Source organism: Mytilus trossulus, unplaced genomic scaffold, assembly GCF_036588685.1.
Source record: "Mytilus trossulus isolate FHL-02 unplaced genomic scaffold, PNRI_Mtr1.1.1.hap1 h1tg000391l__unscaffolded, whole genome shotgun sequence".
NCBI classification, from domain to species: domain Eukaryota; kingdom Metazoa; phylum Mollusca; class Bivalvia; order Mytilida; family Mytilidae; genus Mytilus; species Mytilus trossulus.
This window is the reverse complement of record NW_026963344.1, coordinates 22,075-94,163: the sequence shown is the minus strand read 5'-3', so window position 1 is coordinate 94,163 and position 72,089 is coordinate 22,075. Positions and strand designations below refer to the sequence as shown.

Sequence of the window (72,089 nt, the reverse complement as noted above, 5' to 3'; positions counted from 1 at the left end):
ATTTTTATAGTTCGTTCTTATGTTGTACTGTTATACCACTGTCCCAGGTTAGGGGGAGGGTTGGGATCCCGCTAACATGTTTAACTCCGCCACATTATTTATGTATGTGCCTGTCCCTAGTCAGAAGCCTGTAATTCAGTGGTTGTCGTTTGTTTATTGTTACATATTTGTTTTTCTTTCATATTTTTATATAAATAAGGCCGTTAGTTTTCTCGCTTGAATTGTTTTACATTGCCTTTTGTAGCTGAATATATGCGTTATGGGCTTTGCTCATTGTTGAAGGCCGTACGGTGACCTATAATTGTTAATGTTTGTGTCATTTAGGTCTTTTGTGGATTGTTGTCTCATTGGCAATCATACCACATCTTCTTTTTTTATATTTCAATATGTTATCAAAACGGTTTTTAACAGGTTCTAGGTATTTTTTATCAAAAAATATGCAAATAGGGTAAGCTGGCAACATTTAAAGTCTTGTTTTTAAATTCTTTAAAAAATTGAAACAGGGGAGGGGGAATAAAATGTTTAGTAAAGAAAAACTTAGAGTATACACAGTGATTTCTTTAAGACTAAAATTCTTATAAATGAGTATCATTGTGAGAAAAACTGATTTAAGAGAGTTTTCTATTTGAATAAATGTCTGCATAGGTTGCACTTTGTAAATACGGCTGTTTCTGAAAACCCGCCTCTTTTGGGGAGAAATTGAATATTCATAGAAAATTAGTTTTGTTAACATACTGGTTCCCAGATATGCTCTCTGTGTTCCATATCGCAGAGACAGTACTTGAGAAAGTGACCAGTAAATAAACACGTACATATTGTTTACATTGAAATCAGTGGTAACCTTTCATTCGAGGTAGGGGTAGTTAAGAAAATTAGTATATGTTTAAGCTGTGAAAAGTTCAGGGCATATACACGTTGAAAATATGCCGCACAGCCCAATATTTTAACCTTTGAAAAAAATTGTCGTGCAAATTAAATTTTTATTCTAGGATAAAAAAAAATCAAAGCTTCACAGTAAAAGTGGTACAATTTAGGAGTTCCTATGGGAAATTGCATTGTCAATATGTAAAGAAATGCTACCTGTACCAAGTCAGGAAAATGACAGTTCTAATCCATTCTTTTTTTATTGCGCTTTCTTATTTGATTTTGCCATGTGATTATGGATTTTCCGAATTGATTTTCCTCTAAGTTCAGTATTTTTGTGATTTAACTTTTTACCTATTCTCAAATCAATCTCGAACATCTGTTTTGATAAGTTAATACTCTGCGTATTTCTATTTACATGTGTAGTCCTTTTTGCCTTGGCTAAATGTTCAGCGAGAGTTGTTATCTAACAATTCACGTTTACTAAGCCGCATATTTACGCCAGGTGGTGAGCCTCAAATTTTTGCTAGTCTTGAATGTGTTTATTTTTTAATTTGTTCAACAATATGTCTCAGACTTAGATGTGGAGCCCATTTTTTTTCAACAAGATTATATTTGACGTTTTTGTTTAATGGCCAGTTCAAGCTCATTCCAGTGCTGTATTTTCTCTCTTTGAGGGGAAGTCTAATAGATATCCTTGGGCTGTTTTTTTGCTTTTTGATTTGGTTGTTGACTTTTTGACGAATATGCCGTTTCCATTTTCAATTTGATGGAAATAACGATAGAGTTTAGCAAAGGAAGGTAGATCAATATAATATTATAAGTTATACCTGTTCCATCTGTCAGATTTTGTTCCTTTTCTATTTCTACGTCATCGATCTCAATCGTATCATTCTTAGCTTCCTCTTCATGAATATCACTATGATCACTGCTGTCTTGTTCAGAATCATTCTTAACACTTTGGTCGTCTTCAGTGTTTCCTTGGTAATGCATGTACTGACTATCTTCCTCCTCATCTGATGTCGTATAAGCCCTCTGTGTGTTTGTTTGCCCGCTGCTCTCAGATCTAACATTTGCTGTTCAAAAAGATCTACAATATTATCAAACACGAAAACAGCTTCGATATCGACAACATAAGCAATAAACAATTTGTAATAGTAATTTCTATAAAAGCATTGAAATTTTGAGCAATAGCCTGTTGTATTGTATATTCTATAATTTTATATCTACATTTTTATCAAAGGTCTAATTCCTTGAGAAACGTTAAGAACTGAATTAATCGATACAAAAAGATATTTACCGTTTATAAGATCTGTAATCATTGCTCTCAATTCCATGTTCCCTTTCGTTATTTCTGCTTTCAATTCCTCCACCTTAAAGCTGTTAAACAATACTTTCAATTCCATGTTTTCTTTTCGTATTTCCGCTTTCAATTTATCTGTCTGAAAGTAATAAACTATATGTATTCTATTATTTCATCTAATTTTGAATTGAATAATATGGATCTGATACAAGCAGTAATGTGCATTTTATAATTGAAATAAAACTGGGAATAAACTTCCATGCCTATATTAAAAGATTCAGAGTTTTTAAGAAAAACCTGCAGAAGGACTGACAGACCCAAGTGTAAAGCAATACAAATTACAATTTAGTACAGAAAGTCACCGAAGTGTGCACATTTCCTGGATTGAATTTCTGTTCATTTAAAGGTCGGATATTTATATTCAACACGCGAAAATCGATAATTTTGTTACATTCTCAGTGTATCTTTTTTTTTCTCAATTCAGTCTATCCGCCTGTAAATGGTCCAGTTGTTTCATTTTGTGTCATTTTATCTTATATTCTATATTGTGATTGAGTTATAGTTTTGCCCTTGTGTCCGCAATATATAATGAGCACAAATTGAAACATTACATTTAATAACTTATTGCGTCCGACGCGCTTTTCTGGATTTACCTTCACCATGAACGCTCAAAGCCAAAGATTAGAAATCCAAGGATAGATAAATCGTTGAAGAGCTATATGTCAAAAATACCTAAAATAAATATCCAAATTTAACTAAAGCCAACTTGTTAGTTCATATTATTTGAGACTACCTAACAATGCGTAATATGTTTATTGAGTTATTTCCTTGTTTTACTTACCATTTTATTCATCTGTAATTTTATCCAATTATCCATTTCTGAAATCAAACAAGAAATATAAATGTAATAAATAATGTCATAGATACGGTAAGTTGATAATGAAATATTTTTTACATGTCATTATTTAAATACAACTGTAAAATTTGAAGCCGTGCTGATTATTGATATAAAAAAACAGATGAATATAGTTCCATTAAACTAATAGCAGACAAACAGAAAGATATGATATGAGCAGATAATTTAATTTTGCATTTTATAAAATACATGTGTTGTTAAACTGTCCAATGAATAAATGATTTTTGTAGATTTAACTATATTTTTTTGAAAGTATACGTTTCATTGTGTTTTGTGTTTCCCAAAGGAAAAACAGTAATCAATGAAACATTAATTATTCAAAAGTATTCAATAAAAATCCTGCCATGTTTGTATACAACTGGGTTTTGATTGGTTAATAGCCAGTGTATGTTTCACTAATTTACTGTTATCAAACAATTATCGTTAATTGTGTAACGCCACCGGGATTTATGCAAAAAAGATATATCTTTTTACCCTCTCTACCGAGGTATTTGTCAAAAAATCTCTTTTTTATATAGATCAAGACCGTTGTTTTTCTCGTTTGAATGGTTTTACACTAGTAATTTTAGGACCCTTTATAGCCTGTTGTTCGGTTTAAGCCAAGGCTCCGTGTTGAAGGCCGTACATTGACATATAATGGTTTCCGTTTAAAATTGTTATTTGGATGGAGAGTTGTATCTTTGGCACTCATACCTCATCTTCCTATATAAATCTATCTATCCGACTGGACGCTTGTAATGTCATGATAATCAATGCGTTTTTGAACGTTAATATTTGGTGTAATTAAACAGATATAGCATGTTATTGGGGGGATTTACAAAAAATACCCCTCCTTAACATGATATATATATCTGTTCAATACATTCTAACAAACATAATAGGGTACAACATGTATAAATACCACTGAACACATGTTTGAATCATTTTGAGTGTGTTTCCCAAAATAGTTAAAATGATAATTCAAATAATTCATCATTTAGGTATTAAAAAAAAACAATCATAATCATACCAGAAGTGGAAAATGAAAGACCATGTTTTTACCACCATTTTTAAGTTCAAAGTACTCGACAAAAAGACACATATCATACAGTTTATACAACTCATCATTTAAAACTCATAGTTTAAGTGTTTTATTCTACAAACTGAGGTATAAAATGGACAAAAATATCAGGCCAGTACAAAAATATTATAGATGCCGTTGTATAATATTCTAACAGAATTAAAACAGATATTCTATAATGAAAATATGTTTATAAATTGATAACCAACAATTCTTTACTTTTATGTGCAGCAAAGCAATCTGATGTTATTATAAAATGGTCGGAAATAGCAGTCCAGTACAAAGTTATTAAAGAAACAAAAAGAAATAGTGTCACTTTTTATCATTATCGACATAAATAATGCTAACCATTAGACTTATACACGTCTTGATTTTCGTAAAACTATTCACCATTGCCCACAAAAAGAACATACTAGTAATTTAAATATTGTGCAGTTTTGTCAATTTTTTACATTTTTTTTGTAGAATATATGAATGAATGTCGATGAAAAATCTCATACAATATCATAGTACAGTTACTTTAAGTTTACATGGGAAAAAATGAGTATGTAAAATTTTACCACTTTTTTTAATTTAAAATCGTTATGGAACTGCTGTCAATTTTTTTTTGCAGTACCTTGGTGTTCAAAATAAAAACAACATAAATTCAGATTTTTCATTTCTTACCTGTTCAATAAAATAATAAAATGATCCGAGAAGTAATTTTGAACTAACCTGATTGTGTATAAGACTTCGTGTCGATTGCTTAATCCTCTTCGTGCAATAGTTTTAAACGTTAAACCTTCTTTCTTCCGTTTGTGACGTTTTACCTTCTCCCTTCCTGATGTTTTGATGGTATAAGGAAGATGTCGAGGAAGGAGGATGGTGTTTGGTAACTAGGAGAAGGACAAATGAGGAAGGAAGAAAGCATGACATAACATATGCTAAGAAGAATGAGGAAGGTGTGTGGTCGCAAGGTGAGGAAGGAAGACTTACCGTTATAAGATAAAGGTCAGCGATAACAATAGGAAGGAAGAATGGGGATGCTTAGTGGTCGCAAGGGGAAGGAAATTAATAAGTTCCGTAATAAGAGGAAGGTCAGCGATTACAATAGAAAGGAAGAGTGAGGAAAGCGTGTGGTCGCAAAGGGAAGGAGAAAGACGTACCGTAATAATGAGAAGTTAAACGGTTACAATGGGACGGGATAATGAGGAAGGTATGTGATCGGAAGGGCAAGGAAAAAGACGTACCCTCACAAGAGGAAGGTCATCGGTTACAATAGGAAGGAAGCATGAGAAAGGTATGTGGTCGCAAGGGCAAGGAAATCGACATACTGTAATAAGAGGGAGGTCAGCGATTACAATAGGACGGGAGAATGAGGAAGGTGTGTGGTCGCAAAGGGAAGGAAAAAGACGTACCGTAATATGGAAAAGGTCAGTGGTTACAATAGGAAGGAAGAATGAGGAAGGTGTGTGGTCGAAGGAGGCCGAATGAAGGCAATTATTGTCATGTATAGAATTGAGGGCTACGGTTTTCTTAATATCTAATGCTTATGAATATGTGTTGTAAAAATGCATTTAGTTAATTACTTGTCCTACATAGGAAAATAAAGGAGATGCCTTTTTTCACTCTTTGTCGTGGTATTTGCCCCCAAAAATACTCTTTTTTCATAGAGATTATATCGTTGGTTTTCCCGTTTGAATAGTTTTACACTAATTTTTAAGGGCCCTTAATAGCTTGTTGTTCGGTGTGAGGCAACACTTCTTGTTATAGGCTGTGCATTGACCTATAATGGTTTAAATTATAAATTGTTATTTGGATTGAAAGTTGTCTCATTGGAACTCATGCCACATCTTCCTATATATATATCTATTTATACGACTGGACGCTTGTAACGTCATGATCATCAATGCGTTTTTGAACGTTAATATTCGGTGTAATTAAACAGATATAACATGTTATAAAGGGGAATTTACAAAAAAAACTCCTTAACATGACATATATGTTCAATACATTCTAACATACATAATAAGATACAACATGTATAAATAACACTGAACACGTTTTTAGGCATTTTGTGTGTTTCCCAAAATATTTAAATAATAATTCGAATAATTCATCCTTTATGTATTAGTAAACCCCAATGATAATCATACAAGTAGTGTAAAATGAAAGACCTTTTTTTTACCACCATTTACTTAGTTCAAAGTACTCGAAAAACAAATACCATACAGCTTATACAACTCATCATTTGAAACTGATAGTTAACGTGTTTTTATTCTACAAACTGAGGTATAAAATGGACAAAAATATCCGGCCAGTACAAACATATTATAAATGCCGTTGTATAATATTCTAACAGATTTAAAAAAGATATTCAATAATGAAAATCTGTTTTGAAAATGATAACGTAACATTCTTCATTTTTATGTGTAGCAAAGCAATCTTATGTAAAAAATGGTCGGAAATATCAGTCCAGTACATAGATATTAAAGAAAAAAAAAGAAATTTTGTCACTTTTTATCATTATTGATATAAATAATGCTAACCATTAGACTTATACACGTCTTGATTTTTGTAAAACTATTCACCATTGGCCACAAAAAGACCATTATTTCAATATTGTGCAGTTTTGTCAATTTTTTCATTTTTTTTGTAGAATATATGAATGAATGTCGATGAAAAATCTCATACAATATCATAGTACAGTTGCTTTTAGTTTAGATAGGAAATACATAGGAAAAAATGAGTATGTAAAATTTTAGTATTTTCTTATTTAAAATCGTTATGGAACCGCTGTCAATTTATTTTTACCTGAACCTTGGTATTTCCAAAAATAACATGTATTTAGATTTTTTTCTTTCTTACCTGTTCAATAAAATGATAAAATGATACGAGAAGTAATTTTGAACTAACCTGATCGTGTGTAAGACTTCGTGCCGACTGTTTAATCCTCTTGGTGCACTAGTTTTAAACGCTAGACCTTCCTTCGTCCGTTTGTGACGTTTTACATTCTCCCTTCCTGATTTTCTGATGGTATAAGGAAGATGTTGAGGAAGGAGGATGGTGTTTAGTAACTAGTAGAAGGACGAATGAGGAAGGAAGAAAACATGACATTAAATTTTAAAAGAAGAATGAGGAAGATTTGTGGTCGCAAGGGCAAGGAAAAGACGTACTGTAATAAAAGGAATGTCAGCGATTACAATAGGATGGAAGAATGAGGAAGGTGTGTGGTTGCAAAGGGAAGGAGAAAGACGTACTGTAATAAGAGCAATGTCAGCAATTGCAATAGGAAGGAATAATGAGGAAGGTGTGTGTGGTCGCAAAGGAAAGGAGAAAGACGTACTGTAATAAGAGGAATGTCAGCGATTACAATAAGAAGGAAGAATGGGGAAGGTGTGTGGTTGCAAAGCGAAGGAGAAAGACGTACTGTAATAAGAGGAATGTCAGCAATTGCAATAGGAAGGAGGAATAAGGAAGGTGTGTGGTGGCGAAGGGAAGGAGAAAAACGTACCGTAATAAGAGGAATTTCAGCAGTTACAATAGGAAGGAAAAATGAAAAATATGTGGGGTCGCAAAGGGCAAGGAAAAAGACGTACCGTAATAAGAGGAAGGTCAACGGTTATAATAGGACGGAAGAATAAGGAAGGTGAATTGTCACATAGGGAAGGAAAAAGACGTACGGTAATAAGAAGAAGTTCAGGGATTACCATAGGAAGGACGAATGAGGAAGGTGTGTGGTCGCAAGGGCAAGGAAAAAGACGTACTGTAATAAGAGGAAGGTCACCGATTACAATATGAAGGTAGAATGAGGAAGTAGTGTTGTCGCAAAGGGAAGAAGAAAGATGTACGGTAATAAGAGGAAGGTCAGCGAGAAAATGCGAAGGAAGAATGAGGAAGGTGTGTGGTCGCATAGGGAAGGAGAAAGCCGTACCGTAATTAGAGGAAGGTTATCAGTTACAATAAGAAGGAAGAATGAGGAAGGTGTGACCTTCCTCTAATTACAGTACGTCTTTCTCCTTCCCTTTGGGACCACACACCTTAATCATTCTCCCTTCTAGCTGAGCTGAGCTTCCTCTTATTATCGTACGTCTTTCTTCTTCTTAGAAAAAGATAAAATGGAAATTGGGAATATGTCACAGAGACAACAACCCGACCAAAGAGTAAATAGCATCCACGGGTCACTAAAGGGTCTTCAATGCAGTGAGAAAAACCCGCACTTCAAAACATATTAATGAACTAAAATAAATTTAAAAAAACAACACTAACAAAGGCTTCTGTCTAGGGAATGATTAGTGTATCTATTATTTGATCCCATATCTGTACCTTTAACGTTAGTAAAATTTATCATACGTTTGAATGACGATATGTGACTAATTTCAGAAATATATACATGAAATTGATTATAGATAATGAATTCGTACAACTAAAATAAACTACAATACTAAATGCTATTATAGAATGCAAAGAAGGCCTTCTGATTATTTATTATATATTTATTATAAACAAGTAAGTTGATCTCCGATTTGTTATGCTATCATACTTATCGCATAGATTAAAATCTATTGAGGATGAGACTCATTTTACAGTAAGCTGTTCTTTATATAGCGAATAGAGAAAACTGTTATTGGATATAGAAAACAGTGTTGTACTAATTGTAAAGAACTAAACAATGATAAAACATATGTCTGGCTGTTCACAAATAAGCATTTACCAACTTTCATGAGTCTAGGAAGTGATATTTCTCAGTGTGTACAAAATATATAAATGATATTTAATAATTATGAGCTATGTTGTAATAGTTATATGAGACACACGAGGCTCTGATCCTGTCCAATAACATGATAGAAATTTTTGTTTTTGTTTTTATTCTTTCCAATGATGTTGTGCATCCTGTTGTGTAATTATGCCCTTCGTGGCGTCAAACGTACCACATTTTTTTTTAATTCACCGTTAACATTATATATATTTTCAATAAGGTCAATTTTGTATTTCAAACTAGCTCTTTTTAATAATTATCTTCTAAAAGCCTACCCCCGAAAAATGCTAAATTGTTTTATCTTAAGCTATTATATCAGTCTAACAGACAAACATAAGATAAAGTATGATTGTACGTTTTGTTTGGCCTCTTTTTGCTGGTGCAATTTCATGGGAAATAAATCTAAATTTACAACCGTTCGTTGCAACGGTTACTTGCAACGGTTGGTTCAAAGCATAATCGAGTACACGCAATATTTTTTGATATTATTAGGGAATATTATACCAAGTTGTAGCTTAAAATCATCTAAATACGTTTTATAATGATTCATGAAACCTACATCGACATAAAGGGCATATATGAATTAATTTCAAAACTTCCATGACGGCTCTCAGTTCGTACTACGGTTGGTACCGTAGAAAATCTGGAAACTTCTAGTACGGTAAGTCTTTTTCCTTCCCTTGCGACCACACACCTTCCTCATTCTTCCTTCTATTTGTTGTGTTATGCTTTCATCCTTCCTCATTATGTGTATAAAAATGTAATAAGCAGACATACCAGGTTCAGGAGGGGTATTTTTTTCGAAAATGCCACTCAAGAACATGCTATATCTGTTTAATTACATCGAACGTTAACGTCTAAAAACGCATTGATGTTAGGGACGTTAAAAGTGTCCAGTCGGATAGATAGAAATAGGAAGATGTGCAAATGAGACAACTCTCCATCAAAATAAAAATTTATAAAAGTAAACCATTATTGGTCAATGTGCGGCTTTCAACACGGAGCCTCGGCTCACACCGAACTATAAAGGGCCCTAAAATTACTAGTGTAAAACCATTCAAACGGGAAAACTAACGATATAATTTCTAAAAAAAATAGTATTTTTGGCAAATACCACGACAGAGAATCTAAAACGGCATCTCCTTTATTTGCCTTTTTAGGTCAAGTAATTAACCAAATGCATTCAAACAACACATATGCCTAATCATAAGATATTTAAAACCGTAGCGTTTCCTTCCATTTTGGTTAGGGTTAGGGTTTGGGTTAGGGTTAGGGTTAGGGTTAGGGTTAGGGTTAGGGTTAGGGTTAGGGTTAGGGTTAGGGTTAGGGTTAGGGTTAGGGTTAGGGTTAGGGTTAGGGTTTGGGTTAGGGTTAGGGTTAGGGTTAGGGTTAGGGTTAGGGTTAGGGTTAGGGTTGGGGTTAGGGTTAGGGTAGTGTACTTTGACGAGGGTTAGTGAGGTGCCCTTTCTCTCTTCTGCGCATGTCTGCCCTTTTTTGTGACTGCGCATGCGTCAGATATTTCAAAACATATTTCTAAGTCCAGAGTATGAAAAGTGCCTTTGACTTCAATCTTCAAACAGATGTAGAATGGATTTGAATAGAGATATTTTTATAAAGTTAACTGTTCCTAAAAGATAGAGAAGCAATCTAGAGAATGAAAACGTATTGGTATCACTGAAATGTACGGCCGCACCCTCCGACCTCACTGATATTGGAAAGATTTTTTTTTTTTTTTTAACTATTTTGATTTCCTCTTTGCAAGTGAGCCACCCTATTTAAATTTCACAAACCTAATTCTGAGAGTGAGAAACGATGAAAAATTCTTTGAGACCATGTGAAATAGCCAGCGTATTTCGTCTTTCGTCGATTTTGTTCAAACACGTTTCATGTTGTTACTCAAAAACCCCACGAGTTATACATGTCTTATATGCTTCAAAATTTTGCGCATTTTGTCAGCTTTCAAATGAAATATAGTTCCAGCCTCTAGGTAGTTAAATGACAAAGATTTCGTTATTCTTGTGAAAAATTTGGAAATCTTTCTAAAAAAAATGCACATTTTGGAAGCATATTTTTTTGTTTCAAAAAGTAAGTCTCTGATCTGAGGCTATCTTAAAAGAACTAGAAAAAACCAGTCTAAATTACTTAGATGTTTTTCCGATTGCACGAGAAATGGTAAAGATACGAGACTGCGAAAATGACAAAATTGCTACTTTCCAAATAGACAGCAAAAACAGGAATTTCATATGACAGACCACGCATAAGATTCATCGCATAGCAGCTTGTCAGGGCTTTCCAAAACGTCAAAGATCTTTCAAATCGGTTCAAAAATGTCATAGTGTCACTGTTACAATGAGAGGGGTTGGGTTTTGGGTTTGACTTTGGGGTTTGGGTTAAGTTTGACGTTAGGGATTGGGTTTGAGGTTGAGTTACGGTAAGGTTAAGGTTTGGGTTAGGGCTTGGGGTTTTCGTTGGGGGTTGATTTTGGGTCAGGCTTAGAGTTAGGGTCTAGGTTTGGGTGAAGGTATGGGTATGAGTTTGAGTTTGAATTAGATTTATTGAAGTTGACTTTTGCGAGGGTTTGCCAATTGAGATGCCCATCAATTCTGTACATAAGTGCCCTTTTCTGTGACTGCGCATGTGTGAAAATTTCTAAAAAATATTTTTGAAGTTCAAAGTATGAAAAGTGTCTTTGACTTCAATCTTCAAAGAGCTGTATAATTGATTCGATATAACCAATCGTTAAAAATGATGCTATATGTGACAATAACTTGAGTAGTTTCTGTATTTTATGCTGATTAAGAACATTCATGGTCATCGTATAATTAATTAATAGATGGAGCACATGGTTGTGTTGTACCATGGCTTAGAAAGATAAAACTAATGGTTGGCTTCCTCCACATTAAAACATAGAGCCACTCATGTACTGTGGTATGTACAGGTAGGAATTAGACTTTTGGTTCAAACTGGAAAGATCAGAGGCGATAGTTTTCTTCAATTGTTCAAGGAGATCATTTTTTATTAATGGAGCTCAAAAGATCTTTGTTCCAAGCTGTATCTTGATGCATAGTGTTGAATCTCTTTTTTGTCATAATGTCGGCCAAAAATACAACAAACTGTCAAGTTATACGTGTTATCTAAAGATTAAATAATGGCAGTCCCCTGTAACATACACTTATCATATCGTGCTGTCCCTATAGTAACTAGACATTTAGGTGAGAGAAACATACAATTAGTTTTCCTACTGGTTGTGTAATATGGACATTCGTGTTTTTTAAGATTTTTACTAATTTACTGCTGATTTAGTTTGGTATGTTTGTTGTAGAAATTTTCCCCCTTTTAACAGCATGTACCTCTCTGCATTCCTCGGGTTTGGTATTTGTTTAATCTGCTTTATTTTTTCATGTACTTAAATTACTCTTACTTGTGGATTTTGACATACTATGAATGACAAAATTATTTCATTCAATGAAATACTTTAAATTTCTGTTGAGTCTGGGTTTTTTTAAACATTTGACGTGATACTGTACGTATGTATCCCGTCATACTTTGAACCACACCTTATTTATTTATTATTATTACATTTACTGTTGAGTCTGTTGTTTGTTATATCAACTTTACGTGACTATGCATGTATGTATACATTCATACTTTGAACGACAAAATTATTTGTATGTCTACCTGTGCGAATTTCAAACGCGCAATTTTACACCAGCAATGAAAACCATCTATTCTTTACGGGTAGACTTTATATAGATAAATTAGGTGGTATAAGAAAAGCATAATGAGTATAATAAATTTGATGTATGCCTTTTTGTGCTTCTTTGTTACATTTGTTGTTTTTATAGTAATGGAAGTATGTTTGTTTTGTTCATACTTTTAACGACAAAATTATTTTTATGTCTACCTGTACGAATTTCAAACGCGCATTTTTACACCAGCAATGAAAACCTTCTTTCCTTTACGGGTAGACTTTTTATATACATTAATTAATTGGTACAAGAAAAGCAAAATGAGTATGTTAAATTTGATGTATGTCTTTTTGTGATTCTTCGTTACATTTGTTGTTTTTATAGTGATATTAAGATGATAACACAATATTGACTGCTGTACCCCTATTTTTGACATTTCTACTCTTTGAGTATGTTTGTTTTATTCATACATCGTTGACAATGTAATGGAATTTGATGCGACTGTCATACAAGTGAGAGGTTTAGCTAGCTTTAAAACCGGTTCAATCCACCATTTTCTACATTAGAAAATGCCTATACCAAGTCAGGAATATGACAGTTGTTATCCATTCGTTTGATGTGTTTGGACTTTTGATTTTGGATTTTCCTTTTTGAATTTTCCTCGGAGTTCGGTATTTTTGTGTTTTTACTTTTTATTTCGTTTGAGACATGGATAAATACGAATTTACGTTATATTAATCAATTACTTATGCCATTTATGAAACATCTTCCATTGCTGACATTGAATTGTGTTGTACTGATCGGGTTGTTGTCTCTTTGATGCTATCTCCGTTTCGATTTTCATTGTTGCTAGAGGTCTACATATTTCTGCTATTAAAAAAAAGTATTTGTTTTCAAGATCCTTATCATATATGTTTTGCTACTTTTGTTTTCATCTGATCCTCCTATTTTGCATTGTTTTCTACCGTCTTTAAACTAAGTTTCAGCATGGTACTACGTGAACTGGAATGGGGATTTATTGTTGTATGCTAGATGTGAGTAGAAAAAACAAAAACATATGTTTGAAGATTGACGTCAAAGGCACTGTTTATTCTATGTACTTAGAAATATTTTTGGAATGCGCATTCACAAAAAAGGGCAGACATGTGCAGAAGTGAAAAAGGGCACCTCATTAACTCTAACCAAAATCTACTACCCTAAACCTTACCCTTACCCTTCTTGAGGAAATTGTTACAAAAAAATACTATATGAACAAGTCAGTAAATGTATAATATTAGCATATATGAATTGTCGCGTGCGCACTTGGACTTTGGCCTTCGGGATTAGGGTTACAACAAAAGTTTTGGCTAACCCTAACCTATATATTCATACGCCAGCCATATAACAACCTGTAAATTGACACTACGACCCATTATTCTCTGAAATTCCTAATACCCTAACCTAACCCTAACCATAACCATAACCATAACTTTAACCCTAATATACAAATTGTGTCAAATCATGTTTTATGTCTTGGAGTAGGTGCTACAGTATAAAGCAGACTAAGAATAAAGTCAATCTACATTATTTTTAATTAGATCAAACAAATTATATTCTTATAATCATTCCATATTGATAAAAGTGTCTTCTCTTGAAGCATGCTAATAAAGAAAAAGAGATCAATCATTAATAACTATACGAATGTAAGATGCCTTCTTGAAACTATATACATGAAATGTGAAATGAAAATTAGTTGGAAAATATGTAGACCCTTATTTTCACAAAGTTCAATGGATGCACACAAAAAATGGGAAAACATAACACTGTCAAACAGACAGGCATCGTGATTTTCTGAATTCATGATAGTAAAAAAACATGTATTTAACAAACATATTATTGACTGTCACAATGTTAAAAATCTGTATGGTCAGTTGGATATCCTGGGACATAATGGTCGTTCTTCTACCGTTTATTGCTCACAAGTCAATGTCTGTAAACCATCTTACAGGGAGGGCTTCATTGGCCTCCTGAAAACAACCAATAAATTAGTGAAAAAAAAAAATGAAATGTGTGTTATATTGAATAATTTAAAAATAAATCGTAAAATCTAGAAATGTTTTTGTCATCAACTAGTGTATGCCAATTTTAAACTTAAATGTAATAAACTCAAATGCGTAAATGGAATAAAATTTAAACTACCACAGTCGAACACTGAACATTTGGACCGAGTATAAAGAAGACTACATTCAAAATATAGTACGGTATTACAGTATACTGACTTTCTCATGTTTTTCACCTTGTCCCTTAGTTGGGACAATGTGAATTCCTCCTCCTTGAAGACTCCTCGTTGAACCCCTTTGGACATCATTGTTCTCAAGGCAGTTTCGTTTGCTGTCCAATTTAAAAAGGCAGCGAAGGACCCCACGAATTTAGTCTGTTCTTTATTGAAACAAACTGAAATAAAATGCAGAAGAAAAGGTTTTATTTTCACCGTAATAATTTTTTTGACATCATTTTGAACTGCTTTTCTCAATGTACGTGTGTTACCATTTACGTGTGTTACCATTTACAAAATGTGAAACCATTAAAAAATTTCCGATACAAAAAGATCGGAAATTAAAGATGAAATTATATGTATAATTTTTTTTATTCAAATCATTGAGGATATTGTTAGACCCTATGGAAAAAAATTCTTCTGTTCTCGAAAAAAAATAGAAAAATGGAAAGATAACATACAGTTATGAAATGTTTAACTTTGGAATTTATTTGTTTACAAGGAATAGTGTTTTCAGTCCGTACCTTTAATGTTTGCATGAGATGATGCTGAACAAAAACGTACAATCCTTAAAACCTGATTATTGCACAGTATAGAAAAAACATATCTAGAAAATTTGGAACCGCAGAATTACTGAAGAAAGTTCAAGCCCGTTAAACTACACCTGTATCCCTGGGGTAATTCTTTTTAGCTTTTAAGACCATTGGAAAAATAACTCACCAGACAGCTGTCGTTCACCTTGACCTAAAATATACAAAAACTTGCATGTCAGATACAAGGAATGAAACAAAACATTTCAAAAACAAGGGAATTATATAAATTGATACATGGTACATTTAGAAAGTATATGTGTATCAGTTAACGTAGTCTCTACTTTAACTTAATCAAAGAGCTGATAGCTCTGAAGTGGAAGAAGGTGAATAAAAAGTAACTTGAATTACCATAAAAGCAGCCCCACTTACCCAGGCTGCTTTGTTCCATTATTGTTTAAATGTATTTTTTTCTTCAAACAAGAAAAGGTCATAAGTACATGGATTTCCCATCCGTACAATCTCTTTCTATGTTCAGTTGACTATGAAAATTAGGTAAAATCTTTAATTTGGCAGTAAAATTAAGAAGATCATATCAAGAGGAACACATGTGTACTAAGTTTCAAGTTGATTGGATTTCAACTTCATCAAAAACTACCTCGACCATAAACTTTATTACCAAAAGCAGGACGGACGGACAGACTAGAAAACATATTGCCCATAAATGGAGCATAAAAATAGTAAGACTTGTTACATACCCGCCAACTTTTGAAAGTTCCCATATGGGTTTTTACTGCACAACAACAATTTTAAAGGTTACAATTTTTAGCGACGTGTTTAGCAAGATCTGGATTGTCTAGAAAAAGTGTCATATTTGTATGATGAACCTTCATGCCTTTTCCTTAAGTCTGTTTGCATGATTCTAGTTATATATTAAATCGGTAGAAAAAATATACATGAAGCTAGCAGACCAGGGTTTATTTTCCAGATTAAGAATATTAGATGCTTGTTGAAATTTCCAATTTTGAATAATGCACAAAGATGGACCTTTAACAGGTTGGGAACAACACTCCAAATGAGGGTAACCTAACTGGAAGATCATCACAACCCACTGTAAAAAATGAGCACAAAAAAGTCATTTATACTCATATTATTTGATGAAACTTTTCCCCAAGAACTATGCATCTATTAAGTTCTGAATGGTCAAAACATCATGTTTTTTATCGACATCAATTTTGTCGTAAATGTAACCAAATGATGTAGAAATTGTGTTTTTTCTTCAAATTTCCATCAAATTGTAATGTTTATAGTTCCCTTTTTGCCTCTCTATTTGAATAAAATAAAATAATAAGAAGAATCTGTTTCTTGTTTTGTTTTGTTTTTGACAAATGATTGTTCACTGCTTGCAAATGAATCATTATATTTATATATCTTATCTGTATATATTTTTGTTCATGTCTCCATCTCCTTATCATTTGTAAATGTTTAGACAAATAAGAAAGAAATAAGCTCCACATGTATATTTGCAACATCGTAAATTAATTAAAAAAATAACATACACTAACACTAGTACTGCATGGATTTTAAGCATTATGAAAGTTGTATTAGTAGAAAGCTTAAAAAGACTTAAAAACCGTGTAAAATGTCTTGCTATTTCTTAGCTTACACAATAAAATATAATATAAACTAACATTTAAAAATCTAAATTTCAACATTTTCCTAGAATTAATCTACCTACTAGACCTTTTATTAGTCTAGTTGCACATATTGTATATTGATTTCTAATTGAGAAACAAATTTATCATATAAACTTCAATGTAATCCTTGAAAGGAGGTCTAGATTGCTAAAATAATTTATAAATTTTAATTTTTTTATTTGTCCAAAATCATTTAAATTCATTTAATTAACATCATTTTATGATTATTTGATTAAAATATTAATCATTTATAGTCTTTTTACAATTTACATTTTAAAAAGCAAAATAACTGAAAACAGGCTAAAACAAAGGGAAGTAACAAAAAAGTATTTCAATATTCCCAATACACATCGTTTTGATAACACAACGGCAGTTGGCCGGAGGTAAACATCGTTGATTACCAGTATGTTTGACACCCAAGCTGTCAAGTGAAGCCATATAATTATACATCTTCTTTGATGTTCAGGTAAAATTTAACACAGGTGTCAATTACACCCGTACAGTAGTAAGAAATGATTAAATTTGGCGTCTGAAAATTTTCATTCATGAAATATTTCATACACGGGAGTTTTTTCTCCTAAACGGGAGGACGGGAGGAGACCCCTGAAAACGAGAGTTTTGTTCTCCCGCCGGTTCACATGTATGTTACGAAGGGCATCTAATTCACATGACAAAGGAAAACCATGAATGAAGACAACACTTTATATATCCTTTTTATTTATATAAAAACAAAATCTTCTTGTCTGCAGGATTGCAAATTCATAACTTCAAGGGCGAACTTGTAAACAGGGCGAGTTGTCCCGATACCAAATTCACGCATGCGTAATACAAATATCTACAGTTAAAACATCCTGTTACAAGTAAACAAATAACGTTCATGTGGATGAGATGAAATCTAATATATTACATAAATTACATAAATAAAAGGGTCATATTTACGATAGTGATTGTTTTACAATCATAATTTACAAATTAAATGATTCAGATGCCTAATCATGTGTAAAAATCGGTGTCAGGAATCTAAGTTGTTTTGAAATTGTAATATACGAAATGAATGCGGCATACAGAGACTCAATGCCAAGGGTCGGCCCCTTAAGTCTTCAGAAGACTTGACGTCTTCTTCCACTAAAAAATCTCAGTTATTAAGTTACACCAAAATAATGGGTGAATATTATCCCAAAAATTCTAATTTTTTATTAGATACAGCCATTCAAATTGGCATTCACATTCAACACTGCCATTCTCATTCAAATTTACAAGCGATGGAATTTATTTTGCAGTTGCATATGTGATTATATCAACATATAGATAAACTTACTGCTTTTTCTTTTCAGTACTTTGGAGGCTGCAGTAAGAACATCTGACACTATAATATAACAAATAGAATTGTATGGTAGGAAAAAAGAAGAAATCAAACTAATATAAAATTGTAACAAATTCCACGCAATACGTGGTAAGTGGCTGATATGAAAATCGACTGTTAAATATAAGACAACATACTTTTGTTATGTTGATAGAATGGAACTGTCATTGTTTGCTGTTTTGTTAACAACACACTTTAATTTGACCTTTTAATACAAACTGAAAAAATAAAATTCGTAATGCTTGTAGTTTAACTTTACCTGAAATATACAACACTGCAGATGTCAGATGGATTACACGAAAAAATCAGAGCACAAGGAAAGTTGTTCAGTATTTTACTTATAAGAGTATAACCGTGGAATATTTATCTGTAAATCATATTTTGACAGTTAGTAACAACCAGTTTGTTCCGTCAGTTTCTTTGTTTCGGAGGAACTGTTAAACTAGTTATTTCGTTCCGATGGAACTTTCCAATTAGTTGTTTTATTCCGAGTGCTGTCAAAAAGTTCCGGAAAAAAGTAGCTAGTTAAAAAGTCTCGGAACAATCTAGCTAGTTGAAAAGTTATGTTAGAACAGAAGAACTGGTTTATCTTTCCGAATATACCATATTTCGTCATTTTTGCAGAAAAAAGGAGAAGAATAAGTATCAGTAGATATAAGAGCAAATCATTAATTTACAAGAATATCCAACGCATGAAAATGTATTTTAACTGTGATGTACTGAGGGGGAAAAACAAACCTCGCCACCAAAATTTCAGTTGTATTTCATAGCTTAGCTAAAACTGAATAAGTTGCATTGTTATGCAAATTTAGTATTTATAGTACCCTCAAGAGAGGGAAGAATACCCCTCCTCATGAGGGTCTTTGCATCAATCCTCCAAATGGAACATTGTGACTGGTTGATAAGTTCCGTTAGAACTTTTAGGTTAGTTTGCGTGCTCTGGTTTTGACATATTTTCCAAAAGAGCAACTTGGGGCTAGTTGATGATTTCCTTTTGACTTTTGTAATCAGTATCTTGGTCTCCCTTTGAAAGGTTCAAATATAATATGCTGCGCTTTTACTTGGCATCAATTCTCCAAAAGGAACTTTCTGACTGGTTGATAAGTTCCGTAGACACTTTTTGGCTAGTTTTTTAGTTCCTATTTTGACTAGTTTGGCAAAAAGGAACTTTCTAACTTGTTGATATGTTCCGTTAGAACTTTTCAACTAGTCACTTTGTTCCGATGGAGCTTTTCAACCAGAGGAAGACATTTTCGGCTAGTTAGTCCTTTCCGACAGGAACTTTCCAACGTCGGAACAAAGGAATATTTACACTTGTATTTAGCACACATCAATCTCAAGATGCATTAACATCAATATTCCATATTTGAATTTATCTATTGATCTTTTTATACATCATTAACAATAATTTTGATAGAAGAGTATGTCAATGTTGGCTACTTTTTTTATAACTATGTAATTAAGTACATACAGCTTTAAACAATATCAGGGAAAACTTACCAGATGGCTGTATTTCATCTTGACCTGTAATGTACAATAATTTAGATGTCAGATATAAAAAAAAATCAAACCAGAAATTCCGAACACAATGAAATTATTTTGATTGATACATATTACATCCCGAAAGTTTATGTTTATCACTTTATGTAGCCTTTTCATTCAAAAGGTCATATTTTATCAGTAGTTTGTTAAGACTCCTCCGCGTATAGCTGCTTAATATTCTACAATCAATCTTCTATTAACTGTTAGCATACACCAATGTCAAATTACATTAAAATAAAAAAACTTACTTCTATATGAATCTTGAATTGATCGACTGATGTTTATAAACATTACTACAAATGATTCTGATAGATTAGATATGTCAATTTTCTAATTCTTTCAAACTACACTTTAATTTGAGCTTTCATAACCAATTGGAAAAACAAACTCACCAGTTGTTTGCTGTCGTTTACCTTGGCCTAAAATATACAAGAACTTGCATGTCAGATATTAAAAATGAAACAATGGATTCTGTACACTAGGAAATTATATAGATTGGTGCCTGGTACATTCAGAAAGTATATGTGTAACAAATAATATAGTCTCAACTTAAACATTATTATTTTTCTCAGTTATTTAGTACATGTATATATTGGCTGAATATTGTCCAATAAATTCCAATTTTTCTGTTAGCAAACAGCCATGCAAATCGGTATTCACACTCAATACTACTTTTTTCAATCAAATTTTCTAGCAATGGGATATGTACATTGCAGTTGCATATGTGTTAATAACGCAATATGGATAAACTTACTACTTTTTCGTTTCAGCACTTTAGAGCCTGTAGTAAGGAGATCTGACCCTATAATTTAAAAAATGGAATGCTTTATCAGAGAAAAAGTAGCAATCAACATTGTACTAAATTATAAACAATTTGATACGATATGTAATAGTTGGTTCATATGAACATTGCATTGTCTATTTTAGACAGCATTAAATGTAATCATATTATATGTTCGCTGCATTTGAACATTGTAAAGTCAAAAAAATAGAAAGCACGTAAAAAGTACAAAAGTTCAGGCATCAGTTTTTCGTTGTATTCATGTGCAATTATCCACTCTGTTAATAATCAATCATAAGGGATAGACATAAATATTATCTGATTTAAATTGGGTTTTTTTTCACATGCATATATGGTTATGCATGGAAATCAGACAACAGATAAACTTTATTCAAATTATCTTCTAATACATCTGTACTAATGTTTTTTTTGATAGAATAGAACTGTCAATTATTTTGTTTTGTTAACATCAAACTTTAATTTGATCCTTTAAAACAATCTAAAAAACAGACTTACCAGATGTCTGATGTTCAACGTGACCTGAAATATTGAACATTGCAGATGTCAGATGTAATGTATCAAACGAAAACAAAAACGAACACAAGAATTTGTTTTAGTAACGTTCATGAAAATATTTGTATCAGGTAACGTTTTCTGTACTGAAAATAATTACCGTTTCAGTAATTAAGTAACACTCTTAAAACGGTAAAATATGCTCTCAAAACTCTTATTTCTAACGTTACCACACAAAAATGGAATTTTGAATTACAATTCAAAACTTCCTTATTCATTCCTCTTTTCCACCGAAAGATTTTCTGCACTGTGCAGTTCGGTATCTATTACAATATATGGAACAACTTACTACTTTTTCTTTTCTGTAGTCCGGAACCGGAAGCTACCGACTCAAACCCTGAAATATGAATATAAGAAAGCTAAGCAGAGAAAAAGTAGCAATAACAATATGTGTAACGTTGTTTCCAATTAGATACCATATGTTACAGGTTGCTCATATTAAAATTTCATAGTGTATTTTAGACCGCAATAAATGTTATTAAAATAATGTGTTTGCCTCAGTATTTACACTCTAAAGTCATAGATTGAAAAAAGTGCATCAAATTGTATTTTACAACTTACCTGGAATAGACCTTGCTGGTGAAAATTGGCCTAAAATGTATAAAAATGTGGATGTAACATGTAATGAAGGAATGCAACATACAGGACACAGGTAAAATAAACTTTTATTCAGAAAAAAAACTAACAAAGTTTAAGTGTAACAGTGTATGTTAGGTAAAAATGAAAGAATAACATACATTATTTATAAGTGTATAAAAAAGAAGTTAATCTAACATAATTTGTAGTTTGCATTTGATGGATTTTTTTCTGCTATTTAGGACTTTTGATAGCAAGTTTGCGTCAGTAGACAAGGTTTCCCAAATGCATCAAAAAAGGAAAGTACAAGTTTGCATTTATTTACATGTTTTATACTTACCAAACATGTAATGCATCAGCCGACTCTCATTTTCTGCAACATCTGAAAGTATTTCACTTAATACAATAGGTAAAAAAGACAAAAAAGCACAAAATTGTCCAAAGCCACCAATGAACCCTCAGCATAAAGAAATTAAATTAAAAAAGTCGGATAGTAAACATGCAAATTGCAATCAAGACATAGACAACCACTTCTGTCAGTTTTGAGATGATATAGATATCGAGAAACATAGGAAATTAAACTAACCCTAACCACTAATATATGAAAAGTATAATGCTTAGAAGAAATAAATGTAGCAATCGAAACTATGTAAAGCTGTTACCAATTGTATATTTTATGTTATAGGTGGCTCATCTTAAAATTTCATATTGTATTTTAGACAGCATTAAATGATATTCAATATAAGTGGTTGCCTCATTTTTATAATCTGAAGTAGAAAAATGAAAAAGCGTTGAATAGTGAATGGACATTTAAATACAAATCTGAATATAACTTACCAGGAACGGAACTTCCTGATGAAATGAAAAGAAAAAAAAACATATATGTATATTATGTAAAATTTTGTAAAAAAGAAATGTATCTTACATATTTACAAAAATGCCTGTACCAAGTCAGGAATATGCCAGTTGTTATCCACTCGTCTGATGTGTTGAGGATTCGACCCTTCGTTACTAAAAAGCTATGATGTGCAAATGTAACTCTTTATCATCAATGAGATGTGAGGCAATATATAATGAAATTTGACAACCAACTTAATTTTCTCTCTTTATTGATATACATCTATACAGAATCAGTTGATCTATTTCTTTTGGAAATATTTAAGGTAATAATTTTTCTTTAACTTAAATGACTAATATTATAATTATCCATTTCGAATATGTCCAAAACCACCCTTATCAGACATACTCCTTTAATCGCAAGTAATAGTTTTTATATTATTCTTCATCTAAATATTGAAATATTAAAATGAAGATACATTAACTACATCGGATTTTGGTTACCATATCTTACCTGGCAGTTTCGGCTCTTTCTTTTCTAAAGAAAACAAAATTGTATCATTGCGCAACCATTATGTTGAAAACTCCGAAAAATTTGTACAATGAATTCATATTACTTCTTGTACACTTTTATCTGATGTAAATTGGTACATGAAACAATGTATCAACAGTTCACGACAGATTCCTCTATTTTTTTTGCATTTTAGCATTGATACAAAAAAAATCTGATTTATAACAAATAAGTTGAATTCTTTTTCAGATTTCGCAATTATGAAACACATTGCCGTGCTTGTCATTTTACTTTTCAACTTGGTAAAAATTAAAAATCAAAACATCGCCGATGCCGATGATGATAAAATGGAAGCATAACTACTTGACTTCTTGAGTTCTTACCATCCATATTCTCTGCTGTCTTCTCTTCTCTATCTACCAATGAATAATTCTGCATTTACTATATTGATTGTTTACAACATGAAACTGTTACAAGTATAAACGACAAAATTAATTACATATATAAAGGCCTACAGTACGGAATGACACATGGAAAAGATGCCATTTGAAGGTACCAGAAAAGTCATTCTCCTCCAATGTCAACTCTTAGAAAAAGAAAGTTTCGTTGAGCTCACTGTATTTTTTTTTTTTTGCATTTTTGCATTCAGAATACTGTCTGTAACCGACATTACTCGTTACAGTTCAATACGTAAGAATAAATAATGGCAGTAATATGAAAGACTAAGTACGGAATTAAAAATGAAAAAAGATTGCAATTTCAAAGTACAAGAAAGGGTAACCGCTTCTAATGTCACAAATGAATGATTTTTATATGCATGATCATTATCTATTTTTTAAAATTCTATTCATTGTTTGCAATGTAGTTGGTCACGTCAGATTTTTAAATATTTTGAATGCAAATAAGTGTGCGTAACTATGTTGCAGGTAAACACCTTGCAAAACTGTACAAATTAAATGCAACAGAAGAATACAGCTGTTCTAGAGTCATAATTCCATCAAGTGAAAAAAAATCCGAGTAACAATCTAAAACAGAGAGAAACACATCAGATACAAAAGGACAACAAACAGTAATATCAAATGAGCATGTTTGAATACGTAAAGCGTTTCATAACGTACAAACTACAGGACGTACAGAATAATGTCAATTAACTTTTGGATATATTAAAGTCAATTATTATGCCTTTTCCTTAACACCAGTGGCATACTTATTTTCCCCTTGTTTTTAAATTAAGCACAAAATAACAGTTGTTAAACATACTCCTTTATTTGCAGATATTCTTTCTCTGTAAAATTAGTTGTTTTATGAAAGAAAGAATTTTGTTTTAATTTTCTACCTGAAATCTCCTCTTTATGTTCCGATGAAGAAGATAAAGGGGTGAATAAATATAGTACATTATGTTCCAAAACGTCTGGAAGTTTGTTCATAGAAACTATGCACTTGTAGCACAATGAATCTGCTGCTAATAAATTGGTATTAGAAACAGTTATTAACAGTTCTTGACATATTCCCTTTCTTCTATGTGTTTATACATTGATAATTCATCTATAACAGAGAGTTGAATTATTCCTCTAGTATGATCGATCCTGTACTTGTTAAAAATATTTTTTCTTAATCATCATTAATTTACGTAGATTTTTTTTCAATTGAGAGAAACATATATAAGCCTTGATTTGAAAACAGATACGATCACAGATTATTAAAAAACACTTATTACCTCTTTCTTCTGCTTCCTTCTGTTTGGTTAGTTTTCCTAGAATAAGCAAGTTTAAATATGCAATACATCCCGTCGAGTATTTTAAACTTTAATTATCTATTTGTAAGGGTTTGACATATCATTTAATCAGCTTAGTTTCGCTTGTTTTGGTTTCGTTTGAAATATACTAATAGTTTGCTCATTGTTAATAATTGTATAAATAAGATCGGTTTTAGTTCAGTGTTCCTAAGTATTGTAAAATCGTATTTTTTACTTTACTCATTTAACATATATTTTACTCAGTGGCGATCAATTCATAAATATATGACCTTTCGCATTTAGATTTCTTTATATTTTTGTCATTAAATATGCAAGCTAAGTATGCAAGCTCTTGATAGATACATTACATTTTTGTTGTTTTGGATAAAAGGCAAGAAAAAGAATTATTAAAACTCACATCAAGGTCACATAATATTTCTCTTGTTTTAGAATTATTAAATGTTAATTAACTTACTTTCAACAAACATTTTCAGGTCTGTAACTGTTGCTGAAAGAAATGTGGAAGGTATTACTAGTACTCTTAGGTTTTTATTCATTCCATGTAACAAGATGAATCACAACTGCAATTTTATACCAAACCATGCAACATTCAAAATTTTACACAACTCATTCAGATAAATGACATAAGTAACTTCTTTTTTTGGAAAATGCCGCCAAAATTATTAGCACCATATAACTGTCGTTCTTTATATTAATACCGAAATATCAGCTCTTTTCGTTTCGGTCTGTATGATGCCACAGACGTTTTGATAACAAATCTGAATAAGACTACAGAAAGGATTTCTGCGATTAGAAATGTTAAAAGATGGATGGATGAACAGATCAATCATAAGTCACGTTTAAGCTGTTATATGAAGTTCTAGTAATATAGATATTTGCATCAAGTTTTATTTTTTAAGACTGATCTTACTACGTAAGTAATGCTATCTCGTTGTAGGGCCTTTATATGTTTCATTTGGCATATTTTGGTTATAAAAAGAACCTTGTATATTCATTGCACAACTGTGGCAATCTTGACAGACACATACAACATTGGAAATTTTGTGCAACCTTCCCATGGTGCAGTTTTTATATTGTAAAGGTAATCACTAACTAAAAGTACTGAAACTTGTAATATTATGTATATGCCAATTTGTGTACATTACTTAACCTGAATTTAATCAATAAAATATGTTAACACTAAAAATCAAAATCTTCCTTATAGAAACCAATTTCAGATCGTTTTGTCCAGATAGACGGGATTTTCTTCAGACCAAACATATGTTACAATAATACAAACAGTTTTACCTATATGTTGTTCTCTTATTTCATTCTTCAGATCTTGGCCCTGAAAGAAATCAAATAAAATTAGATATATATAGATACACTGCAACAAGTGTATTACGATATTTCTCCCCTCGAGACAGTTAATTTTTATTATTTAAAGCACGAGGCTTGCCGAGATCTTTAAAAAAAAACAAATTTAACCGTCGAGAGTGGAGAATTATCAAAATACACGAGTTATAGTGTCGGAATTTGTTTCTCGAATGCTTTTTATCGTTCTTTTTCAAATGTTTTCATAAACTTGTGTTCTTTATATGCGACGTCATCAGGCATTGTCGCCTTTTTTCATGACGTCACATTAGGAAAATTCAGAAAAACATTTTGACGTCATAATCAAATTTCGACTAATCATTTGCCGAGAACAGATTTTTCACTAGTGAGGAGAAATATTTTTCTCACACCGCTCAGGAAATGTGAAAATGGTACCAAATTAGAGAAAAATAAAACAACAATTTATATTGGAATACTTATCCCAAACTGAATTATTATATTGACGTGAATAGCCAAATAATGTTCACTTAAATTGATAACAGTGTAACTCAATTCATATAGTTATGTATATGTAATTTGTAATAACAGGTCAAGTTATATATAAATATACCTACCAACTCATCAAATTTAGCATTAATCCAAGATTCCATGTTCTGAAAAAGGAAGTGTAGTTTGATAAATAATATGCTACGATTAGGGTTACAAAAATAAATATAGTATCAGACACTCCACTTACATTTGTTTCAGTGAAACAGTATGTATTGAACTAAACATGTTCTTAGTTTGAACACCAGATTCAAATTCATGATCACCAGGCAATGTTAAATTCCTTGTTTTAACATGTTTAAGTCGTAATTCTTTACTTAAAATTTGCAGTTTCCTTAATCTGTTGACAGTTCTCAGTTTGAAGTTTTCATCACCATGTTAGGATTGTGAAGTTGTCGTCAGCAAGATTAAAACCACAATAAAGCGATTGTTTAGTTTGCTTGTTAAATTTCATTGATTCATATGTCTTGGAATATGTTTGTCAGAATAAGAAACAAAAAGGATAGTTGTCAAACTTCTGTCAGCGTCCTTCTCATCACCTTAACCTACACCTCCGGACGAAAGATTTACTGATAGAGTCACGATAAAGTATATTTTACTGTTTCACATACTTTTGACTTATTCTTGAAAACTATCTGATAGTTATTCTACTGAAAAATGAAAAAAAGTGTTTTTAGTACTGAAAAATGACAAAATGATTTAAGGAAGTGAAAAATAAGAAAAAAAACGTTGATACTGAAAATGAGAGAAATGTTCATTACTAAAACATGACAGACAATTTCAGTATTGATAAATGACTGACATTTTTATTACTTAAAAATAACTGAAACTTCATAATACTGCAACATTTGTGAACATATGCACATAATTATTTGTTCTGAAAAGCTATATGTACTTATCGATAATATGTTTACCAGCACTGTATATTTAGTGGCATTACAAGTACATGTTAACGCAATGTAAATACCTTGTAGTGTATTTATTTTTGAGAACATGTGACAACAACCAAAAAATATTGGCTAACAGGAAGTGGATGCATATCAGATCTACATCAAAGTGATGGAAATCACTCATGGAAAAATTGGAAGAGTAGTTTGAATAATTCCATATCGGTATGGCATGTACAAACAAAAACATTAATAAAGCACTATTTCTGACAATTGCTTTATAAAAAAAGTGCTTTTCCAGTATGAAGATAAAATGAGCGTAATTCAACACTTAATTTTCCCATTGTTTTTTAAACTGCAGTTTTTACCTGAAGAACAAAATGTTCCCTGTATTGAACATGTTTAAAAAAAATGCAATTCAAAAATCCAACTAGTAAATTTTACCAACTATCCTTGTAAGACTTATTAAAGACTATCATATAAGCTTGAAGCTAAGAACTTTAAAGTGTCAATAAAAATAGTCATATTGCATTTTCTAAGTTGAAATAAAGATGATAAGACACTGAAGATTAAAAGTTGTAGAGAGCTCTTTGATCTATTTTTAGGGTATTTTTTAGAACTGGGCATTGGAAATTCAAATTTGCAAGATTGAAAAACTCTAATCATGTTTTCGAGAGAAAAAAAATATTAGAAATTCTGATTCCATACAGTCTTCTGCATAGACAATACTGAGGTACATAAGGTTAATACGTTATATTGGTAACGTTTTTAACAAAAAGGCAATGACTATGTGATTATTGATAAAAAAAACATCAATAAAACATTAATTCAAATAAATCATTATTGAAGAGTTCAACGAAAACAATGGTAGTCATAAGAGTAGTAAAAAGTAACTGACCTGATATTAGTTAGGATTAGTACCAATTGATCTTCCTCTATCGTTTAAAATTATCGACCTTCCTCCTTCCATTTATGACATTCTTCCTGTTCCCTTTCTGACGTCAAGGGAAGGAAGGAGGAATGTATCCTCTCAAGAGGAAAGATAAAGATGTGTGGCACCAAAAGGACGGAGGAAGATCTGCGTCGTGAAGCGGAAGGAGAAGGGTGTGTTGTGATAAGAGGAAGGAGAAAGGTAAGTGTTAACAAGAGGAAGAAAGGAAAGGGAAGAAGGCAGGTGTGTTATAAAAGAAAAAGGAAGGATGATTCCTCCTTTCGCATCCTTCCTCTTATAACCGTGTGTAAAAAAAAATCTTAAATTTAAATAATCGACACTCATTACTTATGTTGATAAAGTATTTAAACAAAAAGGTAACGACTAAGTGATCATTTACAGTCAACAACTCATTTTATAAAAAAAGAATACAGTTAGATTATACGTATAAGGATACGAAAATGTTTATATCACAATGAAAACCTCTTTTATTGCAATCATTTATGTTTCCCAAAATAAATAAATGATTCATTCAAATAATTCATTATTAAAGAGTTCAATGAATACAATGGTAGTCACAAGAGTAGTATAAACTTACTGACCTGATATTGTTAAGACTTCGTATCATTTGAAGTTCTTCTATCTTTTTATATGATCGATCTTCCTCCTTCCATTTATGACGTATGACATTCTTCCTCCTTCCTTTTCTGACGTGAAGGAAGGAAGGAAGATTGTCAAATATTAAGAGGAAGGATAAAGGTGTGTGGCACAAAGAGAAAGTCTGAAGGTCTGCGGCGAGAAGCGGAAGGAAATGGATGTGCTGTGATAAATGGAAGGAGGAAGGTATGTGGTTACAAGAGAAAGAAGTTAAAGAGAAGGAAGCAGGTGTGGTTTAAAAGAAAAAGAAAGGATGATTCCTCATTCCGCATTCTTCCTCTTGTAACCGCGTGTAAAAAAAAACTTAAATTTCAGAAATCGACATTCAGGAAGTTGTTGCTAATCAGATCTAAAATGGGCTTTATGTAAAATCATCAATCTTTGCCAGATCCGAATTTGCAAAATTTAAAAAATCTCTAAACGTGTGTTTGAGAGAAAAAAAAATAATAGCAGAAATTCTGATTCCATACACTCTACATGTATAACTTTGCTTATTTACATTAGCTTAATTACTTATGTTGATAACGTATTTTAACAAAAAAGCAATGACTATATGATTATTGATAGTCTACAGCTCATTTTATTAAAAAAAGAATACAGACCAATAATACATGTAAGGAAACGAAAATGCATACATCACACTGAATACCTCTGTTATTGCAACTATTTTTGTTTCCCCACATTAATAAAACATTTATTCAAATAAATTATTATCGAAGAGTCCAATGAAAACAATAATAGTCATAAGAGTAGAAAAAAGTTACTGACCTGATATCAATACGGGTTAGTACCGATTGATCTTCCTCATTCCGTCGATGACGTTTGACATTCTTCCTCATTCTTTTTATGACGTTAAGGGAAGGAAGGAGGAATGTATCATATCAAGAGGAAGGATTTACAGTCATGTGGCACCAGGAGGAAGGCGGAAGATTTGCGGTGAGCAGCGGAGGGAAGAAGATGTGTTGTGATAAGAGGAAGGAGGAAGGTGTTTGGTTACAAGAGGAAGAAGTAAAAGGGAAGGAGGCAGGTGTGTTTTAAAATAAAAAGGAAGGGTGAACGTATTCCTCTTTCTGCATTCTTCCTCTTGTTACCGGGTGTAAATATGGAAGATGTGTTGTGGTAAGAGAAAGGAGGAAGGTGTGATTTCAATAAAATAGGAAAGAGGAAGTTTTGTTTATGAATTCCTCTCCCCGCATGTTACCGCATGCCTTGGTTCTTCCTCATCCTTCCTTGTGTTACCAAATACCATCCTCCTTTCTCTTGACCTTCGACATCTTCCTTTGTCCTTCCCTTAAATCTAAGAACTGAAATAATTTAATAAATTCCATAATCGGTTATTGTCAAATTTATTCTGAAATCAATTGTAAGCGTTTTATGGATTGTGCTTTTCACTTATATATTAGGTTGGTTTTACAAAACCCATCAAAGGAGATTGTCATAGGTTGAAGACATAACCCTAACTCTAATCACTACCCTCACCTTAATCTTTTATTGATGTTAATTGCGATCTTAAGCTTTCATGTCAGTAACTGCTAGTAGTCTGATCAATGTCTTCTTTCTGACGTCACACACTCAAATCAATCAATGTGATCGTAGATAGTAGATGTTTTTTGTGTTCTGTTAAAATGTTCCCTTTTAAAATTGTTATACGATGATTACTGATGTACCCATATTTTAACTATTTTATTTATTGTGTCTATTTATTCAACGCATCGATGTAAATATAACGGAATTTGACGAGACTGTCATCAATGTGAGAGGGTTAGCGCTATAGAACCAGGTTAAAACCACCATTTTCTACATTTGAGGATGCCTGTCTGTAGGTTGTACTTTGTAAATACGGCTGTTTTTGAAAACCCGCCTCTTTTGGAGAGAAATTAAATATGCATAGAAAATTAATTTTGTTTACATACTGGTTCCCAGTTATGCCCTCTGTGTTCAATATCGCAGAGACAGAAGTTTAGAATGTTACCAGTAAATAAACACGTGCATATTTTTCACATTGAAATCTGTGGTAACCTTGTATTCGAGGTAGGGGTAGTTAAGAAAACTAGTGTAAGATAAAACTCTGAGAAGTTCAGGGCATATAAACGTTGAAAATATGCCGCGCAGCCCTATATTTTGACCTGGTGCAAATGAACTTTTAATTCTATGATAAGATTTTCAAAAGTTCATTGTAAAAGTGGTACAGTTTTAGCCGTAAAAGGAGTTCCTATGGCAAATTGCATTGTCAATATTTACAGAAATGCAACCTAAATAGGGTGAAAAGGGAGAACATTCAGAATTTAACCAAATTTGCTTTGTTTCACATATCTCAAATATGAAGTTTTATAAATATCTAATGAAGATTGTTAGAATCCTGGGCCTTGGATATGATGACTCAGCATAAATTCACAGTTTACAGTATGCATAGTTTACTTTTAATCCTGGATACAAAATTAATTCATATTTGCATATTTGTAAGTTAAATTGTTAAGATGTGCTTATATTTACTCGTCGCATTCATTGAAACTCATAAATCCTTCCTAAATATTATTTATGGAGTATTTGTGTCCTTTCGATAACCAAAAATTAAGCCGCAAAACATAAATCTGCTTTTTTGTCACCATGGCATTATAAATAAAAGTTAGAAAAAAAATATCTCAAGAAAACTTACAATAGTGTGTTCTATCCTGAATATGTACTAAATATTCTAAATTGCTAGAAACAGTAGAATGATTTAGGATATTTGAGGCCCAAGGGGAAAAACATAGAAAATTACCTACCCCCTGGGTCATTATACAAATAATTGTACTTGTAAATGCTATGATTTTATGATTTTAAAGTTCTTGATATAGGAAACAATAACTATGCTTGGAAGTTATGCAAAAATCAGATGTTAGCAGTCATCTCTGCAACATTTTAAGTGAATCTATATCTCAGACTGGTATCTAGATACAGGAAGATGAGGTATGAGTGCCAATGAGACAACTCTCCATCCAAATAACAATTTTAAAAGTAAACCATTATAGGTTAAAGTACGGCCTTCAACACGGAGCCTTGGCTCACACCGAACAACAAGCTATAAAGGGCCCAAAATTTACTAGTGTAAAACCATTCAAACGGGAAAACCAAAGGTCTAATCTATATAAACAAAACGAGAAACGAGAAACACGTATATATTACATAAACAAACGACAACTACTGTACATCAGATTCCTTACTTAGGACAGGTGCAAACATTTGCAGCGGGATTAAACGTTTTAATGGATCCAAACCTTCTCCCTTTTTTTGAAACAATAGCATAACATCACAACATAGAAAAACAATGTTTTTCTCTGGCTGTTTATTACGTCTGTACACTAAATCCATTGTATGTTGGATGTATACTGATTGATTGTTTAGTCTTAGAGACTTGATTTTTTTATTAGTTGTTAATGGCTTTGAACTAGCTGTCTGAAAACTTAGAGTACTCTCAGATCTGTTCATTGTGTCTTTTTGTGTCGGGATATAAAAGTACCCGGCCACGTCCACTTTTTTTGTCTATCTGATGAGTTAAGCCTTTTTCAACTGATTTTTATAGTTCGTTCTTATGTTGTACTGTTATACCACTGTCCCAGGTTAGGGGGAGGGTTGGGATCCCGCTAACATGTTTAACTCCGCCACATTATTTATGTATGTGCCTGTCCCTAGTCAGAAGCCTGTAATTCAGTGGTTGTCGTTTGTTTATTGTTACATATTTGTTTTTCTTTCATATTTTTATATAAATAAGGCCGTTAGTTTTCTCGCTTGAATTGTTTTACATTGCCTTTTGTAGCTGAATATATGCGTTATGGGCTTTGCTCATTGTTGAAGGCCGTACGGTGACCTATAATTGTTAATGTTTGTGTCATTTAGGTCTTTTGTGGATTGTTGTCTCATTGGCAATCATACCACATCTTCTTTTTTTATATTTCAATATGTTATCAAAACAGTTTTTAACAGGTTCTAGGTATTTTTTATCAAAAAATATGCAAATAGGGTAAGCTGGCAACATTTAAAGTCTTGTTTTTAAATTCTTTAAAAAATTGAAACAGGGGAGGGGGAATAAAATGTTTAGTAAAGAAAAACTTAGAGTATACACAGTGATTTCTTTAAGACTAAAATTCTTATAAATGAGTATCATTGTGAGAAAAACTGATTTTAGAGAGTTTTCTATTTGAATAAATGTCTGCATAGGTTGCACTTTGTAAATACGGCTGTTTCTGAAAACCCGCCTCTTTTGGGGAGAAATTGAATATTCATAGAAAATTAGTTTTGTTAACATACTGGTTCCCAGTTATGCTCTCTGTGTTCCATATCGCAGAGACAGTACTTGAGAAAGTGACCAGTAAATAAACACGTACATATTGTTTACATTGAAATCTGTGGTAACCTTTTATTCGAGGTAGGGGTAGTTAAGAAAATTAGTATATGTTTAAGCTGTGAAAAGTTCAGGGCATATACACGTTGAAAATATGCCGCACAGCCCAATATTTTAACCTTTGAAAAAAATTGTCGTGCAAATTAACTTTTTATTCTAGGATAAAAAAAAATCAAAGCTTCACAGTAAAAGTGGTACAATTTAGGAGTTCCTATGGGAAATTGCATTGTCAATATGTAAAGAAATGCTACCTGTACCAAGTCAGGAAAATGACAGTTCTAATCCATTCTTTTTTTATTGCGCTTTCTTATTTGATTTTGCCATGTGATTATGGATTTTCCGAATTGATTTTCCTCTAAGTTCAGTATTTTTGTGATTTTACTTTTTACCTATTCTCAAATCAATCTCGAACATCTGTTTTGATAAGTTAATACTCTGCGTATTTCTATTTACGTGTCATGTTTCATTTCAATTGCTAAGGGTTGAATGTTTTACCTTCATCTGGTTGTGAAAGTGGGTAGCTTTAGAATATCTAGAAGGAGATGGAAAGAGGAGTTAAAAAAACAATAAAAAGAGAGCGAAAGATACCTAAGTATCAGTCAAACTCATAAATAGAAAATAAACTGACAACGCCACGGCTTAAATTGAAAGATCAAACTGACAAACAATAGTCCACAAAAAACAACATAGAAGCCTAATATTGAACTACACGAACCTAACAAAAATGTGGGTGATATCAGATGGTACCGAAAGGTTAGAAGAAAGATGGCACTCGTCGTGTTGCTCATGTCATTACAAACCCGGTAAAAAGTATAATTTGGTAGGTCACAAGGAAGCTATTAAACCAAGAGTTCCAAATGGTGAAGTTGAAATCATCCCTTTGTAGATTTTACGGACGTCATCACGAGTTGGGTGACTGTTATGGAATAACCGTTTCACAAATGATATCGGATATGTTCTTTACGTCGTAACTACAACCCCCGTCCCTTTCATGTGACCTACCGAATTAGACTATTTACCGGATTTGTAATCACATAAGCAACACGACGGGTGCAGGATCTGCTTACCCTTCCGGAGCACCTGAGATCACCCCTTAGTTTTAAGTGGGGTTCGTGTAGTTTGTTCTTTAGTTTTCTTTGTTGTGTCATATGTACTATTAATTTTTCTGTTTGTCTTTTTCATTTTTAGCCATGGCGTTGTCAGTTGGTTTTAGATTTATGAGATTGACTGTCCCTTTGGTATCTTTCGTCCCTAGTTTAGTGAATAGGGAAGGGAATTGAAGTAACGACATAAAACATACTCGATATTATCTGTGAAACGGTTTTTCCAACGTTGAACCAATCGCTTTGTTAAAAGAATAAACTGACACCACATTACTGAGAAGGATACATGTTAAGTTTGTTGACTATCATGTTAATAAATATGTGGCATGATTTAGCATAGCAGCGGTAGTAAATATCTTTACCGCAATAAATTATAAAACTGCAGTCAAAAGTAGAAAGAAAAGAAACTCTTTTTCTGCATTTCAGCGATAAAAAGAACAATTTTACCTATTGAGGTAGAATTCTGAAGTTAGGCGTCGGGATAAAGTATCAAAAACCCTTTCATGACCCTTCCAAATTGTGATTTTGAGAAGTTCGTGACAAAAACTAATTACGAAAATCAAATCGGTTACTGATTAGCCTTACTCGTTCCATGAAAAGTAAGGCCTTTAAAACAACAAGGATTGAGTTTTAGGTTTGGTTTAATCATAATGTTAGGTTTGGGTTTTGTCAATAGATGAGTTTGGGGGATATACATAAATGACAGAATATAATATGACTGTGGTATGAATTGTGTGTAATTATATAGGGTAAGGGTTAATGTTATGGTAAGGCAGAACTTTTTTCCCAAAAATATGTTAAGTACAGTGTGCTTGTGATTTAAGTTTTCCAACAAGTGTTTAACTGATTCGAATTAAAATACCGTATACCAGTTTACTACTAGTATTCAAAAGGTAAAAAAAGCGGTCTGACGACGGGACGGTATTAGTATCAGTTACAGGACTCCAAGTACTTGGATTTAATATACGTACATAAGCAAGCAATGAATGTGTTTGTTTAATTTGATTTATGCTTTTTTGTTAATTTTTGTCAAATATTTAATTGTTTTTATCCTTATTGCGATTGTGACACGGCGATGACTGTTTTATCCCTATTTTGACGGTTTTACCTATTATGTCTGACTTATTTCCGCATCTTTATAAATACAATGCGACTGTAGTACAAGTGAACGGTTTAGCGCTTCATAACAGGTGCAATCCACTATTTTGAAAATGCCTGTACCGGGTCAGGAATATGACAGTTATTGTCCATTGTTTTGATGTGTTTTATCATTTGGTTTTGTCATTTGTTTAGGGACTTTCCGTTTTAAGTTTATCTCGGAGTTCAATAGTTTTGTTATTTTACGTTTTACTAACTTAATAAGTCTTTAGTTTTTAAGTTGTTTCTTGTGTACTATTTGTGTGTATGTTGTTCTTTGTTTATTTTAAGCCATTGTGTAGTCAGTTTATTTTCGATTTATGAGTTTGACTGTTCCTCCAGTATCTTTTACCCTTCTTTTCAACAGCTGGTAATTGATATGTCATGAGGAGCAGTGCTCTTTTGAAATTTTGTTCATTCTGTATTAATATTATGAACCGGACATTTTTTTATTATATTTGTCTTGATGTTTAGATCAACATCAGGTCAAAACTGTAAGCTGTATTTAATGAAACCTTAAAGTGAAGGTATCTTACTGTCTTTCTTTGTAGATCTTTTACATAGGCAAAGGAGGAAGCTTTGCCCTAAAAATGGATGGACGATTATTTCACGTCCAAAAATGAAGAAAGAAGAGAGTGAACCATCATGCATCGAAGAAAAAATGTCTACAGTATAAAAAGGACAAAGATATCGAAAAGCGACTGTGCAAAACCTTAAAAGCATGTATGTTTCGTTCGTCAATGTATTGTATTATGTAGTAATTTACCTTTTGTAGATAAGTTGCAATATATTTTGATTTGTCTGACTCGGAACTAATTTAAAACTAAAACGCTAGAATATTCACATATAGTTGGTTTATTCAAACAAAAATATCGACATTTATTTTATCATTATATGTTTTAAGGTTAAACAAACTGCCTTTTTTTTAATGTACAGCACAAACAATGCGATATCGCAAAAAACATCAAACTTATACAGAAAACTTTAACAAAACTGTTTTATTTACACTATGGTACAACCGGAGAGTAAATTCTTCGCTCAACTCTTGGGACTGATAACAATTTTCCTCTCTTTCTTTTCCTCTGCCCTTTAAAAATAATATGAAATGTTACAAATGCAGAACACTATAAAACATTGCATATAATTTTTCAATAATGTGGTCAAATGATAGAAATGTTAAAAACAGTTACAAATGAGGCAAAACTTAATTGTTACACATACTATTCTATATTTCAGTATAAAACATACATTTCCAAGTGTTTGAAATTTATCTTTTATTTGTTTTACGCAAAATTATTACACGTGTAATACACAATAAATAATACGTTTCATTTATCAATAATGTATTTAATAACATTAAATTTAAAAAACTTAAAAAATGTACGCAATTGTTTACCATAATACAGACAATCCTATATTTTAGCATAAACATACCTTTTCAAGTTTTTGACTTTATCTTTCAGCTGCTGTATTGAAAATTCGTCCTCAATCCATATACACAAGCGCTCACCAGCCATTTTTAAGTTCTGCATTACAAGATCGGCTGTCGACCAAGTTGTATTACAATCATAATTGTACTTTATTATGTATGTTGATTGTTCATCTGTGAAATGTCCTGAAATTTAGGTGAACTGGGAATTAATATTATAAATGATAGAAACTTTACGCAAATGAAATTAATAATGATAGAAATCACAACCAAGACATAAAGTACCTACGCCTTATTGTTAGCCTGGTTTATATATTCGTATTGGCATTTGATCATGTCATGCTGATAATAAAATGTTTCTATGCTTTCAAAATTAATCTGTTTGAGTACGTACTGATTCACTAACAATAATTTGCAATTAGTAAGTATAATTTTTTGGTCAATGAGTAGATGAAGTAGTGTCAACGTCTGTGTACTGTTGAAGTTTATGCAATGGCGCGTGTAAATAACACATCTCAAATAATACACAGTTTAGTGGTGCGCCTGACAGATAAGGTTACTGCTTATAAAGAATGGTATTGGTATCGGATTCGACCTGGAACATGTGAAGTTCAAATGATAACTATGTAGACAACATTAGGGCATTATATTTCATTATTTCTATTGTCATTTATTGATAATAAATAAAGTTAATTTCTTTGAATTGTCTTTAATAATTCATACCCGGTATTAAATTGAAACTCGTTCTTTTATTGGTATAGATGGCTATTGGCATATGCTTTTGTATTGTATAACAAACATACCTTTATGTTTCATCTTTGACTGCAATGAACTTGGTTGAGATGGTGTTCCGCTTGGGGTAAACAATTTCCCTTTTTCGCTCATAGTGCCTGACAAAAAATATGCTGGTTTATTTACTAATTGTTTCTTACCTTATATTACTTACGTAAAAATCTGCTAACGATTATAATCCTTGTACGATCTTCCGTTCATAGTTCATTGTATTTACAAACGCATTTGTTTCATTATAAAGTTTGGTCTATTAGAAAAAAAAAATTAAGGAACAATACATAACATCTTATTATATCAATACCAACAATCCTTTATATGTTTTTCTTTTTTTTTTGTCTTGAGATGGTTCTGTTTGGCAATAACAAGGCATTGTTGTACACTACACTTGATTTTGAATGTCTTAAATATATTTTGACATAAATGCAAGTGTCATTTTCTTTAATGAAATGCTGTGTAATTATAAAGCCATCATTACCTTTATTTCCCATTAAGTGCCAGTCTGCCTAAGAATCAGGCAGTGTTGAAAACATGACCAAAAAAAACCCACCCAATTTGACATCAATTTCAGTTCATAATATGTAGTTAAGCACAAAAATAACATCCATTTCCATTTTCTGTTCTGGTAATAGAAGATACAATTTGGTAGATATGCACTAGAAATTTATAAAAAAGGGAAGATTACTCTGTAATTTGCTATCATTCTTACCATTTTTTTAACCGAGTTATTTGATATAACCAGAAACACACAAACGAAAGAATAATGTTTTTTAACTCATGATAATGGTTAGTATTAAATAGCATGAATAGCTCAATTGTTTTTTTCTGATCATGTTTGGATTTTTACCTAAATTGCCTAATTCTTACATAGACTAGCACTTAATATACTTATAAAGTCGATACTAATAGTGATGATAAGTCGTAAACGGTGAATTTACAAGATAATAAACCTTCCTTTACAAATTCTTTCTTTTGTGTTTGACAGAGGTAATGTTTGTTCAGCGGAATCACAAACCACAAGATTTTTCGATATATTTTTGTTTAAACATCATAAGATAAATTAGTAATTTAGATAATGTGACTAATCTAATCTAGTATGTTAACATACCAGTTGCTCTGGGTGTGTCGGACTGTGACTGTTCCTTTTTCTGAAATTTCTGTAATTTGTGTGACTCTGTGAATACAAAATTTGCAGTTGATTATCGGGAATTATGATTAACAAATGCAATGACTAATTAAAAACCAATTGTTCAGGGAACAATTGAAAGTCTTTCCACACCAAAGAAATTTTGATAAGAAGATATTTTTTCATACTGATGCGATAAATGATGGTTTAATTATCTTTTTGAGTGATATAAGGGAGATAATATGCTACTTCCGGTAAAATGAATGTCACATCCGGTCTCATATGATTACTTCTTTCACACTGATTTCAAAAATATATAATTTCTATATACTTTTGTATGTAGAATGGGAGATAATTGGCCACTTCCGGTTTGTTGGAAGTCATTTTTAGTCTTCAGTAATCTGTTTTATGTATCTATATGACAAAATATATGGATTCTGGGTACTTTTAGGTGAAAAAATTGCAAAAAAAGCTACTTCCGGTTTTCTAAAGGTCACTTCCGGTAGCCATTTTTCAAGGTCATTTGTCACTTACCCTTTTGTATGAGGTCAAATGTCTTTATAATGAACTTAATTGAAATTATAATCAAATAACCTCATATCAAGACATTTCAGGGGCACCAACTCCTATAAGATGCCATTTAATTGTATAAGACTAAATGTAGCATATCTTCATTACAATAAAGCTGACATTTAGCACTTGTTCTTTTATATGTATCTCTCAATGTGTCGGAGAAAAGGCAAAAACAAGCAAAAGTCACAATTGAGAACTTGACCTTGACCTTTGACCTTGACCTCATTTTCTAAGTTAGGACCTAGGGGACTCAAATAAAAACATTCCAGGGTTATACCGTTAATAGTTTATGAGTTAAATAAACATAACGACAAATTTATTTTGTAAAGGTAGATAACTCCTATAAAATTTCATCGAATCGCTTCGATCGAAACACGCCAAAAATTCCTGAGGATGTAACGAACAATGTGAAAAAGAAATTTTGTCGATATCTTTTTTGTTACGGAGGAGATGCACACAGAGGATAAACAGTGAAAAGGGAGATAACTCTTACATAGAAAATGGTTCGCCTTAGCAGAGTGAAATTTAAAAGCGCATAAACTATACGATACCATATGAGAAATATCTAAGCGACATATTGCGAAACAAACATTTTGCGCAAGAACAAAATTTGGCGGAAGAAAAAAAAAGAAAAAAATAATAATAATAATAATAATCAGAACAAAAACAATAAGTCTTTCCACAGAAAAGTGGAAAGACTTAATTATCAGTTTTATCAACTTTATTGGAGTACTAGTGAAAAGTAACATCACAAAATACTGAACACAAAGCAAAATTCAAAACCGAAAATCCAATCAAGTTGCAAAACCAAAAGCTCTAACACATCGAATGAATGGATTTAAGATGTCTAAAATCAATTAATAATGTTATGCAGTACAATTTGTGCAGACGATTGCACTTAATCATGTAATTATGCACGTTTTTGGTTTTACATTCTGACCAAAGAAATGTAAGTGTATTGTTTCAAACAATTATTAGCTTTTTCTATTATACGTACTTTTTAGTTCATCAAACACCTGCGTCAAGCTTTTTCCTGAAAAACACAAAAAGAAAATGTTTCTTTTTCAATGTTGCTATTTTCCCATTTCATGCAATTCAAAACAAAATTCGTGCACGTAAATAGTAAATTAAAATATATATTCTTACTTTTTGGCTTGCCTTTGGCAGGAAGTATTGGCTTTGGTGGACTGTTGTCTCTTGAATAAATGGTATGCTTTAAAGGTGTCAGGTACATTGGCTCCGTAAATAACATTTCCATCTCTGTTGAAGGTAAAGTGGATTAGGTAATAAAATATTAAAATTGAAGATACATGTTAAAAGTATGTAAGGAAATACATTTGATATACACACCTTTCTTCCAAAACTACTCTTCAAAAAATATTGTCTATAAACAAGAGAATGTTGACCAACTCATGAATTTGATTCAGTCGTGTCTGTAACAACGTATTTGATTTTAACAAAAGAAATCTAAGAACTGAAATAATTTAATAAATTCCATAATCGGTTATCGTCAAATTTATTCTGAAATCAATTGTAAGCGTTTTATGGGTTGTGCTTTCCACTTATATATTAGGTTGGTTTTACAAAACCCATCAAAGGAGATTGTCATAGGTTGAAGACATAACCCTAACTCTAATCACTACCCTCACCTTAATCTTTTATTGATGTTAATTGCAATCTTAAGCTTTCATGTCAGTAACTGCTAGTAGTCTGATCAATGTCTTCTTTCTGACGTCACACACTCAAATCAATCAATGTGATCGTAGATAGTAGATGTTTTTTGTGTTCTGTTAAAATGTTCCCTTTTAAAATTGTTATACGATGATTACTGATGTACCCATATTCTAACTATTTTATTTATTTAGTCTATTTATTCAACGCATCGATGTAAATATAACGGAATTTGATGAGACTGTCATCAATGTGAGAGGGTTAGCGCTATAGGACCAGGTTAAAACCACCATTTTCTACATTTGATGATGCCTGTCTGTAGGTTGCACTTTGTAAATACGGCTGTTTTTGAAAACCCGCCTCTTTTGGAGAGAAATTAAATATGCATAGAAAATTAATTTTGTTTACATACTGGTTCCCAGTTATGCCCTCTGTGTTCAATATCGCAGAGACAGAAGTTTAGAATGTTACCAGTAAATAAACACGTGCATATTTTTCACATTGAAATCTGTGGTAACCTTGTATTCGAGGTAGGGGTAGTTAAGAAAATAAGTGTAAGATTAAACTCTGAGAAGTTCAGGGCATATAAACGTTGAAAAAATGCCGCACAGCCCTATATTTTGACCTGGTGCAAATGAACTTTTAATTCTATGATAAGATTTTCAAAAGTTCATTGTAAAAGTGGTACAGTTTTAGCCGTAAAAGGAGTTCCTATGGCAAATTGCATTGTCAATATTTACAGAAATGCAACCTAAATAGGGTGAAAAGGGAGAACATTCAGAATTTAACCAAATTTGCTTTGTTTCACATATCTCAAATATGAAGTTTTATAAATATCTAATGAAGATTGTTAGAATCCTGGGCCTTGGATATGATGACTCAGCATAAATTCACAGTTTACAGTATGCATAGTTTACTTTTAATCCTGGATACAAAATTAATTCATATTTGCATATTTGTAAGTTAAATTGTTAAGATGTGCTTATATTTACTCGTCGCATTCATTGAAACTCATAAATCCTTCCTAAATATTATTTATGGAGTATTTGTGTCCTTTCGATAACCAAAAATTAAGCCGCAAAACATAAATCTGCTTTTTTGTCACCATGGCATTATAAATAAAAGTTAGAAAAAAAATATCTCAAGAAAACTTACAATAGTGTGTTCTATCCTGAATATGTACTAAATATTCTAAATTGCTAGAAACAGTAGAATGATTTAGGATATTTGAGGCCCAAGGGGAAAAAACATAGAAAATTACCTACCCCCTGGGTCATTATACAAATAATTGTACTTGTAAATGCTATGATTTTATGATTTTAAAGTTCTTGATATAGGAAACAATAACTATGCTTGGAAGTTATGCAAAAATCAGATGTTAGCAGTCATCTCTGCAACATTTTAAGTGAATCTATATCTCAGACTGGTATCTAGATACAGGAAGATGTGGTATGAGTGCCAATGAGACAACTCTCCATCCAAATAACAATTTTAAAAGTAAACCATTATAGGTTAAAGTACGGCCTTCAACACGGAGCCTTGGCTCACACCGAACAACAAGCTATAAAGGGCCCCAAATTTACTAGTGTAAAACCATTCAAACGGGAAAACCAAAGGTCTAATCTATATAAACAAAACGAGAAACGAGAAACACGTATATATTACATAAACAAACGACAACTACTGTACATCAGATTCCTTACTTAGGACAGGTGCAAACATTTGCAGCGGGATTAAACGTTTTAATGGATCCAAACCTTCTCCCTTTTTTTGAAACAATAGCATAACATCACAACATAGAAAAACAATGTTTTTCTCTTGCTGTTTATTACGTCTGTACACTAAATCCATTGTATGTTGGATGTATACTGATTGATTGTTTAGTCTTAGAGACTTGATTTTTTTATTAGTTGTTAATGGCTTTGAACTAGCTGTCTGAAAACTTAGAGTACTCTCAGATCTGTTCATTGTGTCTTTTTGTGTCGGGATATAAAAGTACCCGGCCACGTCCACTTTTTTTTGTCTATCTGATGAGTTAAGCCTTTTTCAACTGATTTTTATAGTTCGTTCTTATGTTGTACTGTTATACCACTGTCCCAGGTTAGGGGGAGGGTTGGGATCCCGCTAACATGTTTAACTCCGCCACATTATTTATGTATGTGCCTGTCCCTACTCAGAAGCCTGTAATTCAGTGGTTGTCGTTTGTTTATTGTTACATATTTGTTTTTCTTTCATATTTTTATATAAATAAGGCCGTTAGTTTTCTCGCTTGAATTGTTTAACATTGCCTTTTGTAGCTGAATATATGCGTTATGGGCTTTGCTCATTGTTGAAGGCCGTACGGTGACCTATAATTGTTAATGTTTGTGTCATTTAGGTCTTTTGTGGATTGTTGTCTCGTTGGCAATCATACCACATCTTCTTTTTTTATATTTCAATATGTTATCAAAACAGTTTTTAACAGGTTCTAGGTATTTTTTATCAAAAAATATGCAAATAGGGTAAGCTGGCAACATTTAAAGTCTTGTTTTTAAATTCTTTAAAATATTGAAACAGGGGAGGGGGAATAAAATGTTTAGTAAAGAAAAACTTAGAGTATACACAGTGATTTCTTTAAGACTAAAATTCTTATAAATGAGTATCATTGCGAGAAAAACTGATTTTAGAGAGTTTTCTATTTGAATAAATGTCTGCATAGGTTGCACTTTGTAAATACGGCTGTTTCTGAAAACCCGCCTCTTTTGGGGAGAAATTGAATATTCATAGAAAATTAGTTTTGTTAACATACTGGTTCCCAGATATGCTCTCTGTGTTCCATATCGCAGAGACAGTACTTGAGAAAGTGACCAGTAAATAAACACGTACATATTGTTTACATTGAAATCAGTAGTAACCTTTCATTCGAGGTAGGGGTAGTTAAGAAAATTAGTATATGTTTAAGCTGTGAAAAGTTCAGGGCATATACACGTTGAAAATATGCCGCACAGCCCAATATTTTAACCTTTGAAAAAAATTCTCGTGCAAATGAACTTTTTATTCTAGGATAAAAAAAAATCAAAGCTTCACAGTAAAAGTGGTACAATTTAGGAGTTCCTATGGGAAATTGCATTGTCAATATGTAAAGAAATGCTACCTGTACCAAGTCAGGAAAATGACAGTTCTAATCCATTCTTTTTTTATTGCGCTTTCTTATTTGATTTTGCCATGTGATTATGGATTTTCCGAATTGATTTTCCTCTAAGTTCAGTATTTTTGTGATTTTACTTTTTACCTATTCTCAAATCAATCTCGAACATCTGTTTTGATAAGTTAATACTCTGCGTATTTCTATTTACGTGTGTAATCCTTTTTGCCTTGGCTAGATGTTCAGCGAGAGTTGTTATCTAACAATTCACGTTTACTAAGCCGCATATTTACGCCTGTCCCTCCCAGGTGATGAGCCTCAAATTTTTGCTAGTCTTGAATGTGTTTATTTTTTAATTTGTTCAACAATATGTCTCAGACTTAGATGTGGAGCCCATTTTTTTTCAACAAGATTATATTTGACGTTTTTGTTTAATGGCCAGTTCAAGCTCATTCCAGTGCTGTATTTTCTCTCTTTGAGGGGAAGTCTAATAGATATCCTTGGGCTGTTTTTTTGCTTTTTGATTTGGTTGTTGACTTTTTGACGAATATGCCGTTTCCATTTTCAATTTGATGGAAATAACGATAGAGTTTAGCAAAGGAAGGTAGATCAATATAATATTATAAGTTATACCTGCTCCATCTGTCAGATTTTGTTCCTTTTCTATTTCTACGTCATCGATCTCAATCGTATCATTCTTAGCTTCCTCTTCATGAATATCACTATGATCACTGCTGTCTTGTTCAGAATCATTCTTAACACTTTGGTCGTCTTCAGTGTTTCCTTGGTAATGCATGTACTGACTATCTTCCTCCTCATCTGATGTCGTATAAGTCCTCTGTGTGTTTGTTTGCCCGCTGCTCTCAGATCTAACATTTGCTGTTCAAAAAGATCTACAATATTATCAAACACGAAAACAGCTTCGATATCGACAACATAAGCAATAAACAAGTTGTAATAGTAATTTCTATAAAAGCATTGAAATTTTGAGCAATAGCCTGTTGTATTGTATATTCTATAATTTTATATCTACATTTTTATCAAAGGTCTAATTCCTTGAGAAACGTTAAGAACTGAATTAATCGATACAAAAAGATATTTACCGTTTATAAGATCTGTAATCATTGCTCTCAATTCCATGTTCCCTTTCGTTATTTCTGCTTTCAATTCCTCCACCTTAAAGCTGTTAAACAATACTTTCAATTCCATGTTTTCTTTTCGTATTTCCGCTTTCAATTTATCTGTCTGAAAGTAATAAACTATATGTATTCTATTATTTCATCTAATTTTGAATTGAATAATATGGATCTGATACAAGCAGTAATGTGCATTTTATAATTGAAATAAAACTGGGAATAAACTTCCATGCCTATATTAAAAGATTCAGAGTTTTTAAGAAAAACCTGCAGAAGGACTGACAGACCCAAGTGTAAAGCAATACAAATTACAATTTAGTACAGAAAGTCACCGAAGTGTGCACATTTCCTGGATTGAATTTCTGTTCATTTAAAGGTCGGATATTTATATTCAACACGCGAAAATCGATTATTTTGTTACATTCTCAGTGTATCTTTTTTTTCTCAATTCAGTCTATCCGCCTGTATATGGTCCAGTTGTTTCATTTTGTGTCATTTTATCTTATATTCTATATTGTGATTGAGTTATAGTTTTGCCCTTGTGTCCGCAATATATAATGAGCACAAATTGAAACAACACATTTAATAACTTATTGCGTCCGACGCGCTTTTCTGGATTTACCTTCACCATGAACGCTCAAAGCCAAAGATTAGAAATCCAAGGATAGATAAATCGTTGAAGAGCTATATGTCAAAAATACCTAAAATAAATATCCAAATTTAACTAAAGCCAACTTGTTAGTTCATATTATTTGAGACTACCTAACAATGCGTAATATGTTTATTGAGTTATTTCCTTGTTTTACTTACCATTTTATTCATCTGTAATTTTATCCAATTATCCATTTCTGAAATCAAACAAGAAATATAAATGTAATAAATAATGTCATAGATACGGTAAGTTGATAATGAAATATTTTTTACATGTCATTATTTAAATACAACTGTAAAATTTGAAGCCGTGCTGATTATTGATATAAAAAAACAGATGAATATAGTTCCATTAAACTAATAGCAGACAAACAGAAAGATATGATATGAGCAGATAATTTAATTTTGCATTTTATAAAATACATGTGTTGTTAAACTGTCCAATGAATAAATGATTTTTGTAGATTTAACTATATTTTTTTGAAAGTATACGTTTCATTGTGTTTTGTGTTTCCCAAAGGAAAAACAGTAATCAATGAAACATTAATTATTCAAAAGTATTCAATAAAAATCCTGCCATGTTTGTATACAACTGGGTTTTGATTGGTTGATAGCCAGTGTATGTTTCACTAATTTACTGTTATCAAACAATTATCGTTAATTGTGTAACGCCACCGGGATTTATGCAAAAAAGATATATCTTTTTACCCTCTCTACCGAGGTATTTGTCAAAAAATCTCTTTTTTATATAGATCAAGACCGTTGTTTTTCTCGTTTGAATGGTTTTACACTAGTAATTTTAGGACCCTTTATAGCCTGTTGTTCGGTTTAAGCCAAGGCTCCGTGTTGAAGGCCGTACATTGACATATAATGGTTTCCGTTTAAAATTGTTATTTGGATGGAGAGTTGTATCTTTGGCACTCATACCTCATCTTCCTATATAAATCTATCTATCCGACTGGACGCTTGTAACGTCATGATAATCAATGCGTTTTTGAACGTTAATATTCGGTGTAATTAAACAGATATAGCATGTTATTGGGGGGATTTACAAAAAAAAAATACCCCTCCTTAACATGATATATATATCTGTTCAATACATTCTAACAAACATAATAGGGTACAACATGTATAAATACCACTGAACACATGTTTGAATCATTTTGAGTGTGTTTCCCAAAATAGTTAAAATGATAATTCAAATAATTCATCATTAAGGTATTAAAAAAAAACAATCATAATCATACCAGAAGTGGAAAATGAAAGACCATGTTTTTACCACCATTTTTAAGTTCAAAGTACTCGACAAAAAGACACATATCATACAGTTTATACAACTCATCATTTAAAACTCATAGTTTAAGTGTTTTATTCTACAAACTGAGGTATAAAATGGACAAAAATATCAGGCCAGTACAAAAATATTATAGATGCCGTTGTATAATATTCTAACAGAATTAAAACAGATATTCTATAATGAAAATATGTTTATAAATTGATCACCAACAATTCTTTACTTTTATGTGCAGCAAAGCAATCTGATGTTATTATAAAATGGTCGGAAATAGCAGTCCAGTACAAAGTTATTAAAGAAACAAAAAGAAATAGTGTCACTTTTTATCATTATCGACATAAATAATGCTAACCATTAGACTTATACACGTCTTGATTTTCGTAAAACTATTCACCATTGCCCACACAAAGAACATACTAGTAATTTAAATATTGTGCAGTTTTGTCAATTTTTTACATTTTTTTTGTAGAATATATGAATGAATGTCGATGAAAAATCTCATACAATATCATAGTACAGTTACTTTAAGTTTACATGGGAAAAAATGAGTATGTAAAATTTTACCACTTTTTTTATTTAAAATCGTTATGGAACTGCTGTCAATTTTTTTTTGCAGTACCTTGGTGTTCAAAATAAAAACAACATAAATTCAGATTTTTCATTTCTTACCTGTTCAATAAAATAATAAAATTATCCGAGAAGTAAATTTTGAACTAACCTGATTGTGTATAAGACTTCGTGTCGATTGCTTAATCCTCTTCGTGCAATAGTTTTAAACGTTAAACCTTCTTTCTTCCGTTTGTGACGTTTTACCTTCTCCCTTCCTGATGTTTTGATGGTATAAGGAAGATGTCGAGGATTGGTAACTAGGAGAAGGACAAATGAGGAAGGAAGAAAGCATGACATAACATATGCTAAGAAGAATGAGGAAGGTGTGTGGTCGCAAGGTGAGGAAGGAAGACTTACCGTTATAAGATAAAGGTCAGCGATAACAATAGGAAGGAAGAATGGGGATGCTTAGTGGTCGCAAGGGGAAGGAAATTAATAAGTTCCGTAATAAGAGGAAGGTCAGCGATTACAATAGAAAGGAAGAGTGAGGAAAGCGTGTGGTCGCAAAGGGAAGGAGAAAGACGTACCGTAATAATGAGAAGGTAAACGGTTACAATGGGACGGGATAATGAGGAAGGTATGTGGTCGGAAGGGCAAGGAAAAAGACGTACCCTCACAAGAGGAAGGTCATCGGTTACAATAGGAAGGAAGCATGAGGAAGGTATGTGGTCGCAAGGGCAAGGAAATCGACATACTGTAATAAGAGGGAGGTCAGCGATTACAATAGGACGGGAGAATGAGGAAGGTGTGTGGTCGCAAAGGGAAGGAAAAAGACGTACCGTAATATGGAAAAGGTCAGTGGTTACAATAGGAAGGAAGAATGAGGAAGGTGTGTGGTCGAAGGAGGCCGAATGAAGGCAATTATTGTCATGTATAGAATTGAGGGCTACGGTTTTCTTAATATCTAATGCTTATGAATATGTGTTGTAAAAATGCATTTAGTTAATTACTTGTCCTACATAGGAAAATAAAGGAGATGCCTTTTTTCACTCTTTGTCGTGGTATTTGCCCCCAAAAATACTCTTTTTCATAGAGATTATATCGTTGGTTTTCCCGTTTGAATAGTTTTACACTAATTTTTAAGGGCCCTTAATAGGTTGTTGTTTGGTGTGAGGCAACACTTCTTGTTATAGGCTGTGCATTGACCTATAATGGTTTAAATTATAAATTGTTATTTGGATTGAAAGTTGTCTCATTGGAACTCATGCCACATCTTCCTATATATATATCTATTTATACGACTGGACGCTTGTAACATCATGATCATCAATGCGTTTTTGAACGTTAATATTCGGTGTAATTAAACAGATATAACATGTTATAAAGGGGAATTTACAAAAAAAACTCCTTAACATGACATATATGTTCAATACATTCTAACATACATAATAAGATACAACATGTATAAATAACACTGAACACGTTTTTAGGCATTTTGTGTGTTTCCCAAAATATTTAAATAATAATTCGAATAATTCATCCTTTATGTATTAGTAAACCCCAATGATAATCATACAAGTAGTGTAAAATGAAAGACCTTTTTTTTACCACCATTTACTTAGTTCAAAGTACTCGAAAAACAAATACCATACAGCTTATACAACTCATCATTTGAAACTGATAGTTAACGTGTTTTTATTCTACAAACTGAGGTATAAAATGGACAAAAATATCAGGCCAGTACAAACATATTATAAATGCCGTTGTATAATATTCTAACAGATTTAAAAAAGATATTCAATAATGAAAATCTGTTTTTAAAATGATAACGTAACATTCTTCATTTTTATGTGTAGCAAAGCAATCTTATGTAAAAAATGGTCGGAAATATCAGTCCAGTACATAGATATTAAAGAAAAAAAAAAGAAATTTTGTCACTTTTTATCATTATTGATATAAATAATGCTTACCATTAGACTTATACACGTCTTGATTTTTGTAAAACTATTCACCATTGGCCACAAAAAGACCATTATTTCAATATTGTGCAGTTTTGTCAATTTTTTCATTTTTTTTGTAGAATATATGAATGAATGTCGATGAAAAATCTCATACAATATCATAGTACAGTTGCTTTTAGTTTACATAGGAAATACATAGGAAAAAATGAGTATGTAAAATTTTAGTATTTTCTTATTTAAAATCGTTATGGAACCGCTGTCAATTTATTTTTACCTGAACCTTGGTATTTCCAAAAATAACATGTATTTAGATTTTTTTCTTTCTTACCTGTTCAATAAAATGATAAAATGATACGAGAAGTAATTTTGAACTAACCTGATCGTGTGTAAGACTTCGTGCCGACTGTTTAATCCTCTTGGTGCACTAGTTTTAAACGCTAGACCTTCCTTCGTCCGTTTGTGACGTTTTACATTCTCCCTTCCTGATTTTCTGATGGTATAAGGAAGATGTTGAGGAAGGAGGATGGTGTTTAGTAACTAGTAGAAGGACGAATGAGGAAGGAAGAAAACATGACATTAAATTTTAAAAGAAGAATGAGGAAGATTTGTGGTCGCAAGGGCAAGGAAAAGACGTACTGTAATAAAAGGAATGTCAGCGATTACAATAGGATGGAAGAATGAGGAAGGTGTGTGGTTGCAAAGGGAAGGAGAAAGACGTACTGTAATAAGAGCAATGTCAGCAATTGCAATAGGAAGGAATAATGAGGAAGGTGTGTGTGGTCGCAAAGGAAAGGAGAAAGACGTACTGTAATAAGAGGAATGTCAGCGATTACAATAAGAAGGAAGAATGGGGAAGGTGTGTGGTTGCAAAACGAAGGAGAAAGACGTACTGTAATAAGAGGAATGTCAGCAATTGCAATAGGAAGGAGGAATAAGGAAGGTGTGTGGTGGCGAAGGGAAGGAGAAAAACGTACCGTAATAAGAGGAATTTCAGCAGTTACAATAGGAAGGAAAAATGAAAAATATGTGGGGTCGCAAAGGGCAAGGAAAAAGACGTACCGTAATAAGAGGAAGGTCAACGGTTATAATAGGACGGAAGAATAAGGAAGGTGAATTGTCACATAGGGAAGGAGAAAGACGTACGGTAATAAGAAGAAGTTCAGGGATTACCATAGGAAGGACGAATGAGGAAGGTGTGTGGTCGCAAGGGCAAGGAAAAAGACGTACTGTAATAAGAGGAAGGTCACCGATTACAATATGAAGGTAGAATGAGGAAGTAGTGTTGTCGCAAAGGGAAGAAGAAAGATGTACGGTAATAAGAGGAAGGTCAGCGATAAAATACGAAGGAAGAATGAGGAAGGTGTGTGGTCGCAAGGGAAGGAAAAAGACTTACCGTACTAGAAGTTTCCAGATTTTCTACGGTACCAACCGTAGTACGAACTGAGAGCCGTCATGGAAGTTTTGAAATTAATTCATATATGCCCTTTATGTCGATGTAGGTTTCATGAATCATTATAAAACGTATTTAGATGATTTTAAGCTACAACTTGGTATAATATTCCCTAATAATATCAAAAAATATTGCGTGTACTCGATTATGCTTTGAACCAACCGTTGCAAGTAACCGTTGCAACGAACGGTTGTAAATTTAGATTTATTTCCCATGAAATTGCACCAGCAAAAAGAGGCCAAACAAAACGTACAATCATACTTTATCTTATGTTTGTCTGTTAGACTGATATAATAGCTTAAGATAAAACAATTTAGCATTTTTCGGGGGTAGGCTTTTAGAAGATAATTATTAAAAAGAGCTAGTTTGAAATACAAAATTGACCTTATTGAAAATATATATAATGTTAACGGTGAATTAAAAAAAAATGTGGTACGTTTGACGCCACGAAGGGCATAATTACACAACAGGATGCACAACATCATTGGAAAGAATAAAAACAAAAACAAAAATTTCTATCATGTTATTGGACAGGATCAGAGCCTCGTGTGTCTCATATAACTATTACAACATAGCTCATAATTATTAAATATCATTTATATATTTTGTACACACTGAGAAATATCACTTCCTAGACTCATGAAAGTTGGTAAATGCTTATTTGTGAACAGCCAGACATATGTTTTATCATTGTTTAGTTCTTTACAATTAGTACAACACTGTTTTCTATATCCAATAACAGTTTTCTCTATTCGCTATATAAAGAACAGCTTACTGTAAAATGAGTCTCATCCTCAATAGATTTTAATCTATGCGATAAGTATGATAGCATAACAAATCGGAGATCAACTTACTTGTTTATAATAAATATATAATAAATAATCAGAAGGCCTTCTTTGCATTCTATGATAGCATTTAGTATTGTAGTTTATTTTAGTTGTACGAATTCATTATCTATAATCAATTTCATGTATATATTTCTGAAATTAGTCACATATCGTCATTCAAACGTATGATAAATTTTACTAACGTTAAAGGTACAGATATGGGATCAAATAATAGATACACTAATCATTCCCTAGACAGAAGCCTTTGTTAGTGTTGTTTTTTTTAAATTTATTTTAGTTCATTAATATGTTTTGAAGTGCGGGTTTTTCTCACTGCATTGAAGACCCTTTAGTGACCCGTGGATGCTATTTACTCTTTGGTCGGGTTGTTGTCTCTGTGACATATTCCCAATTTCCATTTTATCTTTTTCTAAGAAGAAGAAAGACGTACGATAATAAGAGGAAGCTCAGCTCAGCTAGAAGGGAGAATGATTAAGGTGTGTGGTCCCAAAGGGAAGGAGAAAGACGTACTGTAATTAGAGGAAGGTCACACCTTCCTCATTCTTCCTTCTTATTGTAACTGATATTCTTCCTTCTATTTGTTGTGTTATGCTTTCATCCTTCCTCATTATGTGTATAAAAATGTAATAAGCAGACATACCAGGTTCAGGAGGGGTATTTTTTTCGAAAATGCCACTCAAGAACATGCTATATCTGTTTAATTACATCGAACGTTAACGTCTAAAAACGCATTGATGTTAGGGACGTTAAAAGTGTCCAGTCGGATAGATAGAAATAGGAAGATGTGCAAATGAGACAACTCTCCATCAAAATAAAAATTTATAAAAGTAAACCATTATTGGTCAATGTGCGGCTTTCAACACGGAGCCTCGGCTCACACCGAACTATAAAGGGCCCTAAAATTACTAGTGTAAAACCATTCAAACGGGAAAACTAACGATATAATTTCTAAAAAAAATAGTATTTTTGGCAAATACCACGACAGAGAATCTAAAACGGCATCTCCTTTATTTGCCTTTTTAGGTCAAGTAATTAACCAAATGCATTCAAACAACACATATGCCTAATCATAAGATATTTAAAACCGTAGCGTTTCCTTCCATTTTGGTTAGGGTTAGGGTTTGGGTTAGGGTTAGGGTTAGGGTTAGGGTTAGGGTTAGGGTTAGGGTTAGGGTTAGGGTTAGGGTTAGGGTTAGGGTTAGGGTTAGGGTTTGGGTTAGGGTTTGGGTTAGGGTTAGGGTTAGGGTTAGGGTTAGGGTTAGGGTTAGGGTTAGGGTTGGGGTTAGGGTTAGGGTAGTGTACTTTGACGAGGGTTAGTGAGGTGCCCTTTCTCTCTTCTGCGCATGTCTGCCCTTTTTTGTGACTGCGCATGCGTCAGATATTTCAAAACATATTTCTAAGTCCAGAGTATGAAAAGTGCCTTTGACTTCAATCTTCAAACAGATGTAGAATGGATTTGAATAGAGATATTTTTATAAAGTTAACTGTTCCTAAAAGATAGAGAAGCAATCTAGAGAATGAAAACGTATTGGTATCACTGAAATGTACGGCCGCACCCTCCGACCTCACTGATATTGGAAAGATTTTTTTTTTTTTTTTAACTATTTTGATTTCCTCTTTGCAAGTGAGCCACCCTATTTAAATTTCACAAACCTAATTCTGAGAGTGAGAAACGATGAAAAATTCTTTGAGACCATGTGAAATAGCCAGCGTATTTCGTCTTTCGTCGATTTTGTTCAAACACGTTTCATGTTGTTACTCAAAAACCCCACGAGTTATACATGTCTTATATGCTTCAAAATTTTGCGCATTTTGTCAGCTTTCAAATGAAATATAGTTCCAGCCTCTAGGTAGTTAAATGACAAAGATTTCGTTATTCTTGTGAAAAATTTGGAAATCTTTCTAAAAAAAATGCACATTTTGGAAGCATATTTTTTTGTTTCAAAAAGTAAGTCTCTGATCTGAGGCTATCTTAAAAGAACTAGAAAAAACCAGTCTAAATTACTTAGATGTTTTTCCGATTGCACGAGAAATGGTAAAGATACGAGACTGCGAAAATGACAAAATTGCTACTTTCCAAATAGACAGCAAAAACAGGAATTTCATATGACAGACCACGCATAAGATTCATCGCATAGCAGCTTGTCAGGGCTTTCCAAAACGTCAAAGATCTTTCAAATCGGTTCAAAAATGTCATAGTGTCACTGTTACAATGAGAGGGGTTGGGTTTTGGGTTTGACTTTGGGGTTTGGGTTAAGTTTGACGTTAGGGATTGGGTTTGAGGTTGAGTTACGGTAAGGTTAAGGTTTGGGTTAGGGCTTGGGGTTTTCGTTGGGGGTTGATTTTGGGTCAGGCTTAGAGTTAGGGTCTAGGTTTGGGTGAAGGTATGGGTATGAGTTTGAGTTTGAATTAGATTTATTGAAGTTGACTTTTGCGAGGGTTTGCCAATTGAGATGCCCATCAATTCTGTACATAAGTGCCCTTTTCTGTGACTGCGCATGTGTGAAAATTTCTAAAAAATATTTTTGAAGTTCAAAGTATGAAAAGTGTCTTTGACTTCAATCTTCAAAGAGCTGTATAATTGATTCGATATAACCAATCGTTAAAAATGATGCTATATGTGACAATAACTTGAGTAGTTTCTGTATTTTATGCTGATTAAGAACATTCATGGTCATCGTATAATTAATTAATAGATGGAGCACATGGTTGTGTTGTACCATGGCTTAGAAAGATAAAACTAATGGTTGGCTTCCTCCACATTAAAACATAGAGCCACTCATGTACTGTGGTATGTACAGGTAGGAATTAGACTTTTGGTTCAAACTGGAAAGATCAGAGGCGATAGTTTTCTTCAATTGTTCAAGGAGATCATTTTTTATTAATGGAGCTCAAAAGATCTTTGTTCCAAGCTGTATCTTGATGCATAGTGTTGAATCTCTTTTTTGTCATAATGTCGGCCAAAAATACAACAAACTGTCAAGTTATACGTGTTATCTAAAGATTAAATAATGGCAGTCCCCTGTAACATACACTTATCATATCGTGCTGTCCCTATAGTAACTAGACATTTAGGTGAGAGAAACATACAATTAGTTTTCCTACTGGTTGTGTAATATGGACATTCGTGTTTTTTAAGATTTTTACTAATTTACTGCTGATTTAGTTTGGTATGTTTGTTGTAGAAATTTTCCCCCTTTTAACAGCATGTACCTCTCTGCATTCCTCGGGTTTGGTATTTGTTTAATCTGCTTTATTTTTTCATGTACTTAAATTACTCTTACTTGTGGATTTTGACATACTATGAATGACAAAATTATTTCATTCAATGAAATACTTTAAATTTCTGTTGAGTCTGGGTTTTTTTAAACATTTGACGTGATACTGTACGTATGTATCCCGTCATACTTTGAACCACACCTTATTTATTTATTATTATTACATTTACTGTTGAGTCTGTTGTTTGTTATATCAACTTTACGTGACTATGCATGTATGTATACATTCATACTTTGAACGACAAAATTATTTGTATGTCTACCTGTGCGAATTTCAAACGCGCAATTTTACACCAGCAATGAAAACCATCTATTCTTTACGGGTAGACTTTATATAGATAAATTAGGTGGTATAAGAAAAGCATAATGAGTATAATAAATTTGATGTATGCCTTTTTGTGCTTCTTTGTTACATTTGTTGTTTTTATAGTGATGGAAGTATGTTTGTTTTGTTCATACTTTTAACGACAAAATTATTTTTATGTCTACCTGTACGAATTTCAAACGCACATTTTTACACCATTACTTGTCACAACAAAGCAAAAAAAATTGATTTGTTCATAGTCAACAGCTATTTTTATATAATACAAAGATGATACTTTTCAATTATACACCATATTAGACAAAACAATGTATAAATCACACTGAACATTTTGTATAGCCTTTTTTTACTTTTCCAAAACATAGTTCAAACAATGATAAATTATCTAAGCGTTTAATGAAAACAACGGTTATAGAAAATAAACCCTGCATTTAAATTCACTTACATTTTTCTCAGTCATAAACATGTATTTTTAATTTTAGTTTCTTGTGTATAATTAGGAGTTTAGTATGACGTCCATGTTCACTGTACTATTAGCGGCCAGCTGTAGGACACCTACGGATGCGGGAATTATCGCTACATTGAAGACCCATTGGTTGACTTCGGCTGTTGTCGGCTCTTATGTCGGATAGTTGTCGCTTTGACACATTCGCCATTTCCTTTTTCAATTTTATGTTGGGTGTCTTAAAGCATCCTTCCTTTTTTATTTGATGGTCTTATAAAATATTTTGGAAAGTTAACGTAACATATTTACCATAGCAGATAACCAGTAAATAACAGTGTAAAATGTGTATTGTTATTCCGGTGATGGTTACTTTCTTATATGCAATGAAATGTTGTTTGAAATGTTCACTGAAACACTGGAAAGGATTAAACTTTATTCATGCCAGTATTTCTTTGATTGAAATAAAGGTAAATACTGTACATTTTGTTTCAATGCCAATTTAGCAAAGACTAATAGGGTGTAGGGTGGTATTACACCTTAAGTGGTAGGGTCATAACAGAACATTTCAATAGTTGTATAACGGAATATAACTAGACGGACTATAACGTGTAGAGCTATAAGTAAGGAATTAATACGTAATATATGCACTATCTTTTTATAACGTTTTTTTCTAAAACATTTCTGGTGTGAAAAGTACCAAAAAAAATATATATAAAGGCAGTAATGAACTATGTCTATATTCAAAATGTAAAATAATAATCATACAAAGACAAATATATAATCTTTGAAATACTGAAGTAGTTGATCTACAGGACAGGATCTTACTGGTATCACTGCTGCGGGAACGGTCGCACTTTCCGATTTCATTCGTGTGTTAGTGAAGCCAAACCCTGACATTAACCCGACACTACAAGAGATATAGAGATGCAGTATTCGCCATAGTCTTGCTCGTCAAAAGGTATTGTCATTAACGGGGTCAATTTTTTTTCATTTCAATCCGATCGGAGGATAGGTTCATGTTGAAATTTTGATAAAAATTGACTTTGAAAAGAGTTCAGCTCAAACCCGATATTTACTACAATTCTAAAAACTACAACAGATAACATATCGCAGTCTTCACTATAAGCATACTCGTCGAAAAGCATTGCCGCTAATCGGCATATTCTCGTATGTTAAGCAACATGCGGAGCAGCAACTGCTTATCCTTCCGGAGTACCTGAGATCACCCCTAATTTTTGGTGGGATTTGTGTTGTTTATTCAGTAGTTTTCTATGTTTTGTCATGTGTACTATTGTTTTTCTGTTTGTCTTTTTTAGTTTTGGCCATGGTGTTGTCAGTTTGTTTTAGATTTATGAGTTGGACTGTCCCTTTGGTATATTTTGTCCCTGTTTTTTTTTAACTCAATCGAAGCATAGAATCGTGTTTAAGTTAAAAGAAAAGGTTGATTTGAAAAGAACTAAAGATACCTACCCCTCATATTCTCGATACATTTGTGAAAAAAACTAAATGCAATAATTCAATAGGTTACCCCTATGCTTACCCGTCTAAAAATTGAAAAGCCTATCACTCCCTGTGGAGAACAATCAAAGATACTTGAATTACACAAATCAATATTGGTATCCCGGGGGTGTAGGTTTATGCATAAAATGTAACTGTTTTTTTTTAAGTTTATAGTAAATATGTCTGTTAAAACATATTTAAAACTTTAGAAATCTACTGAGTATAAGATTGTTTATTAAGTGTTTTTTTTTCAGGGACATTTAATCATTATTGTGAGAAAGAGACATATACTACATGAGACATACACTACAATTATAGTATGTGTCACTTATGTTAGTTAGCTAACGGTTATGGAAAAATTATGAAATAATAATTATTGAAATTTTAATAATTTAAAAGATCATTGCCATTTTTTTCTGTAAAAATATAACTGGTGTAACCAAAGAACCTGATTCAATTAATGTTTATGCATGGTCACGATAAAACGATGAAGCTTATCTTTTTATTCAACTAAAATCCGAAGGAGGACTTTAAGTTCGACATGCATCCGTTACACCAGTCTGTTGTCAAAGTTTTTCTCGGAAGCTTCCAGCAAATTTATTTTTATCATTGTAATGAAAATATATTGAGATTGTTAATTGTTGGAAGTTTACCTTTCAATATAATGATCACTTTGTAAACTTTATCCTCTATCATGATTGAAAAGGGGAAAGTTCACAAAAAATGTATACATTGTGTATTGCAAGTATTTCTACTTTAATGTCACATGTAGAGTAAACATGTGTACCTTCAAATTATATTGTATATCAGAATCTTAAAAGATATAATCCTACTTATTCATAAAAGTATTATTTTTTTCCGATGACTTCGTATCCAAACGTGTAAAATTTTCTATTCCATGACAATTTTCAAATTTCACCATAAAAAGACGGAAGAATTACAAAAGTTAATTTTTACACAAAAATACAGTTTGATGGCCTGGTCTTATGAGAATATTAAAATATCCACGCAAAATAAGAAAATAACGAATACTATTTGTTATTGAAGCAAACAGATGTCTGGGGTTCCAAAAACAATGCCTGCTATGTATACATTAAAATGGCTACTATGCTATCTATGACAGCAAATTTTAAATCATAATCATAAGTCAAGGATGTTTAAAATACCTTACTTACATAAAATTTACATCATTAAACAGTTAAAACCTTAAAAAACTATATTAAACCACGTGAAGAAACAATTCAACTGTTAACTGCCCTCATTATACTGGATACCTAAATTACACAAAACTCCATATAAAGAACGATACATAGCTGGGTCTTCAAAATGTTCGACTACACATCTTTCAAAAGTACAGACTACTATTCTTTCTACAGTTAAAGATGGGCTTCACAAATATTGTAAGGAGATATATTCTACCAGTGGTGTTAACCAGATGTGAATTCTCAAAAATTCGAAAGATCTACTGCTTCACCTTCGATCACAATCTTTGCAATTTTGCAGCAACATAAAAACTTTTGATTTTTCTACGCTATATACTACTATTTCCCATGCTCAGTTGAAAGATTGACTTCACAATCTCATAAAACAGAGCTTTTTCTATAAAAATGGGAATCGTAGATACAATTTTTTTGGTTTTGGGATACAATAATTCATATTTTGTGAAAAATCACACTGAATCTTCCAGAAAGTATACTGAAGATGATATTATATATGGACTTTTTGATCGACAATATATTTGTTGAGTTTGGAGGAGTTATATTTCAACCGACAGTCGGTATTCCAATGGGTTCTCATTGTGCACCCCTGCTGGCTGATTAGTTTTTGTACCCGTATGAAGCAGAATGTATTCAGAACCTTCTAAAAGACAAAAAGAAAAAACACCTTGCAAAATTCTTTAATTTTATATTGATAATGTTCTATCATTGAATAACCCATTCTTCAGCCAATACTTACATCTTATATATCCCAGTGAACTTGAAATTAAGGATACTACTGATACTAGAAGGACTGCTTCATACCTTGATATTTTCTTCAACATTGACGTAGATGAACGACTTCACACGAAAATCTATGATAAACGGGACGATTTTAACTTCCCAATTATCAATTTCCCATTTCTCAGCAGTAACATACCTCTGCCCCTTCGTATTGTGTTTATATATCACAATTGATACGCTATTTACGTGCTTGTTTACTCTATATGGACTTCATATACAGGAGTGTGCTCCTTACGCAGAAACTGCTCCAACAAGAGGAGGACGGATTAAAATTGACACTCCGTTGATTTTATGGACACCATCACGAATTGGTGGCTTGATACGATGTGTCTTTAACCAAACTAGCTAAGGAAATTTTTACTACATGGTAGATTGTGGTTTGTCATTATGTCGTCTAATCTTTTAATTACCAAACGTGACATTTATTCTACATATGTTAAATAGCTTGTTGTTGAATTTTAGGTGTGTTTGTCATATAGATGATTACTCTTATGATACTTCGTCCATACTGTATTTTTTTTAATTAGCCCGACATGTTTTGATTGTTTTTGTTTTGATATGTTAATCAATATTCAACAAGCCTGTTAAAATCTACAGTATGTATCCATTGACAATCATTTTCGGGGTCAAACTATTCAAACTTATCTAAACTTTTGAGTTGTTTGATAATTGGCATTCTAATATGACGTGCTTCTTTCGCTTTGTAAACAACACTGTGATAAAATTCTCGATATATCTATACTTAGCGCAGACTCCGTGGTGTACATAATAATGGCTGTTACAATATACTTCCCACGTAAATCCGCATGTATTGAAACCTATTTGCAAACCCTTTGTCGATTTAATTGATTTAAAAATTGCAATTCAGAAAAGACAAATTCACTTTTATTCTTATTCGGATGCATAATAAAAAGAAGTAATGCATAAGAACTCGGAGAAACCAACAAAATAAAAATAAAATAAAATTCCGCGAAAGTCTATTAATGTTTTTGGCGCATTTAAGTCATTTCAAAACATGACGTCATACAAATGAACCTCAAGAGTTGAACGTTTTCTGTTACGTTAACTATTGACATGTCGTTTACTATTGTATTAAAATTGATTATCAAGGTAGGTTATGTTTGATTTTCTATTCTATTGCATTATTCGCATATGTACTGATTTCAGCAAGTCAACATGGCGGCTCATTGGTTACGAAATGTCAACTTTGGATTTGACGGTAGCTCACGGGAAAAAACATATAAATCAACATGACAATTGTTGGTTTTGAGAATGAAACATATTTTTTTTCAGCGGTTGTTCACGAAATAATCCGTACAAGCTACGGATCTATTAAAATGATGAGCTTTATCTAACAGGGAGTAAAAAAGAACAGCCATACACACAGATTTAGCCACCCTCGCTTCAGTAAAGTACATAGAAATATGTCAAATTTCAATCTTATAAAGATTGAAAGAAAAAGAATGTCATGTTTTGCAAATAAATTAGTAATTATAAAAATGAAGATATGGTATGATTGCCAATGAGACACCTAGCCACAAAAGACCAAAATGACACACAAGTTAACAACTATAGGTCACCGTACGGCCTTCAACAATGAGCAAAGCTCATACCGCATAGTCAGCTATAAAAGGTCCCGATAAGACAATGTAAAACAATTCAAACGAGAAAACTAACGGCCTTATTTATGTAAAAAAATTAACGAAAAACAAATATGTAACACATAAACCAACCACAACCACTGAATTACAGGCTCCTGACTTGGGACACGCACATACATACGGTAAATAATGTGGCAGGGTTAAACATTTTAGCGAGAACCCAACCCTTCCCCTAACCTGGGACAGTGGTATTAGAGTACAACATAAGAAAGAACTATAAAAATCAGTTGAAAAGGCTTAGCTCATCAGATATGCAAAAATACAAGTGGAGTATTGTTGTGTCTTTGTTTGTAACGAAATAACCTATTGAAGAACATTTTATCGGGTCAAAATAATAGGTTATTTCTACATGTTTACTTTAAAAAAAAAACATCGCTTTCTTTCTTCTTCTTTTTTTTTTAGAAAGGGCTAACGAAAAGGCAAAGGCATAGGCAACGGGAGGAAATTCGCTTCGACGGACAAAGGGAGGATGATATTACCTCAGGCAATGCAAGATAAAGAAAGTCAACCGTCATGTATTACAGAAGAAAGGTCCACAGTTTAAAAATCAATAATAGATATATTGAAAGCCGATCGCGCAAAACCTTTCTTTATGGTCAAGTTCGTTAAAATAACATTGTTGGATAACAAATTGCAAGTAACTCTTAGAGAAAAGAAAATCATTAACGTGCTTTTAAAAGCATGAGTAGTTTGTTGGTTAATGTATGTGCCATGTATTAGATACCCTTTGCAGACAAGGCATAGTTTATTTGATGTTTTCTTGACCCGGAATCAATTGAGAACCATAAAGCTGGTATAGTTACATATACGTAATTTATTCAAACATATCTACATTGGAGTATATTTTGTCATGATCTGTTTTAAGGTAACACACATTAAACTACTTTCCACAATCACCCATATCCAGATAACGGATGTTAAATTGTGACTACCTGCGAATGTAATGAGGTTAACATTCACTCTAAAAATTAAATAGCTTTGGTTGAAGATTATAGTTAAAACTTATCCATATTACTTCTTACATAGCATGTAAAATAACATCAATGTTATTAGTGAAACTAAGAGGCTAACCATCTATTATCTGCGAGGACATCAAGTCTACGTTCGTTATAATCCCAAACGCATTCACAACCTTTTGGAATTGAAAATTTTGAAACGATATATAGCTGTATATTATTTCCGTGATGTTCGGCTAATAGTTTACAGTTCGGAAATCTATAGGAATGATTAACAAAACGTCCAATATTCTCATCAGCGTTAAAAAGTCTCCCGTTTTTACTTCTATTTCCATCTAAAACTGTATGCTTGTTAGAGTTGGAAATGGCTACAGGTGGCAAACCTTGTCTTGCATATATACTATCTCTCTGGCGATGACTTTCTTCAGTAATCCATTCACCCATGTATTCTGTTATTTTTGTACCCTTTGCAATGTTGACTGAGGCAAACACCCCTCGTCCTTTCTGTGAATCAATTGAAAGTCTGTGTATTAAGGATGTAGCCGGTCGGTTTATATGGTCGTATTCGACAGAATGAAAACTATGACGTGAGTATCGCTTTACCCGTATAAAGTAACCCCGTGGTTTCGTTGATTCTTTCCATTTATTAACTATGGCTACTTTTCGGAATGATCGTGGAAATCCAGACTTTAACTGCTCTTTTATGCCATTTGATAACGAATTATCTGTTCTCATATTCACGAATTCTGTATAAAGTGTCTGAATTTCAGCGGACTTAATCACACTTTCGGAGACTTGAATCAATTTAGCAAAATCCTCCAGGTATGGCGTGAAACTCCCTGTGTCTCTAGGATGGGCTGATGTTCCCCTCAGTAGACGATTTCTTGGCATTTTAGTAAGTATTTCTCCTTGCATGTACAATGCAAGTTAACTCCTAGAAACAAAATATCAGTTTCAATAAAACAATGGAAAACGTCATAGGACACATCTTTAGTTTGCTTAGGTCGTAAAAACTAATGTGTCAACAATTATGATATACTAAGTGGCGAGTAATCAACATGAATAAGAATATAACATGGCATGAAACGACTCTCCGTTTTCTTGGATTCGTGATAAGCAATCATTAAAACTTTTTTTCTAGAATGTCATCATATGATTTTATGTAAGCTTTAAACACATGTGTGGCAATAATTCACCTTTAAAACCAACTTGAACAGACACATCAATATGAACTGCTGCTGAACTCATTTAAGAACTAAAGACGTAATAACACAAAATTACAGTGCATACGGCTGCATACGAACAAATAGGTGAACAAATTATTTCTTGAATTTGACAGTTGTAAAAATTGATCAAACACCTCATTGCAGTAACAAATTGCAGACGTATAACTTTGATATAATTTTATATTTATATACATGTTATATATTCTTCAGGTCTCAGACAGGGTGTATACTGTGACCCGTTTATATTCCCTGAGCCGAAGGATTGGCCCTTCATGACAAATAGTTTACCCTAAGCGATAGCGATAATCAAGGCATTAAGAGAAAACAAGTGGTAAAGTCACAAAATATTCAAGCCTCCATGAAGTGTTTCGATTCTAATAGAGCAAATATAAAAAAAAAAATAGATCGAAGCGCTCTAGGTTGAGGTAAACAAATTGTCGTTCCCAAAAATAAACGCACATTCAAATTGTCTATAAGAACGGAGCAAACTTAATTAGTGACATGCTTAAAATATTAACAATAACGTTTTGAGATAGTTTTAGATGAATCTAAATGATAATTTACTTATTTGTCTTATATGTTTTAAAAATTGCTGATATCCCCATTTAACAACGTTGGTTAACATTTCCTGGCTGTGATGATTGTCGGTTTCACAAGCGTGTTTGTCCTGTAAATGCATCGTCCCATGACGAGAAGAAGCTCGTTCATAAAAAAAACATATGACGTAGGTGTACATTCGAAACAGCCTTAGCAATATATTCATATTTTACCAAGTGTAAGTACTGAAAGCGTTTGAAGGATGTCATGTTAGAATTGAATTTCGACAATAGATAGACTAAATCATCACTATACTGTATATATTAAGTATGAAGGAATAAGAAGGTTCTATGCAACTATTAGTATTTGCTTGTGAACAAATACAATGAAAGCGCTGTCTAAGAAATATGGTATAATTTGGTGTTTCACAAATTAAAATAAAACATATGTTCAGAATATTCACTTTAAAGATGTTTTCAAATAAATGCTTATCAGTCATACGATGGGTAATTATAAACTGACCTGATTTTCTATAAAAATTCGTCCCTTCTCATTCTCTTCGTTTTTATCATTTTAAACAGTCGAACTTTCTTCCATTATTCTGTTCATGCCAATAGACAGTCTTTTCTTTACTTTTGTCTTTTATCTAACAGAAGAAGGAAGTATGTATGCGGAAACATAACAAAAGGAACAGCCACAGCTTCCTCTGTATATCTTGCTATTGCGTACTTACTTATTTCCTTCCACTTGTTGCCGCACACCTTCCACCTTCCTGTCCAAACCGCAGACATTCCTCATTCTTCCTTCATCTTGTTATGCGTATTTATCTATTTCCTTCTACTTGTTAACTCACACCTTCCTCCTTTCTGTCCGAACCGCACACATTCATCATTCTTCTTTCATCTTGTTATTGCGAACTTACATATTTCCTTTCACTTGTTAACTCAAACCTTCCTCCTTTCTACCGAACAGCACATATTCCTCATTCTTCTTTTATCTTGGTTTTGCGTACTTACCTATTTCCTTCAACTTGTTAACTCACACCTTTCTCCTTTCTGTTCGAACCGCACACATTCCTCATTCTTCCTTCATTTTGTTATTGCGTACTTACCTATTTCATTGCACTTGTTTACTCACACCTTCCTCCTTCCTTTCCGAACCGCAAACATTCCTCATTCCTCCTTCATCTTGTTATTGCGTCCTTACCTAGTGTCTTCCACTTGTTTACTCACACCTTCCTCCTTCCTGTCCGAACCGCACACATTCCTCATTTTTCCTTCATCCTGTTATGGCGTACTTACCTATTTCCTTCCACTTGTTATCGCACAACATCCACCTTCCTGTCCGAACCGCACACATTCCTAATTCTTCCTTCATTTTTATTTCTTACCTACCTCTTTCCTTCCACTAGTTACCACACACCTTCCTCCTTCCTCTTAGAACAGCACTCTTTTTTTCTTTCGGTCGTTTTCTTATTATCGCTTTTCTTTCTTTGGTCTTTATCAAAGTCGGTCTAAGAAGTATTCAAAACATGAACATGATCCTATGCTTCGATCGGTTTGAAACAAGAAGGACTCATTCTTTTCAAAGTCAATGTTTTTTTTTTAAATATCAACATGATTTGTGGTACAATCAGATTGAAAATAAGAAATCGTCACCAAAAAGACTGTACTATTAAAATAGTTTAAACCAACACGCAATTTTTACGTATTTATCAATTGTAGTTTTAGGGTTGGGGTTAATATAGGGCTAGGCTTTAACCTCAATCGCCATTCCAACTTTTCTGAACAGTTATCTGCAAGGTACTGTCTTTTTTTAACACATTCTACGCCAGTCTTGAACATTGTTGCGGGGGGGGGGGGGGGGGGGGGGGGGGGTGAAGTTCTGACTTTCTATTATAAATTACTATATACGTCGAACCACAAACGTCTTAATCATTCAATAAAGTAGTTGAATTAACTATTTTTAGAGTCTCATTGGCACTCACATCACATCTTCCTATATCTATTTGTCTCATTGGCACTCACACCACATCTTCCTATATCTATCTATATATAACTTTTAGGACCAGTTTAAATCTCGGTCTTTTTCTTAAATTTATTCTTACATACATTTGATTTTTCAACCCTGTATGCTAACATTGCCTATGTAAATTTTAAAATTGTTTGTAGGCATTTGAACGACAAATTTATATGACGTATACAAAATTTGTGACGTCAGACAATCAAATCAATCAATGTGTTCGTAGGTAGAAGATGTTTTTGTGTTTTGTTAAATTGTTCTTTTAAAAATTGTTATACGATGATGACTGATGTACTCATATTTTTACTATTTTATTTGTTTTGTCTGTTTATTTGACGCATCACTGTAAAAATAACGGAATTTGATGAGATTGTCATTAAAGTGAGAGGGTTAAGGCTATAAAACCAGGTTTAATCCACCATTTTCTACATTTGAAAATGCCTGTACCAAATCAGGAATATGACAGTTCTTGTCCATTCTTTGTTGATGCGTTTTGTTATTTGATTTTGCTATGTGTTTATGGATTTTCCGAATTGATTTTCGTCTTAAGTGTAGTATTTTTGTGATTTTACTTTTTTCAATAACCATTATTCTAATCCATATATATTCATACATCAGCAATATCAAAACAATAATACATCCTTCAAACTATGTATTTACCCAAAAATAAGTCTATAGACCTTACACAGACCCTAACCCTCATTCTAAAGGCCTTACTTTATATTTGAACGGGTAGTTCTAGCGGTTAACTGAATGAATTTTCGTAAAAAGTTTGTTCACGAAGTTCTTAAAAACAACAGTTTTGGAGGGTATTGGCTTTGGTTTGGGTGTTTGGTACGATCTTTTTACTATCAGCACTATCATACACTCGGCTTGAAAAGCAAATCGCAATTTTTGTAATAAGTTTTGCACGAAGTTCTCAAAAATAACAGTTTTGCAGGATATTGGTTTTGGTTTGGGTGTATGGTTCGATCCTTTTAACTCTCAGCACAAACATACGCTCTGCTTGAAAAACAAACCGCACGGGTAGGGACAGCTTTTTTTACGAACAAGCCTGTGGTAAGGACCGCAAGTCTTTATTGTTTGTAGTTTCGAAGTTGGGGTAAAGATTGAGGTAAGCCTTCACTCTTTAAAAAGTCATTTGGTTCTAAAACTCAACATGATCTTGTGTTCCGATAGGATTGAGATTAAATCAAAGAGCTGAAAGCTCTGAGGAAAAATAACGCCACTGTCTCTAATATTGGGATATTTTTTATGCAAGTCTTGATTTTCACATACCGTAATTAATTTAACAATGCAACATGTCTTGTAAGCATATAAGTGATATTCGTATAAATCTGTGTGTGTGAAGTGGCTGTTTTTTTAAAGACAAATGAATAGGTCACGACTACCTGAATTGTACAAATAAATACCGTAGAAAGGCTTGTATATTCCTCACTGGTACAAAGTCGAACCCCCTTCTCCCAGAAAATTTTAATTAATTTGAAATAATATTTCTGTTACTGTTATCAAAGGTCTAGTGAAACTCAGGTAATTTCAAAAAATTAAGTCAAACCCGCACCTGGTTAAATTTTGGCACCTGGTCAAATCGGCACCCGGTATAGTGAAATCGGCACCTGGTTAAATCGACACCCTATATAGTCAATTTGTCACCCATGTTAAATATATATTTTTAACAGTATTTTAAGCAAAAAGAGTAAAAATAAGAAAGGGGTTGCCAGATTTGTTTTTAGTATTTAAGCAAAAAGAGTTAATTTCCTTAAAAGTATTGTCTAAAAATATTTACTTTCACATTTTTGGGGGTTCACGTACATTTTGTATATTTTTTTTTTTCTCAACTAAATAAAGGCAACAGTAGTATACCGCTGTTCTAAACTCATAAATCCATGGACAAAAAACAAAATCGGGGCAACAAACCAAATCCGAGGGAAACGCATTAAATATAAGAGGAGAACAACGACACAACACCGAAACGCAACAGCACACAGAAACGGACCAAGCAACAGACAATACACCACGAGAATAACAAATATAACATCAAAACCAAATACATAAATATGGGATAGACAAGTACCGTGCCACGTCTTATCTCAAAATTAAGAGAAAACAGAAACGAATCAACGTTAAAATGCAACACACACACAGAAACGAACAATATTATAACAATGACCATCTTCCTGACTTGGTACAGGACACTTTTGAAGGGGAATAAAAGTGGTGGGTTGAACCTGGTTTTAAGGCATGCCAAACCTCGCACTTTAATGGCACAGTTAAATATAACATTGAAATGAAAACAAAATATAAAAGGACTACAATACAAATAAAAAGCAGAACATATTAGACAAAGAAAAGCATGATTAATAGATAACAAAAAGCATCAGGTTTAAAATTCAATACGCCAAAAACGCGTCTAATCCACACGAGACTCACCAGTGACGAAAACAAATTACAAAATTGTACAGCACTGAAGATCTAAAGTTGAAAAGGTTTTGCCAAATACGGCATTGTTTGTATGCCCAGGATAAGAACATTCATATTATATAAAACAATTCACACTATTGCAAACAGTAAATTTTAACAAATGAATATGAAAGAGATATACATGTACATAATGAAACTGAAGTAAAAACTAATTACAGAAAACTGATTCCAGAAAACTAAACCCGAATACATAACGCCCAGATATACAAGACCGAAAGTGAAAAAAGTATAAAGTTGTACAGCACTGAAGATCAAAAGTTGAAAAGGTTTTGCTAAATACGGCATTGTAATATGCCCGGGATGAGAACACTATTATATAGAACGATTCATGTTATTGCAAACTGTGTATGTTCAGTACCGTATGAGTATCTTGACCATATGCGTACTTTTTCAAAATACCCAAACAGTCTGATTAATATCATTAAAACGTTGCTTAAGTTTATAATTTACAAATAAACTAATACAAAAATTCGCGCTTATTAAATCTGTAAATATTGTTAATATCTTGTATTTAGCTTGTCGATCAGTAATACATTAATTGATTTATGATCATAGAAATTTACGATATCAGAAGTTAACATGATGTGGGACGACAATTTTAGAATATTAGAAACTTTACAAAATAATGCCAATGCAAAGGAACATGAATGAACTGCAAACATGTAAATGTAAATAAATTATCATTAATTGTGGTAGTCAGAGTCACCATGGGCGAGAGTACCAAAGTAGGATTCCGATATACAATTAAACGAATATTTAATTTCAATTGTTCAATTGTTAATTTTATCCATCTAAAAGTAATTTTAATGACAAAAATTTATAAAAACTAAAATATAAAGATTATGATTAATGGTTAGCTCGTACTGGACCATACCTGTTTACTCATACGGTTCTACCATACGAGTATTGTCAGACTGTACGAGTAAACGTATACGGTCCGGAACATACGCGTACAGTCCAAATACTCATGGTCTGGAACATGTATTTTTAATTATATATATGAGGTATATTTAGGGATTGAAGGTATTGGATATTATTTTTTTATGCATTTTTTAACCAGTTGAGCATTTTACAGGATTGTTGGATTGATGTTGTTTAAACTTTCCTGAAAAACACCTTAAATTTGCTATCATTTGGCATGAAAGTTTGATTTATTGAAAGAGACTCAAAGTTTTCCATTTTGTTTTTTTAATTGTTTCATTGTTAGGGAGCTACTATTTGATTTTTATGGGGGAAAGGGGGGGTGGGGGGTGGTGGCTAGGATGAAATTTGAAAACAATAGGCAGGACAGGAGTTTTAATTTTAAAAAAGGCAGGATGAGACACTTGCAAAAAATATAAGTCAGGATGATAATTTAGGTACAAAAAAAAAGTCAGGATAAACTAAAAAGAAAGGCAGGACCGAACAGAGTGAAAAATAAAAAGGCAGGACATAAAAAATCAAATGGTAGCTCCCTTAAAACAATAGCTTGGGTAAGGGCTTCGTTGTTTACCTTTATACACAACAATATATTAACTATGCACTTTGTAAAAGTTATTAATTGACTAAATAGAAAATATTACAACAAATATTATTGGATGCAAAATGGACTTCAAATAGGTGCCTATTTGACTATATGCCGATTTAACCAGGTGCCGATTTGAGCTGAACATTTTAAATCCTCTGCGATCGTTTGCGGTATTTTCTTGAGAAACCCTGTTTTCAATCATCAAACAGAAGTTGAACTTGCTTTAAAATGATTCTAGAACGCTTCATGATTGTTGAAATAAGTTTAATTCACTTAAAAAACAATTTTGAAATTTTGCGATGTTTTGAAAGGAAGTTTAAAAAGCACGTGTAAAAGAAGAAATTAACCGGTGATTGTTGAAATCCGTACATGAAAGATATCACTATAATACGACTTTGAAAATAAAACAGTTCCATCCTTTTGGAAAACAGTCTTTGATATACCTATCACATTAATGTTTGAAGGATCTAAGCTTATACAAACCAATTTAAAGTCGGTATGAAACACCCAAACGGAATGAACAATAACCGATTACGTTTTGTAGTTTACAAATTCTAAATGCATTGAACAGAAAGGAGAAATTTGTAATGAAAGGTTTAGTTTTTTATATTTATCACTTTTAATTTGATATTAAAATGGAAAAAAACTTATTAATATGGATGAGTTAAAATAATTAGTTTGAAAAATCATAACGCCCTCTACAATATCAATAACAAAGACGGCGGAATGTAAACAAACCACCTCGCCGCGAATCAATATTGAACTTGTTCTCTTATTTCTTGCTAATTGTACTATATAGTCCGCATCCCCACTTGAAGGTCCATTTTTTTTAGAATAAAAGCAAGCGCGGAATATACAAGCCTCCCTATGGACAGGTCAACATTTTTGTTGTACTAAATAAAATAAAGTATGCAAACTGGTTCCCGCCCGACTAAAACACTATGTTCGAGTGTAGCGGAATACAAGCAGATACCAGTTAGTTCATAGAATAGTAAATATGAAACCGAGTGCGGTAGGCGGAGGTAATAATCGGCTTCCTGTTGTTCTGGTCAATGGTATTGGAAGAATGCCGCTGATGCGTCATTTTCCAAAATGACCCAAAGAACAACAGTACTGTCATGAATAAAGCACGCTTATTGTAAATACCATTGTTGTTTCTTCAGTGAGGTCGGAAATGACGGATTATACTTCAGTGATACTGCGGAACCATTATTATTTGTTGGAAAAGCAGGTAAACCATTTAAGCTGCGAATTTGTTGTCTCTTTGACACATTCCCCATTTCCATTCTCAATTTTATTAGATGTCCAACTAAAAAAATAGCGTCTATTAGGTTGTAAAGCGGACTTATAATGAAATTGCTACCAACGAAATTATATGAATTCGCAATACATGTACCAATAAGGTCCCATCCTTTTGATCGCAGTTTTGGCGTTTTAAACAACTAACTGTAAGCAACTTTCTCCTGTTGGTGTCATTCTACACCTGCTTGATCATTCTTCAACTGTTTGAATATACCGTGCAAAGGCACACTGTACAATTAATATTTGAGAGAAAAACAAAGTTTTGGCCATGGCGTTGTTAGTTAATTTTCGAATTATGAGTTTGA

General features: G+C 32.6%; 2 protein-coding genes across 2 annotated transcripts; both read right to left on the bottom strand.

Moving 5' to 3' along the window:
• Nucleotides 1–40,657: 40,657 nt before the first annotated feature.
• On the bottom strand, nucleotides 40,658–46,640 carry LOC134702065 (uncharacterized). The gene is made up of 5 exons (XM_063563161.1): nucleotides 46,605–46,640; nucleotides 45,762–45,903; nucleotides 45,292–45,537; nucleotides 41,010–41,123; nucleotides 40,658–40,710 (listed from the first exon to the last, which is right to left on the bottom strand). Exons 1-5 carry the CDS (start codon nucleotides 46,638–46,640, stop codon nucleotides 40,658–40,660), a joined length of 591 nt encoding a protein of 196 aa, XP_063419231.1.
• A 16,171-nt stretch (nucleotides 46,641–62,811) lies between these two features.
• LOC134702064 (uncharacterized) lies at nucleotides 62,812–63,600 on the bottom strand. Its single transcript, XM_063563160.1, has one exon. The coding sequence runs from the start codon at nucleotides 63,598–63,600 to the stop codon at nucleotides 62,812–62,814; it is 789 nt and encodes a 262-aa protein (XP_063419230.1).
• Nucleotides 63,601–72,089: the final 8,489 nt, after the last annotated feature.

Coding starts and splice junctions, on each gene's coding strand:
- LOC134702065 (XM_063563161.1), bottom strand. CDS start 46,640: ATGGATAATTGGATAAAATTACAGATGAATAAAATG. Junction 45,538..45,761: donor GATTACAGATCTTATAAACG/GTAAATATCTTT, acceptor CTTTTTGAACAG/CAAATGTTAGATCTGAGAGC. Junction 41,124..45,291: donor AAATCTGACAGATGGAGCAG/GTATAACTTATA, acceptor TACCTTCAACAG/AGATGGAAATGTTATTTACG.
- LOC134702064 (XM_063563160.1), bottom strand. CDS start 63,600: ATGCCAAGAAATCGTCTACTGAGGGGAACATCAGCCCATCCTAGAGAC.